This window comes from Coregonus lavaretus (genome assembly GCF_964263955.1).
Source record: "Coregonus lavaretus genome assembly, chromosome: 4".
NCBI classification, from domain to species: Eukaryota; Metazoa; Chordata; class Actinopteri; order Salmoniformes; family Salmonidae; genus Coregonus; species Coregonus lavaretus.
The window spans coordinates 36,730,217-36,802,305 of record NC_139991.1 but is presented as its reverse complement, the minus strand read 5'-3'; the positions used below and the strand labels follow the sequence as shown (position 1 = coordinate 36,802,305).

Here is a 72,089-nt window from a genome sequence, read left to right as displayed (position 1 = left end):
TGGCTACCACAGCATTATGCAGCGATACGCCATCGCATCTGGTTTGGGCTTAGTGGGACTATCATTTGTTTTTCAACAGGACAATGAACCAACACACCTCCAGCCTGTGTAAGGGCTATTTGACCAAGAAGGAGAGTGATGGAGTGTTGCATCAGATGACCTGGCATCCACAATCCCCCTACCTCAACCAAATTGAGATGGTTTGGGATGAATCGGACAGCAGAGTGAAGGAAAAGCAGCCAACAAGTGCTCAGCATATGTGGGAACGCCTTCAAGACTGTTGGAAAAGCATTCCAGGTGAAGCTGGTTGAGAGAATGCCAAGAGTGTGCAAAGCTGTCATCAAGGCAAAGGGTGGCTATTTGAAGAATCTCAAATATAAAATATATTTTGATTTGTTTAACACTTTTTTGGTTACTACATGATTCCATATGTGTTATTTCATAGATTTGATGTCTTCACTATTATTCTACAATGTAGAAAATAGTAAAAATGAAGAAAAACCCTTGAATGAGTAGGTTTTCTAAAACTTTTGACAGGTAGTGTGTGTATACGTGTATATATATATATATATATATATATATATATATATATATATATATATATATATATATATATATATATATATATATATAGTTTGGGTGTAATGTGTATCTATATGTTGTATATACAGGATTCATTTTTAAAAGAGACCTACAGTTGCTTGCGAAAGTATTCACCCCCCTTGGCATTTTTCCTATTTTGTTGCCTTACAACCTGGAATTAAAAAGGATTTTTGGGGGGTTTGTATAATTTGATTTACATAACATGCCTACACCTTTGAAAATGCAAAATATTTTTTATTGTGAAACAAACAAGAAATAAGACAAAAAAGAAACAGAAAACTTGAGCGTGCATAACTATTCACCCCCCCCCCCCCCAAAATGCAATACTTTGTAGAGCCACCTTTTGCAGCAATTACAGCTGCAAGTCTCTTGTGGTATGTCTCTATAAGCTTGGCATATCTAGCCACTGGGATTTTTGCCCATTCTTCTAGGCAAAACTGCTCCAGCTCCTTCAAGTTCGATGGGTTCCGCTGGTGTACAGCAATCTTTAAGTCATACCACAGATTCTCAATTGGATTGAGGTCTGGGCTTTAACTAGGCCATTCCAAGACATTTAAATGTTTCCCCTTAAATAATAATAATAATATGCCATTTAGCAGACGCTTTTATCCAAAGCGACTTACAGTCGTGCGTGCATACATTTTTTGTGTATGGGTGGTCCCGGGGATCGAACCCACTACCTTGGCGTTACAAGCGCCGTGCTCTACCAGCTGAGCTACAGAGGACCACGGGAGTGTTGGTTTAGCAGTATGCTTAGGGTCATTGTCCTGCTGGAAGGTGAACCTCCGTCCCAGTCTCAAATCTCTGGAAGACTGAAACAGGTTTCTCTCAAGAATTTCCCTGTATTTAGCGCCATCCATCATTCCTTCAATTCTGACCAGTTTCCCAGTCCCTGCCGATGAAAAACATCCCCACAGCATGATGCTGCCACCACCATGCTTCACTGTAGGGATGGTGTTCTCGGGGTGATGAGAGGTGTTGGGTTTGCACCAGACATAGCGTTGTCCATGATGGCCAAAAGCTCAATTTTAGTCTCATCTTACCAGAGTACCTACTTCCAAATGTTTGGGGAGTCTCCCACATGCCTTTTGGCGAACACCAAACGTGTTTGCTTATTTTTTTCTTAAAGCAATGGCTTTTTTTCTGGCCACTCTTCCGTAAAGCCCAGCTCTGTGGAGTGTACGGCTTAAAGTGGTCCTATGGACAGATACTCAAATCTCCGATGTGGAGCTTTGCAGCTCCTTCAGGGTTATCTTTGGTCTCTTTGTTGCCTCTCTGATTAATGCCCTCCTTGCCTGGTCCATGAGTTTTGGAGGGCGGCCCTCTCTTGGCACGTTTGTTGTGGTGCCATATTCTTTCCATTTTTTAATAATGGATTTAATGGTGCTCTGTGGGATGTTCAAAGTTTCAGATATTTTTTTATAACCCAACCCTGATCTGTACTTCTCCACAACTTTGTCCCTGTGTCACGCCCTGACTCAGGGGACGGTTATCTGTTGAGTCAGGGTGTGTATATTTCGTGTTGTGTTTATTTCTATGTTTAGTTTCTAGATCGTTTAGATCTATGTTGGCCAGGGTGGTTCCCAATCAGAGGCAGCTGTAGCTCGTTGTCTCTGATTGGGGACCATACTTAGGCAGCCGTTTGGCACCAGTCTGTGTGGGATCTTGTTCCGTGTAAGGTATGTTGTTTGTGTGCTACCTTGGACTTCACATTTCGTTTGTTGTTTTGTCGTGTGTTCAGTACGTGAATAAATATGAATACATATCACGCTGCGCCTTGGTCCTTCTCGTTAATGAACGATCGTGACAGAAGATCCCACCAATCCTGGATCAAGCAGCATGATGAGGAGAGAGGATGGACTTGGGAGGAGATGAGCGAGTGTCTGGCAAGAGGGATGGAGGCCATGAGCACGGGGGAGAGACAAGCCCAAAAAAAATGTTGGTGGGGGCTCACGCCGTCGAAGACGAGGCAGCAGGAGGCCGCCAGATTAAGGGGGTCATTGGTGCAGAGGGAGCAGAAGGAGGAGCTGGTTAGGCAGCAGAAGGAGCGGGGGTTAATGAAGGAACCCAGTCCCGCTCCTCGCACCAATCGAGTGGTGCGTGTCGCCAGTCCGGTCCGGCCCGTTCCTGATTCCCGCACTAAGCCAGTGGTGGGTGTTCCCAGTATGGATCGGCCCGTTCCTGCTCCTCGCATCAAGCCAGTGGTGCGCATCGCCAGCCCGGTCCGGCCTGTTCCTGTCCCTCGCACCAAGCCAGTGGTGCGCGTCACCAGCCCGGTCCGACCTGTTCCTGTCCCTCGCACCAAGCCAGTGGTGCGCGTCGTCAGCCCAGTCCGGCCCGTTCCTGCTCCCCGCACCAGGCCAGTGGTGCGCGTCGCCAGTCCGGTACGGCCCGTTCCTGCTCCCCGCACCAAGCCAGTGGTGCGCGTCGTCAGCCCAGTACGGCCCGTTCCTGCTCCCCGCACCAAGCCAGGGGTGCGCGTCGTCAGCCCAGTCCGGCCCGTTCCTGCTCCCCGCACCAAGCCAGTGGTGCGTGTGTCCAGTCCGGCACGGCCCGTGCCTGTTCCACCGGTGCCTGGTCCAGCTCCGGTCAGCGGCTCCACTCCGTGGTGGTTACACCCGGAGCCGGATCCGCCTCCGAGGCGGAATGCCCACCCGGCCCCTACCCTATTAGGTTTATGTGGCGCAGTCGGAGTCCGCACCTTTGGGGGGGGTACTGTCACGCCCTGACTCAGGGGAAGGTTATTTGTTGAGTCAGGGTGTGTATATTTCGTGTTGTGTTTATTTCTATGTTTAGTTTCTAGATTGTTTAGATCTATGTTGGCCAGAGAGGCCAGAGAGGCAGCTGTAGCTCGTTGTCTCTGATTGGGGACCATACTTAGGCAGCCGTTTGGCACCAGTCTGTGTGGGATCTTGTTCCGTGTAAGGTATGTTGTTTGTGTGCTACCTTGGACTTCACGTTTCGTTTGTTGTTTTGTCGTGTGTTCAGTACGTGAATATGAATACATATCACGCTGCGCCTTGGTCCTTCTCGTTAATGAACGATCGTGACACCCTGACCTGTTTGGAGAGCTCCTTGGTCTTCATGGTGCCGCTTGCTTGGTGGTGCTCCTTGCTTAGTGGTGTTGCAGACCCTGGGGCCTTTCAGAACAGGTGTATATATATTGAGATCATGTGACAGATCATGTGACACTTAGATTGCACACAATTTGACTTTATTTAACTAATTATGTGACTTCTGAAGGTAATTGGTTGCACCAGATCTTATTTAGGTGCTTCATAGCAAAGGGGGTGAATACATATGCAAGCACCACTTTTCCGTTATTTATGTTTTAGAATTTCATGAAACAAGTTATTTTTTTCATTTCACTTCACCAATTTGGGCTATTTTGTGTATGTCCATTACATGAAATCCAAATAGAAATCCATTTAAATTACAGGTTGTAATGCAACAAAACTATCAAACCTAGAATATAAATAGTTCAGACTCTCTGCAAATACAATGCAATTGTAGTGGGTGATTTGGACGGAGTCAGGCGCAGGAGGGTAAATCACAGAATAAATGGTTTATTCGGTAGTACACTGGAGAAAACAAGGCACACGGGTGAATATCCCGGCGATACAAAATACAATATACTGTAGCTACACCGAGCTACAGTGGGGAAAAAAAGTATTTAGTCAGCCACCAATTGTGCAAGTTCTCCCACTTAAAAAGATGAGAGAGGCCTGTACTTTTCATCATAGGTACACGTCAACTATGACAGACAAATTAAGAAAAGAAAATCCAGAAAATCACATTGTAGGATCTTTAATGAATTTATTTGCAAATTATGGTGGAAAATAAGTATTTGGTCACCTACAAACAAGCAAGATTTCTGGCTCTCACAGACCAGAAACTTATTTAAGAGGCTCCTCTGTCCTCCACTCGTTACCTGTATTAATGGCACCTGTTTGAACTTGTTATCAGTATAAAAGACACCTGTCCACAACCTCAAACAGTCACACTCCAAACTCCACTATGGCCAAGACCAAAGAGCTGTCAAAGGACACCAGAAACAAAATTGTAGACCTGCACCAGGCTGGGAAGACTGAATCTGCAATAGGTAAGCAGCTTGGTTTGAAGAAATCAACTGTGGGAGCAATTATTAGGAAATGGAAGACATACAAGACCACTGATAATCTCCCTCGATCTGGGGCTCCACGCAAGATCTTACCCCGTGGGGTCAAAATGATCACAAGAACTGTGAGCAAAAATCCCAGAACCACACGGGGGGACCTAGTGAATGACCTGTAGAGAGCTGGGACCAAAGTAACAAAGCCTACCATCAATAACACACTACGCCGCCAGGGACTCAAATCCTGCAGTGCCAGACGTGTCCCCCTGCTTAAGCCAGTACATGTCCAGGCCCGTCTGAAGTTTGCTAGAGTGCATTTGGATGATCCATAAGAGGATTGGGAGAATGTCATATGGTCAGATGAAACCAAAATAGAACTTTTTGGTAAAAACTCAACTCGTCGTGTTTGGAGGACAAATAATGCTGAGTTGCATCCAAAGAACACAATACCTACTGTGAAGCATGGGGGTGGGAACATCATGCTTTGGGGCTGTTTTTCTGCAAAGGGACCAGGACGACTGATCCGTGTAAAGGAAAGAATGAATGGGGCCATGTATCGTGAGATTTTGAGTGAAAACCTCCTTCCATCAGCAAGGGCATTGAAGATGAAACGTGGCTGGGTCTTTCAGCATGACAATGATCCCAAACACACCGCCCGGGCAACGAAGGAGTGGCTTCGTAAGAAGCATTTCAAGGTCCTGGAGTGGCCTAGCCAGTCTCCAGATCTCAACCCCATAGAAAATCTTTGGAGGGAGTTGAAAGTCCGTGTTGCCCAGCGACAGCCCCAAAACATCACTGCTCTAGAGGAGATCTGCATGGAGGAATGGGCCAAAATACCAGCAACTGTCACGCTCGTCGGGAACAGAGGAGGACCAAGGTGCAGCGTGGAATGCGAACATATTTATTTAATTTGAATGATCACACGAACAAAACAACAAAACAAAAACGTGACGTCCCTGGTTAATACACAACCAACACGGAACAAGAAACCACCCCAAATGAATGCCTAACGGATACTTAAGTATGGCTCCCAATCAGAGACAACGAGCTACAGCCGTCTCTGATTGGGAGCCACCCTGGCCAACATAGAAATACAACAACTAGAACAAACACAAATGAAAACTCACACCCTGGCTCAACATACTAGAGTCCCCAGAGCCAGGGCGTGACAGTACCCCCCCCCTAAAGGCGCGGACTCCGACCGCGCCAACCAAATACCACAGGGGAGGGACCGGGTGGGCACTCCGCCTTGGCGGCGGATCCGGCTCCGGGCATGATCCCCACTCCCTCTCTAACCCCCCAAAGTACCCCTGGTCCGGTCTGGCCCTGCTTACCGGAGCTGGACTGCACACTGGTGGAGCGGATTGCTCTAGCTCCGGCGTGAAGCAGCTGACCCGTGCTGAACCAGGCACCGGTGGAACAGGCACGGGCTGTGCCGGACTGACGACGCACACCACTGGCTTGGTGTGGGGAGCAGGAACGGGCCGAGCCGGGCTGACGAAACGCACCCCTGACTTGGTGCGGGGAGCAGGAGCGGGCCGGACCGGGCTGATGAAGCGCACCACTGACTTGGTGCGGGGAGCAGGAACGGGCCGAGCCGGGCTGACGAAACGCACCCCTGACTTGGTGCGGGGAGCAGGAGCGGGCCGGACCGGGCTGACGAAGCGCACCACTGACTTGGTGCGGGGAGCAGGAACGGGCCGAGCCGGGCTGACGAAGCGCACCATTGGCTTGGTGCGGGGAGCAGGAACAGGCCGGGCCGGGCTGGCGACGCGCACCATTGGCTTGGTGCGGGGAGCAGGAACAGGCCGGGCCGGGCTGGCGACGCGCACCATTGGCTTGGTGCGGGGAGCAGGAACAGGCCGGACCGTACTGGGGACACACACCACTGGCCCTATGCGGGGATCAGGAACGGGCCGTACCGGACTGGTAACACACCCCAGTACATCTCGCCGTGCCTCTACACTTTCCTCCCCTTTTGTGACCAGTGGCCCCCGTAACCTGGCGGCCTCCTCTACTAACCGCTCCATCGCGGCCCCCTGCTGCCCCGTCGTCCACGGCGTGAGCCCCCCCCTAAACATTTTCTGGCCGTCTCTCCTACCCGTGGACCAGGTCTCCATGTCCCTCGCCAGACTTTCGCCCTTCTGCTTCCAAGTCCGGCCCTTCTCTTCCTCACCCGGCTTGACCCAGTCGAGGAGGCGAAGGAGATCTGCTAGAGATCTCCCTGGCGATGGCTCCTGGACACGCTGCTTGGTCCAGTCTTGGTGGTTTCTTCTGTCACGCTCGTCGGGAACAGAGGAGGACCAAGGCGCAGCGTGGAATGCGAACATATTTATTTAATTTGAATGATCACACAAACAAAACAACAAAACGAAAACGTGACGTCCCTGGTTAATACACAACCAACACGGAACAAGAAACCACCCCAAATGAATGCCTAACGGCTACTTAAGTATGGCTCCCAATCAGAGACAGCGAGCTACAGCCGTCTCTGATTGGGAGCCACCCTGGCCAACATAGAAATACAACAACTAGAACAAACACAAATGAAAACTCACACCCTGGCTCAACATACTAGAGTCCCCAGAGCCAGGGCGTGACAGCAACAGTGTGTGAAAACCTTGTGAAAACTTACAGAAAACGTTTGACCTGTGTCATTGCCAACAAAGGGTATATAACAAAGTATTGAGAAACTTTTGTTATTGACCAAATACTTATTTTCCACCATAATTTGCAAATCAATTCATTAAAAATCCTACAATGTGATTTTCTGGATTTTTTTCCCTCAATTTGTCTGTCATAGTTGACGTGTACCTATGATGAAAATTACAGGCCTCTCTCATATTTTTAAGTGGGAGAACTTGCACAATTGGTGGCTGACTAAATACTTTTTTCCCCCACTGTATAGTGACCTCTACAATAAACAATCACACACAAAGACATGGGGGCCAGAGGGAATACTTATACAAGTATTGATGAGGGGATATGAACCAGGTGTGTGTAATAAACAAGATAAAACAATTGGAATGATGAGATGAGGAGCGGCAGTGGCTAGAAGGCCGGTGACGACAAACGCCGAAGCCTGCCCGAACAAGGAGAGGAGGCAGCTTCGGAGGAAGTCGTGACAGTACAATATAGCTCCACCGAGCTATAGTGACCTCCACAATAAACAATCACACACAAAGACATGGGGGGCAGAGGGAATACTTATACAGGTATTGATGAGGGGATATGAACCAGGTGTGTGTAATAAACAAGACAAAACAAATGGAATGATGAGATGAGGAGCGGCAGTGGCTAGAAGGCTGGTGACGACGAACGCCGAAGCCTGCCCGAACAAGGAAAGGAGGCAGCTTCGGAGGAAGTCGTGACAGTACCCCCCCCCCCCCCCTCTCTCTCTCTCTCGCTGTCTCTCTGTCTCGCTCTCGCTCTCACTCTCCCCCCCCCCCCCCATTGACGAGCAGCTCCAGCAGCGCGCCGACACCAGCCTCGGGGACGGCCAGGAGGACGCGGAGCAGGGCGATCGGATGACGACAGTGGAAATCCCGCAGCAGGGAGGGATCGAGGACATCCCTCACCGGGACCCAGCACCGCTCCTCCGGACCGTACCCCTCCCACTCCACGAGGTACTGAAGGCCATCCACCCAATGCCTCGAATCCAGGATGGAATGGACGGAGTACGCCGGTGCCCCCTCGATGTCCAAATGGGGCAGAGGGACCTCCCGCACCTCAGACTCCTGGAGCGGGCCAGCCACCACCGGCCTGAGGAGAGACACGTGAAACAAGGTGTTAATACGGTAATCAGGAGGGAGTGGTAACCTATACGTAACCTTGTTTACTCTCCTCAGGACTTTGAACGGCCGCACAAAACCGCAGGCTCAGCTTCCGTTAGGGCAGGCGGAGGGGCAGATTCCAGGTCGAGAGCCCGGTACAAAGACCGGGGCCTCACTGCGGTGGCGGTCAGCGTGGGCCTTCTGGCGACGCACGGCGCGATGGAGGTGGCCGTGGGCAGCGTTCCACCGCAGGAGCTTCGGTCTGGCTCTGATGCCACGGTGCGAGGACCGGCTGATAACCTAAAACACATTGAAATGGAGATAGGTTAGTGGAGCAGTGGCGAAGAGAGATCTGGGCATATTCTGCCCATGGCAAGAACACCGACCACTCCCCTGGCCGGTCCTGGCAGTAGGACCGCATGAACCTACCCACATCCTGATTCACCCGTTCCACCTGCCCATTAGACTCGGGGTGAAACCCAGAGGTCAGGCTGACCGAGACCCCCAGATGTTCAATGAACGCCTTCCAGAGCCTGGATGTAAACTGGAGACCCCAGTCAGACACTATGTCCTCTGGCCCCCCTTAGTGCCGGAAGACGTGAGTAAACAGGGCCTCCGCAGTTTGCAGGGCCGTGGGGAGACCGGGCAGAGGAAGAAGGCGGCAGGCTTTAGAAAAGCGGTCCACAACGACCAGGATGGTGGTGTTATCCTGAGAGAGGGGAAGATCAGTGAGAAAGTCAATTGACAAGTGGGACCATGGCCGTTGTGGAACTGGTAAGGGATGTAACTTACCCGCTGGAAGGTGTCTAGGTGCCTTACTCTGGGCGCACACCGAGCAGGAGGAGACATACACCCTCACGTCCTTAGCCAAGGCAGGCCACCAGTACTTCCCGGTCAGGCAGCGCACTGTACGACCAATACCTGGGTGACCAGAGGAGGGGGACGTGTGTGCCCAATAGATCAGACGATCACGGACAAGAGACGGCACGTGCCGCAGCCCAGCTGGGCACTGAGGTGAAGATGGCTCTGTGCATAATGCCCGCTCTATATCCGCGTCCACCGCCCACACTACTGGCGCCACAATGCAGGAGGCCGGGAGTATGGGGGTGTTGTCATACAGCAGTGATAGTGCGTCTGCCTTCACGTACTTGGTATGTATGACAATGTGAAATCAAACCAGGTGAAGAACCTGGCCTAGCGAGGGTTCAGCCTCCTTGCTGCCCGGATGTATTCCAGGTTACGGTGGTCAGTCCAGATGAGGAAAGGGTGTTTCGCCCCCTCGAGCCAGTGCCTCAATGCGATCAGGGCTCTGACAACAACCAACAGCTCCCGATCACCAACGTCGTAGTTCTGCTCCGCCTGGCTGAGCTTCTTAGAGAAGAAGGCACAGGGGCGGAGCTTGGGTGGCGTGCCCGAGCGTTGGGATAGGACAGCGCCTATCCCTACCTCGGACGCATCCTCCTCCACTACGAATGGTAATGATGGATCGGGATGGGCCAGTACCGGGGCTGAGGTGAACAGAGCCCTCAGGTTACTGAAAGCCCTGTCAGCCTCAGCAAACCAGCAGAGCCGGGATGGCCCACCCTTCAACAGATGGCAAATAAAGCGCTGCACCTCCTTTACCGTGGTTGGAGTCGGCCAATTACGCACAGGTGAAATGCGATCTCCCTCCATCTCCACACCCGAGGTGGTGATGTGGTATCCGAGGAAGGAGATGGACTGATGGAAGAACAGACACTTTTCTTCCTTGGCATACAGGTCATGCTCCAACAGTCGGCCCAGCACTCTGCGAACCAGGGACACATGCTCGGCGCACGAAGCGGAATACACCAGAATGTCATTGATGTAGACCACCACACCGCGACCAAGCATGTCCCGAAACACCTCGTTCACAAAGGACTGGAAGACTGATGGAGCATTCATCAACCCGTATGGCATCACCAGGTATTCGTAATGCCCCATGGTTGTGCTAAATGCGTTCTTCCACTCGTCCCCTTCCCGGACACGCACCAGGTTGTACGCACTCTGGAGCTCTAATTTCGTGAAGAAGCGTGCCCCATGCATTGATTCGATAACAGAGGAGATGAGTGGTAGAGGGTAACTACATCGAATGGTGGTTTGATTAAGTGCCCGGTAATCAATGCAAGGGCGCAGACCTCTGTCTTTCTTCTTCACGAAAAAGAAACTTGAGGAGGCGGGCGAAGTGGAGGGACATATGAACCCCTGGTGCAGGGACTCGGAGACGTATGTCTCCATAGCCTCCGTTTCAGCCTGCGACAGGGGATAGACATGACTCCTGGGAGGCACAGCGTCTAACCGGATGTTTATCATGCAATCCCCCGCCCGATAAGGTGGTAATTTGGTCGCCTGCGTTTTGGAAAATGCGTACGCCAAGTCGAGGTATTCGGGGGGAATGCGCATGGTGGAGGTAGTGTCTGGTTGCACCAGCGGAAACAGCTAGACACCTACCCTGACACTCTTGCGACCACCCCGTGATAACCCTCTGCGGCCATGAAAAGGTGGGGTCATGTAGTGCAAGTCAGGGAGGACCCAACACAACAGGGAAATCAGGGGACTCAATAATAAAAAAGGTGATTTGCTCCCTATGGGTTTCCTGCATAATCATCGTGACTGTTGCTGTAACCTCCCTAACATAACCTGACCCTAATGGTCGACTGTCAAGTGCTTTGATGGGCAGTAGAATGAGTAGGGGAACCAATGTGATACATAGACTATTAGCTAAAGACCTGTCCATTAAGTTCCCAGCTGCGCCTGAATCGACCAGCGCCTTACACTGGGGAACTACCGTGTAATCAGGGAAGGTGACGTGTATGGTGAAGTGCGCAGCAGAGGGCTCTGATGATTGTGGGTTTGTGCTACCTGGGGTGATGCGAGAGTACCCTGCCTGCCGCCTCCAGACCCAGAATAACTCTGACGACAGCGTGCAGCAGAGTGTCCTCTCTTGCCACAAGAGTGACACTGGATCTGTCGTCCTCCATTCTCCCGGATCGCTGCACCACCCAGCTCCATCGGAACGCAATCCGGGTTGAAGTGGGGTGAAACGAGCAGGCCCCTTCCAGGACGTCCTCTTGATGCCAGCAGGTTGTCCAACCGGATGGCCATGTCCACCAGCTGGTTGAAAGTCAACGTGGTATCCCAGCAGGCTAGCTCCCTTCGTACGTCCTCTCGTAGGCTGCACCGGAAACGGTCGATGAGATGAGGAGCGGCAGTGGCTAGGAGGCTGGTGACGACGAACACCGAAGCCTGCCTGAACAAGGAGAGGAGGCAGCTTGGAGGAAGTCGTGACAGCAATGCTCTTTTCACTGAACATTGGACACAATGTTGTTGGTTGGTAGTCCAGAGAGGGCTTTTTTTTGTTAGGATCCTCTTCATTCCCACTTTGGCCACTTTGGGTCCACTATTTTACAGTTATGATAAGTTCTGACACTCACCCTACACATTAGTCACTATATTTTCCACTACTTTATCATTCATTTACCCCTCATGTGCCTCTGTGTTCCTGTTTTATCTGTGTACTAAATATCCAATACTGGAACCCTTTCCTTTTGACTTCATTGCATTCTCACCAATGCGCCATGGTGGCAGTACTACCCTGAACCAATTAAATCAAATGAACTGTACTGAAGTCGTTGTTATACTGCTAAAACTGTTCAGTCAAAATTACCAGTGCTACCTTATTTGCAGCCACTAGTCATAGGTGAATAATCTATTCTGTAAAAATAATTATAATACAGTAATGCACTTGCTCTTCAGTAAAGTTCTGGCAATCTTATGTTGGAAACCATATTCAAGGAAACCTAGTTGCACATTACTTTTGTAAATTATAACCTGTTTCTTTTTAAGGACAACATTGACTGTATAACTTTTAGACAATGTCTCTATCACAGGTCCCCAGATTACAATATCACTTTATACCTCACACAACCTTCTCCTGCTGATGGTGGCAAGGAAAAACTCAATACACATTGAATGTAGGATTTTCACCCTTGTGACGTAAGGTGTATCTTTAAAAGTATTGAGTCAAGCAAATATGGTGTACACAGTGTAACAGTACTGGAGGGACAGAGCAAGCAGGTAGGCTTCATCCATCTGTGGAGATCACTGGGTGGAGATACTCTGATTGGTGCGAATTGTGTGGAAGAGATGATGACCAGTTGTAAGCAAGCAGCAGACTTTAGTCGACTAGCTATATACTCCACTCCTCTTAAAATTTGACACATCACTGTTGATCAAGCTAAATTGTACAGTAAAATTGGTTGCTAGCCAGTTAGCAGAACACACTGTTGCCTCTCACCATAGCCAACCATCTAAGATAGCTAGTTAGCTAGCTACATATTAGCCATCATATTGCTAGCTTTCGTTCCAGCACCTTGCTTGCCCAATCTGTCTCCCCTTTTCCAGGAAACCAGTGTTGCCAGGTCAAGCTAAAATTTCTAGCCCAATGACCACTCAAAAACTGCCCACAACGCCTGAAAACTAGTCCCAATTATTTTTCAGCAGCAAGAGAGGAGTTTGCACATTTATCCAATAGGTGTCTCCATAATGACAATCTAAATACTTATGGTCAAATTGCTTCTCTGCATTTCTCCCTTTGTTATTGGTTCATCACACCAAATGATTTAATTTGAACTATAGAAGTGATTGATAGTGAATGGTTAAGAGGTATGTTTTTTTCAGAAAACATTCTTGTGAAATGGTGTTAACACAATCTTAATCATTGGGAAATAGTGTTAATACAAGTCACATTGCTCTAAAATAATCGTATTCCTTTAAACTGGAGTATAAAAATCTAAAAGCCCCAACAGTTTGCTTTTTGGCTTCTTTTATTTCATAATAAATGTAAATTAATGTGTAGAGATAAGTACTCACCAAAACAGTAGTGCTGGTTTGGTTGTAGCCCTCCATCTAGATGATGAGGTGATCCCCACACAAGTTGGTGCTGCTGATGCCATTCCCCATATGTTGCTCTACAGAGAGTAGAGGAACAGACAGAGATATAATGAGGGATGAGTTAGATAAACAGGGGAATTGAGACTTTACAGACAGATTACTGAAGGAAGTGTGTGTGTGTGTGTATATATTTTCTGTTGTATTTTTTACTTTATGTTTTGTTTACCCCATATGTAACTCTGTGTTGTTGTTTTTATCGCGCTGCTTTGCTTTATCTTGGCCAGGTCGCAGTTGTAAATGAGAACTTGTTCTCAACTGGCTTACCTGGTTAAATAAAGGTGAAATAAATAAATAAAAAGTGTGTGAGTGTATGTGTTCTGCTCACCCCCAAAGTGCTGGGTTAGGCCAACCAGGAGCCCCACTACAAGGTTGAAGCCATTTCTTGGACTTTAGGGGACACTCAGCAACAGGGTTCCAGCCAGTGAGGGGCCAAAGGAGGTACAGTGAGGGAAAAAAGTATTTGATCCCCTGCTGATTTTATACGTTTGCCCACTGACAAAGAAATGATCAGTCTATAATTTTAATGGTAGGTTTATTTGAACAGTGAGAGACAGAATAACAACAAAAAAATCCAGAAAAACGCATGTCAAAAATGTTTGATGTTTTTAATGAGGGAAATAAGTATTTGACCCCCTCTCAATCAGAATGATTTCTGGCTCCCAGGTGTCTTTTATACAGGTAATGAGCTGAGATTAGGAGCACACTCTTAAAGGGAGTGCTCCTAATCTCAGCTTGTTACCTGTATAAAAGATACCTGTCCACAGAAGCAATCAATCAATCAGATTCCAAACTCTCCACCATGACCAAGACCAAAGAGCTCTCCAAGGATGTCAGGGACACGATTGTAGACCTACACAAGGCTGGAATGGGCTACAAGACCATCGCCAAGCAGCTTGGTGAGAAGGTGACAACAGTTGGTGCGATTATTCGCAAATGGAAAAAACACAAAAGAACTGTCAATCTCCCTCGGCCTGGGGCTCCATGCAAGATCTCACCTCGTGGAGTTGCAATGATCATGAGAACTGTGAGGAATCAGCCCAGAACTACACGGGAGGATCTTGTCAATGATCTCAAGGCAGCTGGGACCATAGTCACCAATAATTGGTAACACACTACGCCGTGAAGGACTGAAATCCTGCAGCGCCCGCAAGGTCCCCTGCTCAAAAGCACATATACATGCCCGTCTGAAGTTTGCCAATGAACATCTGAATGATTCAGAGGAGACCTGGGTGAAAGTGTTGTGGTCAGATGAGACCAAAATGGAGCTCTTTGGCATCAACTCAACTCGCCGTGTTTGGAGGAGGAGGAATGCTGCCTATGACCCCAAGAACACCATCCCCACCGTCAAACATGGAGGTGGAAACATTATGCTTTGGGGGTGTTTTTCTGCTAAGGGGACAGGACAACTTCACCGCATCAAGGGGACGATGGACGGGGCCATGTACCGTCAAATCTTGGGTGAGAACCTCCTTCCCTCAGCCAGGGCATTGAAAATGGGTCGTGGATGGGTATTCCAGCATGACAATGACCCAAAACACACGGCCAAGGCAACAAAGGAGTGGCTCAAGAAGAAGCACATTAAGGTCCTGGAGTGGCCTAGCCAGTCTCCAGACCTTAATCCCATACAAAATCTGTGGAGGGAGCTGAAGGTTTGAGTTGCCAAACGTCAGCCTCGAAACCTTAATGACTTGGAGAAGATCTGCAAAGAGGAGTGGGACAAAATCCCTCCTGAGATGTGTGCAAACCTGGTGGCCAACTACAAGAAACGTCTGACCTCTGTGATTGCAACAAGGGTTTTGCCACCAAGTACTAAGTCATGTTTTGCAGAGGGGTCAAATATGTATTTCCCTCATTAAAATGCAAATCAATTTATAACATTTTTGACATGCGTTTTTCTGGATTTTATTGTTGTTATTCTGTCTCTCACTGTTCAAATAAACCTACCATTAAAATGATAGACTGATCATTTCTTTGTCAGTGGGCAAACGTACAAAATCAGCAGGGGATCAAATACTTTTTTCCCTCACTGTACATGCTGGTGATCCCCATACAAGTTGGTGCTGCTGCCATTCCCCATCACCACATAACAGATACAGAGAGTAGAGGAACAGACCGAGATATAATGAGGGATGAGTTAGAGAAACAGGGGGAATGAGACATTACAGACAGATGACTAAAGGAAGTGTCTGTGTGTGTGTAGACAAAAAAAAAAACATTTGTATAAGTTACTCACCCAGCTTTTTTCTTGTTTTTCGTGTGATTTGAGAGTTTCTTGCTGTGGTATCTTATCAGCACACACAGTTACTTCTTGGTTGTGACATCAGTACTTTCATCAATAATGAGTAAGACTTATTCCCAATGTCCTTTATTAGTTCCTCATGCACTGCAGGCCCTATAACTGCATTTATGAGCGCTGTGCATTTTGTTCTCTGGATATTGATTCCTTTCTTTGCAATGTCTTCAACACATCCCAGGTGATCTACAGTTGCAATGCTGGAGAGGCATGCAATATGTGCAGTCATTGTTACGGAGTCTAGTTGATAGGTAATCGACTAGTTGGACTGTTCCCCAGACTCCACGCGTAGGGATTTGTACAAGGCTGAACAAGGCTATTGAACTGAACATTGGTGTCTGTCTTTATTCCTTAATCCAACATACCATACAGAAACATGGTATCAGAAGTGGCTCGGAAAACACACGTTTGTTATTTTTGTAGCTAAGTACAGTATAGGCGCAGTTACGTTCCATATGCGAACACAAGCCGTTTCCTACTCACAACACTGATCAACTCGTGTTAGCTGGCTAGCTAGCATCACTACCTACCTCCATGACTGAAGACAAAGAAATCTCCTATTCCATTGCTATGGCAGCGAACATTCCGCCACCAAATCACATGGTTCTCACAGGGGACTGGAATACTAATTGGGACAACTTCAGGGATGAATTCGAGGACTATGCGCTGGCGACCGGTCTACGTGAGAAACCCAACGAGGTACAAGCGGCAACTCTGAGGAGTTTAATGGGCAGCGAATGCAGGCATATCTACCGGCACAATCTCACCCTCACGGCACGACAACAGTGTGATGCAAAGGCTATATTGGATGCATTGGAGAATTACTTCAAACCCGCCAGAAACGTAATTTACGAGCGGTTCGTTTTCGGAAGCTGCAAACAGGAAGAGGGTGAGTCAGTACACAACTTTGTAACCCGTTTGAGAGAGAAATCCGCCACTTGTGAATACGGGGGATTGAAAGATGAACTGATTCGTGACAAAATAGTACTGGGAATTGCAAATGAGAATACGCGCCGGCGTCTACTGAGAGAGAGAGGCTTAACATTAGTAACTGCCATCGAAATGTGCCGCACTGCTGAAGTCACTGACATGAGAATGAGAGCAATGGAAACGGAAACCCCACGCTCCGACGTTGATACTGTTCACGCTGTTGCTAGGCAGACATTCAGACAAAACCAATCGAGGCAGAGTAATTCACCACGAACGGTGAACACAGAGAGCCCCGTAGCATGTAAATACTGTGGGAATACACACACACGTGGCAAAGAGCACTGCCCGGCCTATGGAAAACCATGCAGAGCTTGTGGAACTAATAATCACTTTGCAAAAGTGTGTCTCAAAAGCAAAAGAAGGGTGAGTGAGGGCAAGATTCACTGTGTTGATGATGTTACTCAATGTTCAGAGCTGAACAGTGAAAGTGACATTTACATGCATGAATCCATTGGGGCTGTACACTCAAGAGGGAAGAAATGGTTTGTGACACTACGATTACACAACAAGCAACAACAATGTCAACTGGATTCGGGTGCTACATGCAACGTAATGAGCTACAAAGACAAAATCAATCTGGCACCTGACACACATCTATTTCCCAGCGATACTAGACTAAAGCTGTACTCAGGAGAACTAATGAGCTCTATGGGCACCTTTGAGACCGAATGTGTTATTCGGGGACGCAAACACAAGCTGGAGTTCGAGATTGTGAAAACCAGTCAAAATCCTCTCCTCTCAGGCTCTACATGCGAACGCCTGGGACTGATGCAGTTCACTGTACCAAATGACCTGCACATTGTGGATCATGTCCAGCATGGACCCCTGTCCAAAGAACAACTACTCAGCAGATATGACGATGTATTCAACATGCCCGTTGAATCAGTGCCTGGGGAGGTACACTTTGAAGTGGATGAGAGCATTACTCCAGTCCAGTGTGCTCCTCGCAATGTGCCCATTGCAATGAAAGTGGCTGTGAAGGCCCAGCTGGACAAGTATGAGGCCGATGGCCACATGACATCTGTGACTGAACCAACTGACTGGATCAGCAATATGGTCATAGTAAAAAAACCAGAGAAGCTGAGGGTCTGCATCGACCCAAAGCATCTGAACCAAGCACTGAAACGATCCCACTACATCATGCCGACACTAGAGGATGTCCTCTATAAGCTTCCCAAGGCCAGGATTTTCACCTTGGTGGATGCCCGAGATGCATTCCTTCAATGCAAGCTGGACGAAGAAAGCAGCTTCATGACTACCTTCTGGACCCCCTGGGGTCGGAAACGCTGGCTCAAGCTCCCGTTTGGTGTCTCAGTGGCGCCTGAGGTATACCAACGCAAGCAGCACGAGTTACTGGCTGGGCTCAAGGGCATTGAACCCATCGCCGATGATATCCTGATCGTAGGCTGTGGTGAAACAGACGAAGAAGCAGAACGCGACCACGATGTGAAGCTCCTGGCACTGATGGAGCGCTGCCGATCAGTTAAGCTTCGTCTTGGCCTGAAGAAGCTGCAGTTCAAGGTGAAAGACGTCCACTTCCATGGCCACATTCTCTCGGCAAAAGGCCTGAAGCCGGACCCAGACAAGGTCCAAGCGATCCTCGACATGCCAAACCCGTCTGATGCAAAAGGAGTACAGCGTCTCATCGGCTTTGCAAACTATCTTGCAAAGTTCATGCCACACCTATCAGCAGTCTGTGAGCCTCTGCGCCGATTGCTGGACAAAGACACACCATGGCACTGGCTACCCAAGCACGAGGCCGCAGTGCAGGAGATGAAATCTCTGGCTTCATCCATGCCAGTGTTGCGCTACTACGACGTCACGAAGCCTGTCACAATCCAGAGCGACTCTAGCCAAAGGGGACTTGGATGCTGCCTTATGCAGGAAGGCCAGCCTGTTGCGTTTGCCTCGAGAGCGCTCACCCCCACCGAACAAAACTATGCACAAATTGAGAAAGAGTGCCTCAGCATCGTCTTCGCCTGCCAGCGATTCCATCACTACTTATATGGTCGAGAGCTGGTCACCGCTGAAACTGACCACAAACCACTCATTGCCATATTCAGTAAACATCTCCTCAACGCGCCCAAGAGGCTTCAAAGTATGCTCCTGACTCTGCAAAACTACAGCCTGAAGGTCATTTACAAGCCAGGACCTGAGATGTACATCAGCGACACACTGAGCAGGGCAACAGCACAATGTACAGGTAGAGGCACTGTCTATCAGCGGCAGGCCATCTGTTCGCTACAGCAGGAACAACAAGATGTTCAACAGATCAATCAGGCAGACTACTTAAACGTGACAGATCACCGCCTAGCCCAGATCAGGCAACATACTGACAAGGACGAACACCTACAGTCACTGAAGTCCATGGCTCTAGCAGGTTGGCCATATCTGAAAGAGGAGACACCTTTCACAGTGAGAGAATACTGGACCTTTCGAGATGAGATCAGTGTGCAAAATGGCGTCTTGTTCAGAGGTCAGAAGGTCATTATTCCCAAATCACTACGTCCAGAGATGCTTACCCGCATACACTCCAGTCACGTCGGAGGTGACGCATGCTACCGTCAGGCTCGTGAAACATTATACTGGCCAAACATGCAAGCAGAAATTAAAGACTTTGTCAGCAACTGTACCACATGCAACGAGTACGCTCATGAACAGCAAAAGGAAACCATGATGTCACACGAACTGCCCACAAGGGCCTGGCAAATCATCAGCATGGACTTATTCAGCCACAGACAAAAGGACTATCTTCTCCTCGTTGATCATTACTCTGACTTTTGGGAAATTGAACTGCTCCCTGACTTGTCCGCAGAGACGGTCATAAAGCGCTGCAAGGCGCAGTTTGCAAGGCAAGGTCAGCCTGACAAGGTAATCACGGACAATGGCCCAGAATTCACTGCACAGTTCAAGCGTTTCGCCTCAGAATGGGAGTTTGACCACGTGACCTCCTCTCCAAGACACCCAAAAGCAAATGGCAAGGCAGAATCAGCTGTCAAGATTGCAAAAAACCTGTTAAGCAGGGCCTTGCGCGACAGCAACGACCCATGGAAAGCGATCTTACAGTGGAGGAACACACCCACCGAAAACATGGACAGCAGCCCAGCACAACGCCTTCTGTCCAGACGTCTGAAGACTACTATCCCCGTAGCTAACAAGCTACTTGAGCCCTGCGTCATGGTTGGCGTCACGGACAAACTGCGTCACAGAAAGCAGCTCGCTAAGTGCTTCTACGACCGGACTGCTCGAGACCTACCAGAGCTGGAGGTGGGTGAAACTATAAGGATGAAACCGCTGCCGGGAGACCACACAGGACTTTGGAGGCTGGGCACATGCCTACAGAGAGTTGCACCACGTTCTTACCTGGTGGATGTTGGTGGCTCCCTCTATCGTCGCAATCGGGTGGATCTGCGCGTAGCAGAGCAGACAAACCAGAACATGCCATACACTCACTTAGATGAGCTGGATCACAGTCCAGGCCTAAGGGTAAGGGGTGCAGAATTGAGACATGAGCCAACTGAAGGTGAAGCTTCTACCCCACCAAACTCTCCAGCTCGTGGCCCTAATCCTACCCCTGTCAGAGCCAATACTTACTCACGGGTGGGTCGGCTGTGCAAGCCACCGGACAGGCTTACTCTGTAAGCAAGAGACTTAACTGGTTGTCTGTTAATTTAAAAAAAAAAAAAAAAAAAAAAAAAAAAAAGGAAGATGACAGCTGAAGTAAAAAGAAAATGTCATGCTTTTCAATTGTTATGACTTGACTGTTAAGAACGCAATGTTATGTTTGCACTTTCAATTGTTATGACTTGACTGTTAAGAACTCAATGTTATGTTTGCACTTTCTATTGAAAAGGATGATGTTACGGAGTCTAGTTGATAGGTAATCGACTAGTTGGACTGTTCCCCAGACTCCACGCGTAGGGATTTGTACAAGGCTGAACAAGGCTATTGAACTGAACATTGGTGTCTGTCTTTATTCCTTAATCCAACATACCATACAGAAACAGTCATCTTTAACTGATCGTTTAACTGTGTTATTCTCTCTTACAAATGTAGTTCCTGTGTCAAACAATGTTCTTGCATTAGAAAATGGAGCAGCATTTCTCTTGTTTCTCCGTTTGTGCATGAGAAATAAGATCGGCATGGTGGGCTCGCATTTCTGATTTGAGAAGGTCCAGTGACACACATTTCCTAGGTGGCAAAGGTCTGGATGGTTATCGTCCTTTATCGGCGCTGTGGTACAGCGTAGTAACAAACATATTCGTCTACAACTTAGGAAACATGTTATATAAAATGTACGTTAAATGAGACAAATTAGACTTCTTTCGAATGTAAACATGTGCAACATTGCATCAACATTGCTGAAGAACAAAAGTGGTTGCATAATTGTCTATGCAAAAAGTGCACTGTAAACCATTGTACATGGGCCTTGAATTATTATTATTTTTTTTTAAATAAAATAAAGTGCATGTTTTCTGGAGAACAAAGGAGAGTTGAACAAAAATAATCATCTGAATGCACAGAACATCACTGTGTGCCATGCAATATTCACGTATAAGTCACTCTGGGCCTTGCCCTGCATTAATGAGAGAAATTACACTTTCTGTCTCCTGCCAATATTTTGAACTTTGGCACAAATGGTGTGAGAGCAACTCTGAGAAACTGGTGCAGGTGTCAGTGGCGGCTCCTGAAAAAATTCTCAGGGGGGGCAATTTTTCTGATGATTTAGGTGACCTACACACATTTTCAAAAAGATATGTCCAGCAACAACATGAAGACAGGGGCAGCATATAAGTCAATGCCAGAAGCATTTATTGACTGATCTCAAAAGTGTTGGCTTACAAAAGCAAAATAAGTTATCACAGTAAAAATAATCAAGGGTGTTCTTTCACATTCCTCAACACTGCATAAACAATATGCATTTCCATAAACAAATGAAATATCAGCTGAAAATACAGCATCTTGGTATTTGTTCAGATTGCAGGATCAACAAGAGCTTTTACCACATTTTTTGCCTCATGGTTGAATTGGAAATATGTGCACCTGAGCATAATTCACAACAAGCAAGCAGGAGCTTTTGATAGAGGCTACTGAAAACATTGATGCAAGTTATTGGTAATAAGAAATTTTTATAGACTTCCATATTCTGCCCTCTTGTATATATTTGTGAAAATTAACAGTGATAGACATTTTGCCTGAAAACAGAATTTGAAAATAATTTATAGAAAAGGTAAACACAGCTATCTGTATGGCTTTGTAAAAATGAACAACCATATTCTGGCCAATTGTATAGATTTGTAAATATGAACAACCATATTCTGGCCAATTGTATAGATTTGTAAAAATGAACATGAACAGATTATTTTATTTTTTTTACTTTTTTTTAAATGAAAAATAACTATTTTAAACAACATCAACTGTGAACTGATTTGGGCGTGTGTGTGTTAAAGAGACAGACAGGGAGGGACAAAGAGAGAGAGAGGCTACATTACTTGTACTGAAACTGTTCTCTTCTCTCTTTCAATGCAGCAAAGCGGTCAATGACTTTCTCATTGAAATCAGGCATGCTGAGGACTAGTTCCCTCTCCATGGAAAGCATGGCCAGTGCATTCAGACGTTCCTGGCCCATTGAATTTCGCAGGAATGTCTTAACTCGTGTCAAAGTTGAGAAACATCTCTCAGCTTCAGCTGTTGTCATTGGAGTAGTTATGAGGATGTTCAACAGAGTCACAGTCTCCGAGAACGTCTCCTGGAGGTTGTAGCTCATGAGAACCTGGTACAGTGCCAGTGCACCACAGTTTGACTTTCTCGTCGTCGGCAAAAATACCGTTCAGTCTCTCCAAAAGCACACTGGCGATTGAGACTGAGGTTGATTCCGAGATGGGAAGGAACTCAAAAAAGCGCTCCTGCACTTTGTGGTTGCTATCTATGTACCTCAGCACAAGCACCAGCTGTGTCTGTGTAGAAACGTCCGTGGTCTCGTCAGCTTGGATAGCTACGAAGTTCGCCGACTTCACCTCCTCCACAATATGTTCCCTCATGACCGCTAGCATACACTCCAGTAGCTCGTTTTGAATGGTCTTTGATGTGAACTTCTTTCAAAGAGACAATCGAGTTGCACTGAACGTTAGCCATCTTGATAGTAGTACGTGAATTGATTGACGCTGCTACCCGCTCTTTTCTTAGTTACGTTCATGGTTATGTTACGTATGACGAAAGCGCGTAAGTGCAAGCCCTCAGAAACCCATAGAGATTGTATTGAAAGCTCTGATATTTGAAAAAAAAATGTTTTACATGAGAGTCTATGAGAGACTTCTGGGGTGATTTTCAACCTGACTGAAATCGCCTCCAAAAGGGGGGGGGGGGGGCATTTGAAGCACAACTTTAGACTGATTGGACATTTAGTGGCAGATCAGACGTCTAGATTAGAACACTGATAACTACTGTTGCCGTGATATAATTGATTAGAAAAAAATCCCTTCCTTTTCCCGTTTGGCAGTGCGTCGCCCATATTGCCCTAATGAACACACCGCCCCTGGCAGGTGTTCATTTCTGAGCCTGGTTCGGTATTTGTTTTTAATGAAGTTAATTGTGGAGAAGGCTGATTCACAGCTGTATGAGGAGCCAAACATGGTCAGGATGTATAGTGCCAGTTTCTTGAGAACAGGGACATCAGCTGCAGGCACCATCTTTCCCCAGAAAGTGACAGGGTCACTATCACCAGCCTGCTCCTTCAAAGCCACCTTTTCTTGCAGCTCAATCAACTCCATTTGCAGTGATGCAACATCTACCCATCTGAAGATCTGTTTTGTTATTCTGACAACTTTGTCACATTTGAAACCAAGAAGGGGTTCTGGATGAGCAGCAGCAGTTCTCTTCCAACAGTGAAGTCATCAAAGCGAGCCTTGAAGTTATCCATCAGCTTCTGGATGAAATCAACATGGTTGGGAACATCTTTGTCTCCCTGCATTTGCACCAGAAGATTGGGGAAGTGGACAAGTTCTCCCTGGAGATCATTCTTGAAAAGCTCAAATTTCTTCTGGAAAGCACGGACTGCTGTTATCATATCACACACTGTGTTGTCCTGTCCCTGCAGCTTAACATTCAGTTGATTAAGGTGTGATGTAATGTCTGTCAAAAATGCAACTGTTTCCATCTTCTCCTCATCTTCCAAAGACTGAGTTGCCTTGTCACTCTTTTGCTCTGATAAGAAAGCTTTGTTTTCCTCCTGAATGGCCCAAAAGCATTCCAAAACCCTGCCTTTGCTGAGCCATCTGACATTGTCGTGCAGTAGTAAGTCATCAAAACTGGCATTGGCCTCTGTCAGAATGCCTCGTAGCAGGCGGTGTTGTAGGGATGATGTTGCTCTCAAAAAGTTGATCAGTTTCATCATCGTTGTCATGACCTCAGAATACTCTTTTCCTAGACTGGCACACAGGACAGATTGATGGATGATGCAGTGATATGATGTCAGGTCAGGGTGGTCCTCTTTCAAACTTGCAACCAGTCCCCTCCCTCTTCCTATCATGGCTGGAGCTCCATCTGTGGTGATGGAGACCACTAACTTCAGATCTATCCCCCTTTTTGTCAGCATCCCTTTGATGGCCTCGGATATCCTCTCCCTGTGTGTGTGCTTCTAGATTTGTTAAGCCCAACAGCTCCTCACAGAATTCTTTCTTTACTTCGTTATAAAATCTGACAAACACAAGAAGCTGGGCCTTATCAGTGTTATCTGTTGATTCATCCACAGCTAATGAAATGCATGGTGCATTCTGAATGGCCTTATCAAGTTGTGAAGTTAACTCTTCAGTTAATATTTCAGTTCTCCTCATTGCTGTGGAATCTGATAGTGGGATCTGTTTGATCTTTTCCCTGAGCTCATCTTTTTGTTTACCTTCAAGCAAGGTGTCAGCAACTTCACACATGCATCCTTTTACAATCTCAGCATCTGAAAATGGTTTTTGGGGTTTTCCCAAAACCCAAGCTATCCTCAGTGAACACTCCATTGCACGTTGTTGGGCTGGAAATTGACAAGGACTTTGGTGGACCTCTCATATTGGGATTTGAGTTGGTTAATCTTGTTTGTTCTCACCTCCGTGTTCAGGGGATACGTCTGATCGAATTTACTATGCCTGGTCTTATAATGGCGCTTAACATTGGCACTTATCACGAGAGCTACGGACTCACTGCATATCAGGCACATTGGTTTTGTGCTAGTTGCGGGGAGAATGAATGAATACTGTTCCGTCCACTGGTCTTTGAATATGCGGTTTTCAGAGTCAACTTTTCTTTTTTTTGAACCGGTAAAGCCATATTAACAAAAATACTGGTAACTAAGCTCCTTCTATCTGTGATATTTACAGTTGAACCGCGGTCAAATCTTTCTGTTTCTTTCTTCCTGCTTGTGGAGGTTCCGTGGAGGATATTTGGATGAATGTGATTGGGTATATTTGATTGGGTATATTTGCATATAACCACGCGATAGGATTAGACGGGGCACTAGTAGAGGTGGGCGTTGCTTTGAGAGCGAGAAAGAGAGGTTGCTGAGTTAAAGAGGACGCTGCACCCGGTAGATTTGATAAAGCTGTTTAAAAATAAACAAATAATGTATTAACTTTTATATAACAAAATGCGATGTTGTCCGGTCCGAATTGACCCTTCTCTGGGTCCGGACCCAGACCATGGTCCGCCAGTTGAGTTTGGCTGACCTACAGTAAGCTTTTCTGTCATCTCCTGGGATGCACTTAATCCATTCCATTATACCCTGTTCTCTTTCCCAGTCTTTGCAATATTTTTTCCCATATATTGCCCATTTACCTACCATTCTGACAGTAGAATTGCGTCTAGCCAGTAAACTAGCGTGTCAAATCGGTTCGTTCCTGTCCTCATCTCTGCACGTTGCTCACTCACTACTCTGACTTCAACTTTCTGGCCAATGTTAGCTAGCTAGCTAGCTACATACCCAGAGAGAAAGCACATTGTTCAATCCTCTTTCCCTTTCTCTGAAACTGATGGATTAATATTTCTCAGTTTCTCTCCCTTGATGTGTTGGCTGTAATGATTGGTAGGACTGGGGGCGGTCAGGATACAAACAACATTTGGCCAACATAGAAATACAACGAACTAGACCATGAACATAGAACATAAACATAGAAACTAACACCCTGGCTCAACATATAAGAGTCCCCAGAGCCAGGACGTGACAGACACGTGACGTGCCAGTGCCACGTTATGCGACGTGAACACTACGTCGCACTCTCTGTCTCAACAGTACTACACACACACCCCTCCTATGGGGGGTGATTCAGGCCAGAATTAAGCCTAGTGAAGCTACTGATACCTCTCACCAAGTCACCTAACATCTTCCTAGCGCCATAAAATACTGCCATGGATTAACATGGAGTGTCAATAGAGACAGGTTTTTTTGTAAGGTGTCAAACTGCCGACACGTTCACGTCACGTGACACGTACACATGATGTAGACGTAGTGTTCATGTCGCATAACGTGGCACTGGCACGTCACGTGTCTGTCACGCCCTGGCTCTGGGGACTCTTATATGTTGAGCCAGGGTGTTAGTTTCTATGTTTATGTTCTATGTTCATGGTCTAGTTCGTTGTATTTCTATGTTGGCCAGGGTGGTTCCCAATCAGAGGCAGCTGATTCTCGTTGTCTCTGATTGGGAACCATACTTAGGCAGCCTGTTTGGCACTTGTCTTTTGTGGGATCTTGTTCCGGAGAGGTTTGTGTTTTGTTACCTTAGGACTTCACGTATCGTTTTGTTGTTTTGTTGTATTGTAATAGTACTCATTAAAAGATGTACGCATATCACGCTGCGCCTTGGTCCGTTGCTTACGACGATCGTGACAGAAGATCCCACCATAACAGGACCAAGCAGTGTGTCCAGGAGCAGACAGCCTGGACTTGGGAGGAGATCCTGGACGGGAAGGGATCCTGGACTTGGGAGGAAATCCAGGCCGGAACGGATCGCCGTCTGTGGGAGGAGACTGTGGAGGCGCGCCATAGAGAGGAGCAGCGGCGCCAACCGTGCCGACGTCGGACACGCAAGAGGCAACCCCAAGACATTTTTTGGGGGGGGGCACACGGCTTGGACGACGGGGCAGCAGGAGGCAGCTACAGGGCGAATCTGCAGAATAGGAGAGGAGGCCACCAGGTTACGGGGGCTATTGGTCATGAGGGAGCAGTTAGTTGGTCAGAGGGAGGAAGAGTTAGTTGGTCAGAGGGAGGAACTACTGGAGGCCATAAGGGAGAAGGAGAGTGTAGAGGCACGGCGAGAGGAACTGGTTAGGCAGCAGAGGGAGCGGAGGTTTATGAGGAAACCCAGTCCCACTCCTCGCACCAAGCAAGTGGTGTGTGTCACCAGTCCGGTCCGGCCCGTTCCTGATCCCCGCACTAAGTTAGTGGTGCGTGTTCCCAGTACGGCCCGACCCGTTCCTGCTTCCCGCACAAGGCCAGTGGTGTGTGTTCCCAGTACGGTCCGGCCCGTTCCTGCTCCCCGCACTAAGTTAGTGGTGCGTGTTCCCAGTACGGCCCAACCCGTTCCTGCTCCCCGCACTAAGTTAGTGGTGCGTGTTCCCAGTACGGCCCAACCCGTTCCTGCTTCCCGCACTAAGTTAGTGGTGTGTGTTCCCAGTCCGGCCCGACCCGTTCCTGCCCCTCGCACCAAGCCAGTGGTGCGCGTCGCCAGCCCGGCCCGGCCTGTTCCTGCCCCTCGCACCAAGCCTGTGGTGCGCGTCGCCAGCCCGGCCCGGCCTGTTCCTGCCCCTCGCACCAAGCCAGTGGTGCGCGTCGCCAGCCCGGTCCGGCCTGTTCCTGCCCCTCGCACCAAGCCTGTCGTGCGCGTCGCCAGCCCGGCCCGGCCTGTTCCTGCCCCTCGCACCAAGTCTGTGGTGCGCGTCGCCAGCCCGGTCCGACCTGTTCCTGCTCCCCGCACCAAGCCAGTGGTGCGCGTCGCCAGCCCGGTCCGGCCTGTTCCTGCTCCCCGCACCAAGCCTGTGGTGCGCGTCGTCAGCCCGGTCCGGCCTGTTGCTGCTCCCCGCACCAAGCCAGTGGTGCGCGTCGTCAGCCTGGTCCGGCCCGTTCCTGCCCCTCGCACCAAGCCAGTGGTGCGCGTCGCCAGCCCAGCCCGGCCCGTTCCTGCCCCTCGCACCAAGCCTGTGGTGCGCATCGCCAGCCCGGCACGGCCTATTCCAGCCCCTCGCACCAAGTCTGTGGTGCGCGTCGCCAGCCCGGTCCAGCCTGTTCCTGCTCCCCGCACCAAGCCAGTGGTGCGCTTCGCCAGCCCGGTCCGGCCTGTTCCTGCTCCCCGCACCAAGCCTGTGGTGCGCGTCGTCAGCCCGGTCCGGCCTGTTCCTGCTCCTCGCACCAAGTCAGTGGTGCGCGTCGTCAGCCCGGTCCGGCCCGTTCCTGCTCCCCGCACCAAGCCAGTGGTGCGCGTCGTCAGCCCGGTCCGGCCCGTCCCTGCTCCCCGCACCAAGCCAGTGGTGCGCGTCGCCAGCCCGGTCCGGCCGGTTCCTGCTCCCCGCACCAAGTCAGTGGTGCGCGTCGTCAGTCCGGCACAGCCCGTGCCTGTTCCACCGGTGCCTGGTCAGGTACCCGTCAGCTGCTCCACACCGGAGCCTAAGCAATCCGCTCCACCGATGTCCAGTCCAGCTCCAGCCAGCGGGGCCAGACCAGACCAGGGGCGCTACGGGGGGGTAGCTAGAGAGTGGTGGTCACGCCCAAATCTGCCTCCGAGGCGGAATGCCCACCCGGCCCCTCCCCTGTTGGGTTTAGTTGGCGCGGTCGCAGTCCGCGCCTTTGGGGGGGGGGGGGGTACTGTCACGCCCTGGCTCTGGGGACTCTTATATGTTGAGCCAGGGTGTTAGTTTCTATGTTTATGTTCTATGTTCATGGTCTAGTTCGTTGTATTTCTATGTTGGCCAGAGGCAGCTGATTCTCGTTGTCTCTGATTGGGAACCATACTTAGGCAGCCTGTTTGGCACTTGTCTTTTGTGGGATCTTGTTCCGGAGAGGTTTGTGTTTTGTTACCTTAGGACTTCACGTATCGTTTTGTTGTTTTGTTGTATTGTAATAGTACTCATTAAAAGATGTACGCATATCACGCTGCGCCTTGGTCCGTTGCTTACGACGATCGTGACAGTGTCAGTTTGCTTGTAAGTTTATTATGAAAGATCTCACCATGAACGCCTTAAAAACGTCTACATGACATCTACGTGTACATCATGCTTTCACATTGTGTACACGTGACACTTACGCATCATGTGTTAGTTTGTGCCTGTTTAGTTTATTATTAAAGATCTCACCATGAACGCCTTACAAACGTCTACATGATGTCTACATGTACATGATTTTGTAAAAAATATTTTTAATTGCCAGAGTAATCTAATCAATTTCGTTTGTCGATTTAGCTCAAATAAGCATATCACCTCGATACAAAAAATATTAGGCTAGTTGATTTGCAGCCAGCCACCATTACTGTGTAGATATGTCTATTTCTCAAATCAATACGGACACAAGGGCTTCTTTGTTGGAGGTAGCCCTATTCAGAAATAAGAGGTAGCCTAGGTCTCTAGTGGCGCGTTCAAAACAACACGGAACTCGGCAATCTCTGACTTCCGACTTCAGTGCGTTCAAGACAAAAAACGAGCTCAGACTGGGAAAAATAGTTTTGAATGGTCATCCAACTTGGAATTACAATTCAGAAACTCTGGCATCTTTCTCTGACCTGAAAATCACGATGTCATGATTTGACCTCGTTTTTTCCCCAGAGTTCCCAGTTTACCACAAGTTTACCGGTTTAACAGACACAATCACTGTCACCATGCAATCCTTAGGCTATACATTTCTGTAGAGATGTCTTATGGTTAAAAGCAGGGCTTGAATTGAGGGGGTATGTGAGGATATAGGCCTAACCCTTGTTATAGAGACAGGCAAAAAGCATATGCTACTGCTTGTTTGCTTAGCCTTAGAAAAAACAACGGTCCAGATTATACAAAGCGGTCTAGGCTATAACAATGATTAACTCCACAATTATTTCAGCATAGTCTACTTGCCTATCGAAGGTCTTGCTCAGCCTCAACATGGTTTCTTGGTAGACCTATAGGCTTATGAAAACATTAACTTCTTAAATGAAAAGCAAGTGTCACTATCACAGGAATATATGGTTGTTTAGAATATTAGTGGTAGGCTATGCCTACAGCAAAATGCCAAAAAGATTGAATCGTTATGGGTCAATCCATAGACCAAACAGCTTAACAGATAAACACATTTTTATTCAGGAGAATATCATTGAATCTGGCTGTTCATTTCAGTGCAGTTGCGTTCTTACGCATAACCTTAGCCTAAATGGAACCGAAAACATCCCAGCCTGTTTTGATCACAGTTCGTGATGAAGCCTGAACATTTCATATTTGTCATTGATTTAGCCCACAATCGCCAACAGATTTGATACACATGAAGACCTATATTTAATCTGGATTTGACAAACAATTGCCTGACTAGGATCCTTTGACTTTTCCCCACGTTAGATTTGTTCCCAATTAGGCTAAATGTAGTCCTATTCATTTAACATAGGCTAACCATTGTGATTCATGATATTTACTATCTTCTGCTTTTTATGAAAAATAGGCATCAGGGTAAAACAAAAACAAAATTGTTTCGATTTTTTTGGTACGTGTGTCAATTTACTTGGCAATCATAGACTGAAATACTGAATTCTGGTGTGTGGAATAGAGAGGAGGTGGGTGCTGTGTGGGTGGGAGGTTCTGCCTGTCACTTGTTCTCAACAGGCAGTCAGTCTCGGAAGGGGCACTTGAAGAGAGAGACTGCAAAGTCCAGGCATTGCTGCTCTCTTTGTTCTTAGTGTTTGCAACGCTAGTGTTTTTAGCTAATCTGTGTATCTCACATTATGTGCCCAGTATGATAGAGCAAAAAAACCTTCTTAGCAGATAATGACAACATGACAATAACAGTGGCTGTAGATTATGTAATGAAAAGTTGGAGGGTGGTTGGTAATGGAGGACATCAGATGGATCCATGTCTGGGTGTTAGGCAGAACCCCTAGGTCCTAGACAACAGGAGCAGAGTAAAGGGAACAGGGTAGGAGACAGAGACGTAAACAAGCAAACACACAGGTTAAAGGTTGATCAGGTATGTAAAAATAAAGTTCTTGAATGATTTAATTTAAATGTTTGATTAGACATGGAATAATGTTATTGGCAGACAGAAGATAAAGGATACCTGTCTATGATTTTTGTTATGTCAGTGGGGTTGATGAGGGACGTAAGGGTCCCTGGAAAAGATAAGAGATAGGTGAGTTGTGAGAGAAACTCAAGGGTGGTGTCATGACCATTGGAGTCATACACCTTAACAGTACCTACCTGGAAGCGGAGGTTACTTAACGTGACCCAGTGGTTAGCCTTGAGATGTACTATTTGGAGAAACCCCTGGGCCAGTGTTGACAGCATGGCGATGCCGCCCACCACGACGAGGCAAATGCAAATAGTTATCATCTGAGATTTTTATATTCACCTTAACGGATGGTGACCCCAGCTAGGAGCGAAAGAGCAGCAAGGTTTCCCAGGTCTCGCCTTCTCTTCGTCCTTCTTCCAAGCCAAGTCATTCGCCTGGATATCGTAGCACTTGGTCCCCTTCTTGATTCTGCTCCGGTAGCTCTCCTTCTGTTTCTCCTGTGCCTTGTCCATGTTCAGTCTCACCTTGATTGATAATAGAAATAAATGCAATTATATTTCATATTATTACAAATACATCTCTTACATATCTCTTGGAGGGCCAGAAAATAAATTAACAGTGGACAAAAAAATGTACCTGGTCAAAAACCTCCACATCCTTCTCAGCCCATGCCTGAAGGTGGTCCTCGAAGGCGTTCTGATCTGGTTCGACAACTTCCACCACATCAGGTGGAGTTTCAGTGATCTCAAAGTACGTTATACAAAAATAGACAAACACTAAGTCAATTAGAAATGTTTAATACTACAGTATATGCAATAATTGTATATACAATTGCATTGTTTACCTCAGGCGATAGGGTGAGTACTCTGGAGGCCTGGACGCTGCTGTTGTGTGCAAAGATAATTACCTTCAGGTTGTTTTCCCACCATTCCTGGTACCCATAAAGGGACTTGCCCATGGTAGTCTTGAGGGTCTGGTTGGTCCGTTCATCCAAATCTGGAGTCACCATACCATCTACACATTCACATTTTCTATAACTCACTGTACTATCAGTGTCAATTTCGAAAAAGTTCTAAATTACTGGAGGCCTATGAGAAACAATGCTACAACCATTACATTATTAACCACTAACATGTAAGCTGTAACATTGACTGAAACCAACTAGCCTAGAGCTAGCTAGCGCTTAGCCAAGCTACATTTGGTTAGCATCAAGCTAGCGAACTGTAAAACGCTATTCCTTTTACAAATATTAACACTTTAACACATTTTATAGTGACATCACATATTTACATAAACAGTGCCTTCGGAAAGTATTCAGACCCCTATACTTTTTCCACATTTTGTTACGTTATAGCCTTATTCTAAAATGGATTAAATAAATAAAAATCCTAAGCAATCTACACACAATACCCCATAATTACAAAGTGAAAACAGGTCTTTAGAAATTTTAGCAAATTTATAAAATAAAACATACAGAAATACATGTTTTAAACTGGTATTCAGACCCTTTGCTATGAGACTCGAAATTGAGCTCAGGTCCATCCTGTTTGCATTGATCATCCTTGAGGTGTTTCTACAACTTGATTGGAGTCCACCTGTGGTAAATTCAATTGATTAGACATGATTTGGAAAGGCACACACCTGTCTATATAAGGTCCCACAGTTGAGAGTGCATGTCAGAGCAAAAACCAAGCATGAGGCCGAAGGAATTGTCCGTAGAGCTCTGAGACAGGATTGTGTCGAGGCACAGATCTGGGGAAGGGATAAAACATTTCTGTAGCATTGAAGGTCCCCAAGAACACAGTGGCCTCCATTATTCTTAAATGGAAGAAGTTTGGAACCACCAAGACTCTTCCTAGAGCTGGCCGCCTGGCCAAACTGAGCAATCGGGGGAGAAGGGCCTTGGTCAGGGAGGTGACCAAGAACCCGATTGTCACTCTGACAGAGCTCTAGAGTTCCTCTGTGGAGATGGGAGAACCTTCCAGAAGGACAAACATCTCTGCAGCACCCCACCAATCAGGCCTTTATGGTAGAGTGGACGAAAGCCACTCCTCAGTAAAAGGCACATGACAGCCCGCTTGGAGTTTGCAAAAAGGAACCTAAAGACTCTCAGACCATGAGAAACAAGATTCTGTGGTCTGATGAAACCAAGATTGAACTCTTTGGCCTGAATGCCAAGTGTCACATTTGGAGGAAACCTGGCACCATCCCTACGGTGAAGCATGGTGGTGGCAGCATCATGCTGTGGGGGTGTTTTTCAGTGGCAGGGACTGGGAGACTAGTCAGGATCGAGGCAAAGATGAACAGAGCAAAGTACAGAGAGATCCTTGATGAAAACCTGCTCCAGAGCGCTCAGGACCTCAGACTGGCGCTCAGGTTCACCTTCCAACAGGACAATGACCCTAAGCATACAGCCAAGACAACGCAGGAGTGGCTTCGGGACAAGTCTCTGAATGTCCTTGAGTGGCCCAGCCAGAGCCCGGACTTGAACCCGATCGAACATCTCTGGAGAGACCTGAAAATAGCTGTGTAGCAACGCTCCCCATCCAACCTGACAGAGCTTGAGAGGATCTGCAGAGAAGAATGGGAGAAACTCCCCAAATACAGGTGTGCCAAGCTTGTAGCGTCATACCCAAGAAGACTCGAGGGTGTAATTGCTGCCAAAGGTGAATCAACAAAGTACTGAGTAAAGGGTCTGATTACTTATGTAAATGTGATATTTCTGTTTTTAATTTTTAATGTTTTTGCTTTGTCATTATGGGGTATTGTGTGTAGATTGATGAGGGGGAAAAAACAATGTAATCAATTTTAGAATAAGGCTGTAACGTAACAAAATGTGGAAAAAGTCAAGGGGTCTGAATACTTTCCGAAGGCACTGTATTACCTGAACTAAACTGAGCCTTTATTTATAGAAAATAAATCAAATAGGATCTAAAACGTTGTTGAAAAAAAGTACATAAAGTTCGGACGCCATCTTAATCCCTTTGCTTACATTATTAACATTACATTACATTAACTATTAGCAACCTCCATTACTTACAATGGGGAAAGTAACAACCAGTTTTTCACTCGGTTAAAACTCCCTTCAATTGCCTTCAAACATCACCTAACTCATTGACTATGTAGTTAACCATGTTACCTCAATATTTTGAGAGTCATATTGCACTTTTGCACATACCTGAATTAACAGGGTAAAATTATAAGACTGGGAAACATTAGTAGTTTTCAGTAGTAGGCATTCTCCAAGATTGAAGAAGAAACCGCCAAGACCTCACGATCTCACTAACGCTCTCCATTGACGTCACAGCTCCCCCTAGCGGCAGTAATCATATACATTACTTTAAATGCAAATACCTGGGAGGCCTAGAAAATGATACAAGGGATGGCTCCATAAAATAACAAATGAAACAAAACATCAAAAATGTGACCATATATATTTGTGTGTGTCACAGATACACATGGCATATGGTTGGGTACCACCCTGACATCTTTGCTCTGCTTGCCTCAATAAATGAATGCAAGAACAATAAACATTGGTAGCCAGGATTAGCTATTTGTATCTAGTCTCTTAATCAGAAATACTATGAAACATCCCCACTTTTAGCACACATTTGCAAGCAGACCTTCTATGCGTGCTGAGGCATGTGTGATCACTCAACATTGACAGAACCGACAAAAACAGACATGCTCACATGCAAACAAAAGGTAACATGTGTCTAACTTGCACTGTTATGCAATTATTATCTTAACTCCCCACCACCAACATTTTTTTGTTTTACAGAAACCACCTGCAACCAAAAAGGTTTCTCCTTTGGTGACAGCCAAAGAACCCTGCTGGAACACCTTTTTCGAAGAGTGTACTCAACAAGTTCAACCTGTTAAGTTTACACCACTTCATTCTGTACTCAAACATCTGCCTGGTTTTGAAGATAACATGCAACATAGCACCACCACCTTTGAAGGTTTTCGTCAACCTCTGCTCAGACTTAAATAGCAGTGTTCCAAGAACCTCCACCAGCGGGGAGTGTAGCATCCTCAAATGGACAAAAAGGAGACAGGAGGGCACCCCACACTAATTTTAGATCCCAAGGGTCTTTCTTTTCATACTGTATGCTCTCACTCTCATCACTATCTCCTTTGCCATCTTCCATTTATGGCATTTCAACATTGACACAGAGGGGCACATCACACTCATGTCTGTTCTTGGAACTCCATCCATACACACACACACTACTGTAGTGTTTAACAAGGCAAATTATGAATATATCCTATAGCACCACATGTGTATATTTTCATTTACAATTTAATGAATCCATTAAATAAATAATAATAGCACATCACGTTACGTTATTATTGTACACTAGCCTACTCCCCTCTCGACACAGTAAATAATATTGCCTACGTGCTTTCGACAATACGTTATCAACAAAAAGTAATTATTTTCAAATAAACCAAATTTTCCTTATCATCACAGTAGGCCTAAATATTTCCTAACGATATCGCAACTTAAATATAGCCAACTTACTCCTCAATCAGATCAAGGACATCTTGGTAATTATTTTCATAGTCTCTAAGGAAACTATCTGGGGCAGACACTCTCGAAAATCGCATACCGTGCCTGTCTCTCACTCTATGAATGGTCACTGCAATCCGGATTCCTTGGGACGTCCCTACCCTGAACCCTAAACTACCCTGAACCCTAAATTGACATGTAACGTCAGCTAATGCATTACATGTTTCATCCCCTCTCGACTGAAGTTCTGTCTGAAGTGAATGAACTAGCTAGCTAGTTGCTACCACAGTCAGTTCAGCTCTGGCTATCTGTCAGGTAGCAGTATCTAACAGCTGTTGTGTGTATGGAAATGTTTTGTAGCCGTTTTTTGTCCCGTTTCAACAGAAGTAAATTATCATGGCTAGTTTTCGCCAGTTGAAGTACCATTAGAGCTAGCTAAAAGTTGGCTAATGTTAGCTAGCTCACTGACTTTAGCTATTATTTTTGCCTCAATCACACTAGACCTGATCAAACGATGAAACCATCGGCCAAACAATTGAAGACCGATATTCTGACGTTTTTTGACAGCGCAATGTGAGTTTTTATTAGAGTCAGTATAGCAATGTAACATTTTACATTTTACATTTTAGTCATTTAGCAGACGCTCTTATGCAGAGTGACTTACAGTTAGTGAGTGCATACATTTTTCATTCGTAACGTTATTGATCTGTCAGTTTCCCTAGCAAATTCCCTACTTTTTTCAGACAGTATAAACAGCTCTACAGGCTTCACTGTTATGGTGCACCGCCTATGTTCATTATGTCTTACCAAGATCAGAGGGTGACAGGTGTCCCAGCAGGGTCAGACAGCCAGGGAAGACCAGTCTACGGAGCTCAGGTGAATTTTGCAGTACAGTGTATTATTACAACCAGTGAATGGATACAAAGTTCAATCTTGAGTTGATGGTCATTTAAATGATTGAACCATTGATATTCTTGGATAATATAATGTATAAATGTACACCAATGTAATTCTTTGTCATACCCCATATGAGCAGGATCAGATGGTGACAGGGGTCTCAGCAGGGTCAGGCAACCAGGGAAGACCAGTCTGTGATGGCGCTGAGGTGAACTTTTGCAGATGCAACGCTTTATTCTCTCTGTTCAACAAACACAGGACAAGCCAGACACTTCAAAGATTGAAACTATTTTAAGGCAGTCTGACAAACCTCTAAAGTTAATTTCCAAACTGTATCAAGGGTTGATAGAGGGTTTCCCTGATGACACAAAACATGTAAAACAAAAATGTGAGGAAGACCTGGGAGACACTATTGAATGATGAATGGATACAGATATGTTTGAATGCCTAGTCATGTTCATATAATCTCAGACATAAAGTACTGCAGTGAAGACTATCTATAGAACATAATATATGCCAGTGAAACTGAATATCTCAGAAATGTAATTCCTCTGCTAGAGGTGTAAAACACAAAAGGGGACATATTTGCATATGTTATGCTCTTGTGAAGGCTGGCTGAATTCTGGCAAAGAGTATGTTCTTTTATCTCAGCATGTCTACAGATTCTCCCTTCTCCCTGGTTTTGCTTGCTTGGAAGTGTTGATACTGGAGACTGATATAAGAAGAAACTGTGTAACCTAGCATTTATAGCGGCTAAGAAATGCACTGCCATTAATTGGAAGGTTAGTTATCCTCCCACAATGTCACAACGGATGGCTGAAATGTCAAGTTATGTATCACTAGATTTTATTTATTATAAGATTAAAGGTATACTGTGCAATTTTCACAAGGTCCAGATGCCTTGCATGGAATGCTGTACGACAAAAGGAGTCTGTATTGAAAACATGCCCACATCAGGGGAGATACCTATTTAGGAAATCCCTAGCTGCTGGGCTGCTCAGTCCTAGCCCTGGGGGTCTGCCGTACTGTTGGTTGTCACTCTGGCTTTGGCCTAACATATCTGAAACCAATAATAAAAGTACTACAGTACTATTAGGCCTATGATATGAATTACAGTGCCCTCCGTAATTATTGGGACAGTGAATCATATTTTCCTCTTTTGGCTCTATACTCCAAAAGTTTGGATTTTAAATCAAACAATGACTATGAAGCAAAAGTGCAGACTGTCAGCTTTAATTTGAGGGTATTTTCATCCATATCATCCATATCGGGTGAACTATTTAGAAATTACAACACTTCTTGTACATAGTCCCCCTATTTTAGGGGAGCAAAAGTATTGGGATAAATTCATTTGTATGTGTATAAAAGTAGTAAAAAGTTAAGTATTTGGGCCCACATTCATAGCACGCAATGACTACATCAAGCTTGTGACTACAAATTTATTGGATGCATTTGATGTTTGTTTTGGTTTTGTTTCAGATTATTTTGTGCCCAATAGAAATTAATGGTAAATGATTTATTGTGTCACTTTTATTGTAAATAAAAATAGAATATGTTTCTAAACACTTCTACATTAATGTGGACACTACCATGATAATGGATAATCCTGAATGAATCGTGAATAATATGAGTGACAAAGTTACAGACGCACAAATATCATACCCCCAAGATACATTACAATAACAGGAGAGGTTAGCATGTTTTTTGTTTTTTTTGGGGGGGGGTATGATATTTGTGCATCTATAACGTTCTCACTCATCATTATTCACGATTCATTCAGGATTATCATGGTAGCATCCACGTTCATGTAGAAGTGTTTAGAAACATATTCTATTCTTATTTACAATTAAAGTAACCCAAAATGACCCCAAAAGGGTCATATTAAATTGTGTAGAAATGCAGGAAATTAGTTTTAGATGCCCAAAAAAATAATGAGGGAGGACCCCCAGACCCCCCACCAGGTTATTACTCCTGAGTGGCGCAGTGGTCTAAGGCACTGCATCGCAGTGCTAACTGTGCCACTAGAGATCCTGGTTCGAATCCAGGCTCTGTCGCAGCCGGCCGCGACCGGGAGACTCATGGGCGGCGCACAATTGGCCCAGCGTCGTCCAGGGTAGGGGAGGGAATGGCTGGCAGGGATGTAGCTCAGTTGATAGAGCATGGTGTTTGCAACGCCAGGGTTGTGGGTTCGATTCCCACGGGGGGCCAGTATAAAAAATAATAATATATGTATTCACTAACTGTAAGTCGCTCTGGATAAGAGCGTCTGCTAAATGACTTAAATGTTATTGTCTTGTTTTGTATGCTTTGTACAAAATAATAAAATGCAGGACGACAGGATCTTTATAAACGTAGCTCTTTATTAACTAGCTATAACAGGCATGTTCATGTGTCTCCGGCCATGATCATCTTTAGAATGACCTCACCACCTGGGTGGTCTTAACCAATCATAGCGCAGTATGATATGATGGTAGAATGCATCCAATTACAATTCAGTATGCTGAAACATATGAATATTACAGTTATGTCCCCCACACTTTTAAAACCAAAGTTGCGCCCCTGGTTATTTATAAAGCCCTTTTTACATCAGGAGTTGTCATTAAGTGCTTATACAGATACATGGCCTAAACCCCCCAAGAGCAAGCAAAGCATAGTGGCTAGGAAAAACTGCATAGAAAGGCAGGAGCCTAGGCCCTAGGGGAAACCCTAGAGAGGTGTGGCCATTCCTCTTCTGGCTGTGCCTGGTTACGATTTAAGAATTAAGGCCATATTTTTGTTCAAGATGTTTAAACTCTCAGAGATGACAGAATTTGATTTTGAGCATGTTAACACTTCACAGTTTCGGTAAAACTTTATGTAGAAGTCATTTGGTTAATTTGACAATCTTTTCATCATAACAGTGGATTTCTGGTAGGAGTCATATTATATATTGATGGATTTTATTGTTGACCTTGTCATTGAATAGAATTACAATACAATACAGAGCCCAGCAGTTCCCATTCTAAAATGGTTTGCTGCCAGATTCTATAAGAGCAGATTATTGAGCCAAAAACGATTTTATTGTCATCCTATGATTATAATAAGGAAATATAGATTTACTGGTAAATGAAAAAGACGTCGTCCAGGGTAGGGGAGGGAATGGCCGGCACGGATGTAGCTCAGTTGGCTGCGCATGGCATTTGCAACGCCAGGGTTGTGGGTTCGATTCCCACAGGGGGCCAGTATAAAAAAATACAATGTATGCACTCACTAACTGTAAATCGAGCGTCTGCTAAATGACGTAAATGTAAAAACCTGTATAGTCTGTTTGGTGTCTAATAATAAGCCTACAAAAGTAATTATAATAAGCCATATTAACAAAACACCATTTTATTGTCATCATATGATTGCCAAACAGACGTCATAATGAGTTAAAAGTGACATGAAAAGAACTTTTATTTCAATTTAGTTTATAAGATAGGTGTTTGTTATTTGTGTTTCGTTAATATTCAACTGACACAGTATGATTCTATCAATATTAGATCGCGCCTTTTTAGCTCTCCCAGTCTTGTTTCACACGATAACTTCGTCCCCAGTCGCTCGTACCCAGTCTGGCCGGTAGTGACACACGGTCGGTAACACCGCTCAATCAAAACCGTAACCAATCACAGAGAAATCATCCAGCGCCTGATTCTCCCATGATTCTCCCATCAGTGCTCCCTATCATCCCATTTCTCTCGACACGCCCATTAAAAGAGTCAGTCCAGCGATGCAGCTACATACACTTGGTTGAGGCTGGCGGTGAATGCAGCATAACGGCAGATTTTTCCACCTTGCGCATGACTTTAATAAGTCCAAGGTTAATATTGGACAGTTAGAAAAGAGTACACAACAATTTGGCAGTGAAGGTCTTCAGAAATTTACATATATATACAGTGTATATGCTATTGTTGCATATAGCCTACAGTCATGGCTTCTGCTATAATGACAATACCTTCCATTTCTAAACACTGTATGCGTTTTCAATGTTTTTGGGCTACAAATTAACTTAATTGTTCTACTAGGCTTGAGTAAATTCTACTTCTTCCTGTAGGCCTATAAGCTATTTGCACAACGTGTTATTTAAATTTTCCCTTGACCTATTTTACTGCCGAAGTAGCGCTGTTTCTCCCTTCTTTCAGCAGATGGCGGTCGCGTTTTTTTCCAAGCACCTTGACTGACGGGGAGAACCAACATGTCAGCCTCCATGTCCAGATTATGTTCAGAATTGTAATGAAAAGAATTCAAGACAAATGGAAGTCTTACAGACACCGATTCGTTCCGTGGATTGCATTGAATCTTCGAAAAAATGAGAGGTAATTCTGCGGTCTCTGAATTACGTGTACAATGTCAATGGTGTTAGGTCTGAAGAAATTGATTGAGAAAGGTGCACAATTCAGTGCAATTGTGTAGGCCTATGCCAATATATAATGGTAACAATTTAGTTAACTACAGTAATTTAGTTCATGTAATTAATGTACTTGCTAAAGGCAAGACCACTCTAGATTTCTTACATATTCTGCTATATGCAGAAATCACTCCGCCATTTCCTGGTTGCTAAAATTCGAATAGTTTGCCTAATTTTAGTTTGTGACAAAACAAGCAAGTACAGTGTAGAGAATCATTATACCATCTAAACCGCTGTGAAATATATTTTCAATAACCAAAAATATTATATTTTCAGCTGTTTGAAGCTGGTATACAAAAACAAAAACAAAACTGAAGAACGGGAAGCATAGAAATAGCGCACATAGAACAGATCTACCGCTTCTTAGACTTGCATTCAACGAGAAAGACAGATCTATAACTCACATTTCTATGTGAATTTGGTCAGGTCGCCCAAAAAGTTACATATTGTATTTTTAAGCTATAAGACCATATAGATATAATAGAGGACTTTTCTGTGTATCTTGCCCATTATGGCATCTGTGACCTCATGGGCAACGCCATTGAGGCCATCTCCATTTTGAAGTAGACAATTTTCTTCTCTACTACTTAAATGAGTTGGTATACAAACTGAAGGTGTGCATACTGCCACCTGGAGTGTGTTGTTTCAACAGGTATAAAGCCAAGGTTGGCGAATTAGTGCCACCTCCAGTTATGGAATGTTTGTTCAAGAGTATAAGTCATTGGCTGATCCCTCCTGATGACATGGATGGAATCATGTGATCCTTCCTTAATCCATAGGAAGTCCCACCCAGTTGACTACTTCAAAATGTCCCTGCAAAAACAGGTTTTATCCATCTACAGTCCTCTATCATTCTCTATGTATAATACCAATTTTTAAATGTTCAAGCTAGCCTAACTGTCTGTTCTTTTAAAACCTTTATAAATTATAACTATTAAATTAGCATAAATGTGCATAAAATAACCCACCAACAATAACTCTTGACGGTTCAAGCTAGACACCAAACCAAGATGTTCAGGCTATCCTATCCAATCAATCAATCTTTCCATCTTCCTACTTTTTCCAACTATAATCAGTCACTACCACTACTACTGCATTCACTACCACTACTATTACTTATTTCACAACCATTAATACTTTAAGACAAGCTAGCAAGCACATATTTTCTTTAGGATATGTACTTTTCTAGTTTCATTATAAAGTTTACTTTGCATAATCTGCTGCTTTATGTTGGCTATCCCCTTGATTATTAGGGCTTGCATTTTTGTCCTCTAGCAGGCAAGCACCTCTGCTGCATCCAGCCAGTTAGTGCATGCATATTTATTTTTGCCTCAAAGTACATGAACAGCTGATTTGCAATGGCCTATGCTGTCCTTTTTTCCACAGAACTATTCGCCAGGTCACAGAGCGCTCAAAAGACAGGCTGGTCTCGGATGAGGTGGTGTCGGAAACACTACTACACCTTTTTAGGGCACTGCTCAGAAATGACGTTGCACAGCAGGGAGAGGTGTTGCGTCTGCTTCCCGCCTCGACTCAAACCCGCTACCTCAGCCCAGAGACCACTGAGGGACCAGACATAGGTTGTGTTTTGTTTCTGCCTTTTGTTGGGGAATGGAATCATGGGTGGGAAAGACATGGAAGCACAGCATTCGTTAAACCGGCTCCTAGGCACAGGGTGTGCAGGCTTTTGTTTCAGCCCAGCACTAACGCAGCTAATTTAATGACTTAGGGGCTTGATGAGTAGTCGATGAATTGAATTAAGCGTGTTGGTGTTCTATCTACCAGAGATAAGAATCAGAGATAAGAATCAGACCTAGGTCAAATGCATACAGTATCATATACTTTTAAATACTTACTTACATCTGCTTGATCGAGACTATTCCATTGGTTCCATTATACAGAGGAAACTAAATCAAACACAGCTCAACTATTTGGAGTGATTCCTCACGAAACCCAGACAAAAGATGACCATGATTTGGGGGATTTTCATGAAATTTAATCTATAGAATGGTCCATTGGAGGAAGAATTGTTGACATACAGTGCATTCGGAAAGTATTCAGACTCCTTGACTTTTTCCACATTTTGTTACGTTACAGCCTTATTCTAAAATTGATTAAATCGTTTTTTCCCCCTCATCAACCTACACACAATACCCCATAATGACAAAGCAAAAAATATGTTTTTGCAAAAGTATTCAGACCCTTTACTCAGTACTTTGTTGAAGCACATTTTGGCAGTGATTACAGCCTTGAGTCTTCTTGGGTATGATGCTACAAGCTTGGCACACCTGTATTTGGGGAGTTTCTCCCATTCTTCTCTGCAGATCCTCTCAAGCTCTGTCAGATTGGAAGGGGAGCATCGCTGCACAGCTATCTATTTTCAGGTCTCTCCAGAGATGTTAGATCGGGTTCAAGTCCAGGCTCTGGTTGGGCCACTTAAGGACATTCAGAGACTTGTCCCGAAGCCACTCCTACGTTGTCTCGGCTGTGGCTGTTGTCCTGTTGGAAGGTGAACCTTCACCCCAGTCTGAGGTCCTGAGCGCTTTGGAGCAGGTTTTCATCAAGGATCTCTTTTACTTTGCTCCGTTCATTTTTCCGTAGATCCTGACTAGTCTCCCAATCCCTGCCGCGGAAAGACAACCCCACAGCATGATGCTGCCACCACCTTGCTTCACCGTAGAGATGGTGCCAGGTTTCCTCCAGACGTGACACTTGAAATTCAGGCCAAAGAGTTCAATCTTGGTTTCATCAGACCAGAGAATCTTGTATTTGTATTTATTATCAAATCAAATCAAATGTATTGGTCACATACACATGGTTAGCAGATGTTATTGCGAGTGTAGCGAAATGCTTGTGCTTCAAGTTCTGACAGTGCAGCAATATCTAGCAAGTAATATCGAACAGTTCCACAACAAAAACCTAATACACACAAATCTAAGTAAAGGAATGGAATAATAATATATAAATATATGGATGAGCAATGTCATTATCAGAGTGGCATAGGCTAAGATGCAATAGATAGTATATAATACAGTAAATACACATGAGATGGGTAATGCAAGATATGTAAACATGATTAAAGTGGCATTATTAAAGTGGCCAGTGATGCACCTGTACTGACCTCGCCTTCTGGATGATAGCGGGGTGAACAAGCAGTGGCTCAGGTGGTAATTGTCCTTGTTTATCTTTTTGGCCTTCCTTTGACATCGGGTGCTGTAGGTGTCCTGGAGGGCAGGTAGTTTGCCCCCGGTGATGCGTTGTGCAGACCGCACCACCCTCTCATAAGTTTTTTTTTTTTTTTTAAGCAGCAGACTATGATCGATAATGTCAAAAGCCACACTGAAGTCTTAAGAGAACAGCTCCCACAATCTTTTTATCATCAATTTCTCTCAGCCAATCATCAGTCATTTGTGTAAGTGCTGTGCTTGTTGAATGTCCTTCCCTATAAGCGTGCTGAAAGTCTGTTGTCAATTTGTTTACTGTAAAGTAGCATTGTCTCTGGTCAAACACCATTTTTTCCAAACCTTTACTAATGGTTAGTAACAGGCTGATTGGTCGGCTATTTGAGCCAGTAAAGGGGGCTTTACTATTCTTTGGTAGCGGAATGACTTTTGCTTCCCTCCAGGCCTGAGGGCACACACTTTCTAGTAGGCTTAAATTTAAGATATGGCAAATAGAAGTGGCAATATCATCCGCTATTATCCTCAGTAGTTTTCCATCCAAGTTGTCAGACCCCGGTGGCTTGTCATTGTTGATAGACAACAATAATTTTTTCACCTCTTCCACACTCACTTTACGGAATTCAAATGTACAATTCTTGTCTTTCATAATTTGGTCAGACATGCTTGTTTCTCATGGTCTGAGAGTCCATTAGGTGCCTTTTGGCAACCTCTAAGCGGGCTGTCGTGCTTTTTACTGAGGAGTGGCTTCTATCTGGCCACTCTACCATAAAGTCCTGATTGGTGGAGTGCTGCAGAGATGGTTGTCCTTCTGTAAAGGTTCTCCCATCTCCACAGAGCAACTCTGGAGCTCTGTCAGAGTGACCATTGGGTTCTTGGTCACCTCCCTGACCAAGGCCCTTCTCCCCCGATTACTCAGTTTGGCCGGGAGGCCAGCTCTAGGAAGAGTCTTGGTGGTTTCAAACTTCTTCCATTTAAGAATGACGGAGGCCACTGTGTTCTTGGGGACCTTCAATGCTGCAGAATTATTTTGGTACCCTTCCCCAGATCTGTGCCTCGACACAAGTCTCGGACAATTCCTTCGACCTCATGGCTTGGTTTTTGCTCTTACATGCACTGTCAACTGTGGGAGCTTATATAGACAGGTGTGTGGCTTTCCAAATCATGTCCAATCAATTTAATTTACCACAGGTGGACTCCAATCAAGTTGTAGAAACATCTCAAGGATGATCAATGGAAACAGGATGAACCTGAGCTCAATTTCGAGTCTCATAGCAAAGGGTCTGAATACTTATGTAAATAAGGTATTTCTGTTTTTTATTTTTAATACATTTCTAAACATTTCTAAAAACCTGTTTTCGCTTTGTCATTATGGGGTATTGTTTGTAGATTGATGGGGGGGAAAAGTATTTAATACATTTTAGAATAAGGCTGTTATGTAACAAAATGTGGAAAAAGTAATACATACAGTTCCAGTCAAAAGTTTAGACACACCTACTCATTCAAGGGTTTTTCTTTATTTTTACTATTTTCTACATTGTAGAATAATAGTGAAGACATCAAAACTTTGAAATAACATATATGGAATTATGTAGTAACCAAAGAAGTGTTAAACAAATCAAAATATATTTTAGATTCTTCAAAGTAGCCACCTTTTGCCTTGATGACAGCTTTGTACACTCTTGGCATTCTCACAACACAGCTTCATGAGGAATGCTTTTCCAACAGTCCTGAAGGTGTTCCCACATATGCTGAGCACTTTTTGGCTGCTTTTCTTTCACTCTGCAGTCCAACTCATCCCAAACCATCTCAATTGGTTTGAGGTCTGGTGATTGTGGAGGTCAGGTCATCTGATGCAGCACTTCATCACTCTCCTTCTTGGTCAAATAACCCTTACACAGCCTAGAAGTGTGTTGGGTCATTGTCCTGTTGAAAAACAAATGATAGTCATACTAAGCTGCTAATGACTGGAACGAACTGCAAAAATCTCTGAAGCTGGAGACTCTTATCTCCCTCACTAACTTTAAGCATCAGTTGTCAGAGCAGCTTACCGATCACTGCACCTGTACACAGCCCATCTGTAATTAGCCCACGCAACTACCTCATCCCCATATTGTTATTTATTTTGCTCATTTGCACCCCAGTATCTCTATTTGCACATCATATTCTGCACATCTATCATTCCAGTGTTAATACTAAATTGTAATTATTGTGCACTATGGCCTATTTATTGCCTTACCTCCATAACTTACTACATTTGCACACACTGTATATAGATTTTCTATTGTATTATTGACTGTATGTTTTGTTTATCCCATGTGTAACTCTGTGTTGTTGTTTTTATCGCACTGCTTTGCTTTATCTTGGCCAGGTCGCAGTTGTAAATGAGAACTTGTTCTCAACTGGCCTACCTGGTTAAATAAAGGTGAGAAAAAAAACGCAAACCAGATGGGATGGCGTATCGCTGCAGAATGCTGTGGTAGCCATGCTGGTTAAGAGTGCCTTGAATTCTAAATAAATCACAGACAGTGTCACCAGCAAAGCACCCCCACACCATCGGTGGGAACCACACATGCAGAGATCATCCGTTCACCTACTCTGCGTCTCACAAAGACACGGCGGTTGGAACCAAAAGACAGATTTCCACCGGTCTAATGTCCATTGCTTGTGTTTCTTGGCCCAAGCAAGTCTCGTCTTCTTATTGGTGTCCTTTAGTAATTTATTTGCAGCAGTTCGACCATGAAGGCTTGATTCACACAGTCTCCTCTGAAGAGTTGATGTTGAGATGTTTCTGTTACTTGAACTCTGAAGCATTTATTTGGGCTGCAATTTCTGAGGCTGATAACGCTAATGAACTTATCCTCTGCAGCAGAGAGCCAGTTTCATCATAGTGCTTGATGGTTTTTGCGACTGCACTTGAAGAAACCTTAAAAGTTATTGTAATTTTCCGGATTGACTGACCTTCATGTCTTAAAGTAAAGATGGACTGTCGTTTCTCTTTGCTTATTTGAGCTGTTCTTGCCATAATATGGACTTGGTATTTTACCAAATAAGGCTATGTTCTGTATACCACCCCTACCATGTCACAACAAAAATGATTGGCTCAAACGCATTAAGAAGGAAAGAAATTCCACAAATTAACTTTTAAGAAGGCACACCTGTTAATTGAAATCAATTCCAGGTGACTATCTCATGAAGCTGGTTGAGAGAATGCCAAGAGTGTGCAAAGCTGTCATCAAGGCAAAGGGTGGCTACTTTGAAGAATCTCAAATATAAAATATATTTTGATTTGTTTAACACTTTCTTTGGTTACTACATGATTCCATATGTGTTATTTCATAGTTTTTATGTCTTCACTAGTATTCTACAATGTAGAAAATAGTAATAAAAATAAAGAAAGACCCTTGAATGAGTAGGTGTGTCCAAACTTTTGACTGGTACTGGAAGTATTCAGACCCTTTGCTATGAGACTGGAAATTGAGCTCAGGTGCATCCTGTTTCCATTGATTATCCCTGAGATGTTTCTACAACTTGATTGGAGTCCACCTGTGGTAAATTCAGTGCATTGGACATCATTTGGAAAGGCACACAACTGTCTATATAAGGTCCCACAGTTGACAGTGCATGTCAGACCAAAAACCAAGCCATGAGGTTGAAGGAATTGTCCGTAGAGCTCTGAGACAGGATTGTGTCAAGGCACAGATCTGGGGAAGGGTACCAAAACATTTCTGCAGCATTGAAGGTCCCCAAGAACACAGTGGCCTCCATAATTCTTAAATGGAAGATGTTTGAAACCACCAAGTCTCTTTCTAGAGCTGGCCGCCCGGCCAAACTGAGCTATCGGGGAGAAGGGCCTTGGTCAGGGAGGTGACCAAGAACCTGATGGTCAATCTGAAAGAGCTCCAGTGTTCCCCTGTGGAGACGGGAGATCCTTCCAGAAGGACAACCATCTCTGCAGCACTCCACCAATCAGGCTTTCATGTCTCCTGAGTGGCGCAGTGGTCTAAGGCACTGCATCGCAGTGCTAACTGTGCCACTAGAGATCCTGGTTCGAATCCAGGCTCTGTCGCAGCCGGCCGCGACCGGGAGACTCATGGGCGGCGCACAATTGGCCCAGCGTCGTCCAGGGTAGGGGAGGGAATGGCCGGCAGGGATGTAGCTCAGTTGATAGAGCATGGTGTTTGCAATGGCAGGGTTGTGGGTTCGATTCGCACGGGGGGCCAGTATAAAAAAATATGTATTCACTAACTGTAAGTCGCTCTGGATAAGAGCGTCTGCTAAATGACTAAAATGTAAAATGTAAATGTAAATGTAAAGTGGCCAGACGGAAGCCACTTCTCAGTAAAAGGCACATGACAGCCCGCTTGGAGTTTGCCAAAAGGCACCTAAAGGACTCTCAGACCATGAGAAACAAGATTCTCTGGTCTGATGAAACCAAGATTGAACTCTTTGGCCTGAATGCCAAGCGTCACGTCTGGAGGAAACCTGCCACCATCCCTACGGTGAAGCATGGTGGTGGCAGCATCATGCTGTGGGGATGTTTTTCAGGGACTGGGAGAAACTCCCCAAATACAGGTGTGCCAAGCTTGTAGTGTCATACCCAAGAAGACTTGAGGCTGTAATCACTGCCAAAGGTGCTTGAACAAAGTGCTGAGTAAAGGGTCTGAATACTTATGTAAATGTGATATTTCCGATTTTTTATTTTTAATAAATTAGCAAAAATGTCAAAATAAAACTGTTTTTGCTTTGTCATTATGGGGTATTGTATGTAAATTGATGATGGAGAAAAAAAACAATTTAATCCATTTTAGAATAAGACTAACATAACAAAATGTGGAAAAAGTCAAGGGGTCTGAATACTTTCCGAATGCACTGTATGTAAAAGGATAATTGAGAAACAATTACTCAAATTTGGCATATTTATGAAATGTTGCCTTACCCAGGCTTCCTTTAAGACTACATAATGTTTTGTCAGCAGGTGTTACAAAGCAAACATTGGTGTCATATGAAGCTTTACCGCTTGCTCTGTTATATGAGTAGTATTTTGATTTCCCTCACCCCAAAAAAAAAAAAATCTGAATATTGAAAATATACACATTTTGATCTGGCAATTTTTGTCATTTAAAATAAATAAATTATATATACAGTGAGGGAAAAAAGTATTTGATCCCCTGCTGATTTTGTACGTTTGCCCACTAACAAAGAAATTATCAGTCTATAATTTTAATGGTAGGTTTATTTGAACAGTGAGAGACAGAATAACAACAAAAAAATCCAGAAAAAACGCATGTCAAAAATGTTATAAATTGATTTGCATTTTAATGAGGGAAATAAGTATTTGACCCCCTCTCAATCATAAAGATTTCTGGCTCCCAGGTGTCTTTTATACAGGTAACGAGCTGAGATTAGGAGCACACTCTTAAAGGGAGTGCTCCTAATCTCAGCTTGTTACCTGTATAAAAGACACCTGTCCACAGAAGCAATCAATCAATCAGATTCCAAGCTCTCCACCATGGCCAAGACCAAAGAGCTCTCCAAGGATGTTAGGGACAAGATTGTAGACCTACACAAGGCTGGAATGGGCTACAAGACCATCGCCAAGCAGCTTGGTGAGAAGGTGACAACAGTTGGTGCGATTATTAGCAAATGGAAGAAACACAAAAGAACTGTCAATCTCCCTCGGCCTGGGGCTCCATGCAAGATCTCACCTCGTGGAGTTGCAATGATCATGAGAACGGTGAGGAATCAGCCCTGAACTACACAGGAGGATCTTGTCAATGATCTCAAGGCAGCTGGGACCATAGTCTCCAAGAAAACAATTGGTAACACACTACGCCGTGAAGGACTGAAATCCTGCAGCGCCCGCAAGGTCCCCCTGCTCAAGAAAGCACATATACAGGCCCGTCTGAAGTTTGCCAATGAACATCTGAATGATTCAGAGGAGAACTGGGTGAAAGTGTTGTGGTCAGATGAGACCAAAATCGAGCTCTTTGGCATCAACTCAATTCGCCGTGTTTGGAGGAGGAGGAATGCTGCCTATGACCCCAAGAACACCATCCCCACCATCAAACATGGAGGTGGAAACATTATGCTTTGGGGGTGTTTTTCTGCTAAGGGGACAGGACAACTTCACCGCATCAAAGGGACGATGGACGGGGCCATGCATCGTCAAATCTTGGGTGAGAACCTCCTTCTCTCAGCCAGGGCATTGAAAATGGGTTGTGGATGAGTATTCCAGCATGACAATGACCCAAAACACACGGCCAAGGCAACAAAGGAGTGGCTCAAGAAGAAGCACATTAAGGTCCTGGAATGGCCTAGCCAGTCTCCAGACCTTAATCCCATAGAAAATCTGTGGAGGGAGCTGAAGGTTCGAGTTCCCAAATGTCAGCCTTGAAACCTTAATGACTTGGAGAATATCTGCAAAGAGGAGTGGGACAAAATCCCTCCTGAGATGTGTGCAAACCTGGTGGCCAACTACAAGAAACGTCTGACCTCTGTGATTGCCAACAAGAGTTTTGCCACCAAGTACTTAGTCATGTTTTGCAGAGGGGTCAAATACTTACAGTGGGGAAAAAAAGTATTTAGTCAGCCACCAATTGTGCAAGTTCTCCCACTTAAAAAGATGAGAGAGGCCTGTAATTTTCATCATAGGTACACGTCAACTATGACAGACAAAATGAGGAAAAAGAATCCAGAAAATCACATTGTAGGATTTTTTATGAATTTATTTGCAAATTATGGTGGAAAATAAGTATTTGGTCAATAACAAAAGTTTCTCAATACTTTGTTATATACCCTTTGTTGGCAATGACACAGGTCAAACGTTTTCTGTAAGTCTTCACAAGGTTTTCACACACTGTTGCTGGTATTTTTGCCCATTCCTCCATGCAGATCTCCTCTAGAGCAGTGATGTTTTGGGGCTGTCGCTGGGCAACACAGACTTTCAACTCCCTCCAAAGATTTTCTATGGGGTTGAGATCTGGGGACTGGCTAGGCCACTCCAGGACCTTGAAATGCTTCTTACGAAGCCACTCCTTCATTGCCCGGGCGGTGTGTTTGGGATCATTGTCATGCTGAAAGACCCAGCCACGTTTCATCTTCAATGCCCTTGCTGATGGAAGGAGGTTTTCACTCAAAATCTCACGATACATGGCCCCATTCATTCTTTCCTTTACACGGATCAGTCGTCCTGGTCCCTTTGCAGAAAAACAGCCCCAAAGCATGATGTTTCCACCCCCATGCTTCACAGTAGGTATGGTGTTCTTTGGATGCAACTCAGCATTCTTTGTCCTCCAAACACGACGAGTTGAGTTTTTACCAAAAAGTTATATTTTGGTTTCATCTGACCATATGACATTCTCCCAATCCTCTTCTGGATCATCCAAATGCACTCTAGCAAACTTCAGACGGGCCTGGACATGTACTGGCTTAAGCAGGGGGACACGTCTTGCACTGCAGGATTTGAGTCCCTGGCGGCGTAGTGTGTTACTGATGGTAGGCTTTGTTACTTTGGTCCCAGCTCTCTGCAGGTCATTCACTAGGTCCCCCTGTGTGGTTCTGGGATTTTTGCTCACCGTTCTTGTGATCATTTTGACCCCACGGGGTGAGATCTTGCGTGGAGCCCCAGATCGAGGGAGATTATCAGTGGTCTTGTATGTCTTCCATTTCCTAATAATTGCTCCCACAGTTGATTTATTCAAACCAAGCTGCTTACCTATTGCAGATTCAGTCTTCCCAGCCTGGTGCAGGTCTACAATTTTGTTTCTTGTGTCCTTTGACAGCTCTTTGGTCTTGGCCATAGTGGAGTTTGGAGTGTGACTGTTTGAGGTTGTGGACAGGTGTCTTTTATACTGATAACAAGTTCAAACAGGTGCCATTAATACAGGTAACGAGTGGAGGACAGAGGAGCCTCTTAAAGAAGAAGTTACAGGTCTGTGAGAGCCAGAAATCTTGCTTGTTTGTACGTGACCAAATACTTATTTTCCACCATAATTTGCAAATAAATTCGTAAAAAATCCTACAATGTGATTTTCTGGATTTTTTTTCCTCAATTTGTCTGTCATAGTTGACGTGTACCTATGATGAAAATTACAGGCCTCTCTCATCTTTTTAAGTGGGTGAACTTGCACAATTGGTGGCTGACTAAATACTTTTTTTCCCCACTGTATTTCCCTCATTAAAATGCAAATCAATTTATAACATTTTTGACATGCGTTTTTCTGGATTTTTGTTGTTGTTATTCTGTCTCTCACTGTTCAAATAAACCTACCATTAAAATGATAGACTGATCATGTCTTTGTCAGTGGGCAAACGTATAAAATCGGCAGGGGATCAAATAATTTTTTCCCTCACTGTACACAATCCATGTCTCAAGACTTAAAAATCTCCTCCTCTTCATTTACACTGATTTGAAGTGGATTTAATAAGGGACATCAATAAGGGATCATAGCTTTCACCTGGATTCACCTGGTCAGTCTATGTCATGGAAAGAGCATGTGTTCCTAATGTTTTGTACACTCCGTGTATATTAATGTTATATGTGTAACTCTATACTCTATACCATGTTCAAATTTTTTTAACTATTTGTTATTCAAGAACAGTCAAGATAATGATGATGAGCCAACTCAAGAGCACACATCCTATACATACAAAAATAACAATCTGTACCATTCCCTTCTCAGCACTATTAATTGTGCATGTCTTCCTTTTTATACCTGTCTTTCAAATATCCCGCTGGGGCTGACCATATGGAACATGATTTCCTGAAATGCATGACTAATTATTATAATATGAAACAGGAGAACCAGAAGGAGTGCATAGGCCCATCGAGACGATGTTAAACACGGTTGGGTTCTGTATTGAGCGGAAGCCGAGTTCCTTGCCGTTCGCTGGAACCGGAGTCTTTGTTACCAGGGGCTTTGTGCCTAAAGGAACTACAGTGGCCATGTACCCAGGTAATTCTCACCAATGATGATGACTAAGGCCGGGATTCAGTCTGATCGCGCCTGTCCACAATGCACCATTTAAAGGCAATTTCCAATTGAGCCCACATATGCTATGTGTTTTTCTCATATTTCCCCCCCTTTCAGGGGTATAACATTACATTGTTACTATTATTGAGAGGGGTTTCAAATACATGATCCAAATATGTGTGAGTGTGAACTTAGAAGCATTCTCACTCAGTCTGTCAGTCTTATACTGTATGAGCAACATAGTGGCTAATTGTAGGGGAGAGTGGGGTAAGTTGAGCTGTTTTTTACATTCAGCATCACTCTGTCAAGGGAAATACAGCATTCTTTCTAACAAAGATATCTACATATAGTTCAAGATGTTGTGTATCCCTGGAAATAATCAGAATTCATGTAAACATTACAGTTTTGAAAACATAGATTGTCAGAAAAAAAGTGGTCTCTTGGCACAACTTACCCCAGATATGGGGTAAGTTGAGCCACCGGACAGGCCTACAAATTTCTGTACTGAATGAAATATTACCGCAACCTTTTTAAAACGCAATCACAATCGCTTTTTTGTCTTTTATTCATTTTAAGCATCTTTTAACACAGACTTAACGCCTAACAAACACTTTGTACTTTTATCGCTGGGATATGAACTTGATTACCACTTTTTCCATGTGGTTTCTTCTTTCACAGACTCCATGAAATGATGACCTCTTTCTTAATATTTGATCAAATTATAAATTTTGTGAATGGTTTCCTAGAAACAAGGGTGGGTCAACTTACCCCACTCTCCCCTATAGCTAGCAGGTTATGTGTTGGTAGATCGACTGAGGTGAATGAAGCTACAGAAGCCAAGGTGATAATGGTTGGCGTCATTTTTGCTTGATTTAGCTGTTCTCCAAATAGCAGTTTTTCAATTGCATAGAAATTCAGTAAATGAGCTTCAACTTTCAAAAATGTATTGGAATACGTGGTCCTCTGTAGCTCAATTGGTAGAGCATGGCGCTTGTAATGCCAGGGTAGTGGGTTCGATCCCCGGGACCACCCATACGTAAAAATGGATGCACACATGACTGTAAGTCGCTTTGGATAAAAGCGTCTGCTAAATGGCATATTATTAATACCATTTTGAAGTTCAGCTTTCCCCAGCTTAGGTCCCGCCCTGTTCATGCTCCCTCACCCATGCTTGCCTCGCCTAACGGTCCCCCACCACCTCGCTTGTCTTCCATTGAAAATGCATGGCTTCCGTTGTTTCATCATCTCCAGTGGAAATCCACTGTTACCATGAATGTGATCTCTGTGAACACGGGAATATTGCCTTTAAAAGCTGCATTGTCGACAGCCCGCGATCGTATTGAATTCCGGTGTGGTGATACTGATGGTTTGTAAGGACTGATGGTTTGTTGACAATTGTAGCATTTTAGCTAAGCCAAACCAGCTACGGACAGAAGTGACATTACGTAGCAGGTTATGAGAATTAACGCAACAGGTTAGGAAAATAAGGTTAGGAAAAGGGTTATGGCGCATGCACGTACCGATAGGACGCATGGAGAGATAGTAGCGCCGTTTTGTACCGTCAAAACTGTGATTATATGTAGAAGCCAGACAACATAGTTTAAATTAAGCCTTAAAAATCGATAGATCAATATATCCCCAAGCAACCAGGAGTGAGCGGTCAGTTATACACAACAGCGAACCAATCTATGAGTAAAGCGACTCTGAGACTCGAACCCAACAAGCCATGGCTTCCCTTAGAGGAGAAGACAAAGAACGACTTGGAGATGCAAATGAGAGCAACGAACAGCTGAAGGATATCCAGGAAAACATAGCTAAAATGCTCTGAAAGCTCACCAAAACAAACAAACGTACAATCTGTTGTTAAAAAAGTTGATTTGCTCGAAAGGAAAGTAGTCTTGTGTCAGATATGCATATACAGGGCGGGCCTGTGGACGAACAAGACAACAAAATTGGCCTTCTGGAAACAAAGGTGCAAACTTTAAAAGATTAACTGAATCAGCTAGAAAACAGATTGAGACAAAATAATATGAGAATATTGTCCCTACTGGAAGATGAGAAAAAAGGGGACCGATCAAGCTGATATCGGAGGAGCTTGGCGTGGATGTATCACCGGAGCATCTAGAGCGATGCCATCGGATCAGAATGAAGCAAAATAACCCTAAATACCCTTGCATGGAAATCTGTAAGCTGTGGAACTATCAGACCAAAGTCAACATTCTGAGGGCACAGGAGGGAAAGGAGATCAAGGTCCAGCGCCAGTCCATTCGATTTGTCCAGAACCTGTCTGCTAGGCTGAGGAATAAACGCAAGCAATTAATTCCGATCAGACAGTCACTGGAGGAAAAAAGGAATCAAGTCTCAACTCCGATTCCCAGCAGTACTGTGGGTATGGAAGGGAACACAGAGAATGGAGTTCACATGCACCGATGAAGCCCTGAGCAGGCTGCATGAAACCTTTCCAGTTGAAAGAGAGCCCAGTGTCCTGAGGAGAGGCAGAAGCGGAAAAAACGTAAGCACAGTAGGCTACATACAGTGATGCTCAAGAACAGCTTATCGTAAATTTAGACAATATTCCTTCCTCCTCCCCCCAATACAATCTAGTCTCTATTGTCTAACTGTTGGAGAGGCCTATGCTGCAACTTACTGTAGTAACAGCAGAAGTGTAGGCATCCTTATAAATAAGAATACACCATTCTTCCTTATATCCCAGCACATGGACCAAGAAGGCAGTTTTCTAATGTTGAATTGTACCTTACATGGTGAAAAATACACATTGATTTTATTGTATATCTCACAAGGGGCAAATCTGGTGTTTTTAGAATTCAAGCTATATTAGATCAAATCCAGACAGGAACTATTATTTTAGCAGGTGACCTAAATTATACATTCAATAAGATTGATAGATGTAGTAATGAAAAAGGCACATTTAGGGAGCCTCCAAAGAGGCTGAAAATGTTCATCTCTACAAATGATTTACAGGACACCTGGAGATTATTGTTTCCAATTACAAAATACTAATAATTTCTTTCTCAAAGTAAGAAAAGCTATTCAAGAATTGACTACATTTTTATTTGTTTTACTACATTGGATTCAAAAATGTATGATATAGTAATATCGGATCATTCTCTGGTATCATGTTTAATTACACCAATAGAAAATATACTTTGCAACAGTTAGGAGAATGAACAGAGCGCATCTTCTGGACCCAAAATGTATTAAATACGTAAACGAAAAAATGTAAACCTTTTACCATTACAAATGAGGACAGAGGACAGAGAAAAACCAACCCCTGATATAATTTGGGATGCCTTTAAGGTGTACATTAGGGGTATGATGATCTCAAGGCTTTTACTTGTGACATATAGTTAAATGCAATAAAGAGGAACAATGGTTACATATTTAAGATGTGCATGCTCATCCCCAGAATCTTTTTACGTGTCTATTTTCAAAGGATAAAGCTACAATGTGTAGGAAAATGAAACGTATTCTACAAGAATATCAATATCACTCCCTAAAAACACAACCTTATGCAACAATCCTTGGATAGCTTTTCAGAATTCACTGATAAATTGGTCCACATGGAAAACTAAATGCATAGAAACCGTAAATGACTTGGTAACAGGAAATACATTGATTTCCATTACAGAATAAAAAAAGTAATTTTGGGCTGACCAAAATAATATTAACTATTGGAACCAAGACTTAAAAATAACTGGTGTTGGCACAAGATGGAGGGAAAGTTGGAGCATAAATAACGAAATTACAGTTAACTAAAATGTACACTTAATCCAGTATAAATGTATTATACAAGACTCAGAATTCACAAATTCTACAGCCCAACGGCAGAGTCATGTCTTAAGTGTAAAACTAATAATGACTCAATAAACCATGCTTTCTGTGAATGCTATAAAGTCCAGAAGATGTGGACGGAGCTAGAAAGTTGGCTGTCTGAAGTATTACAATGTAAACTGCATATTTCAAGACATGGCATATGTCCCAATGGGCTGGACAATTCTCTTATCACTCATTCTGAAAAAACGTATACTAAAAACGTGGAAATCACAATGGAACACAATGGAAAAATCAAATGATTTATTCTTGAAATAGCATGGGCGACCGAGAAGAACAAATTGGCACAATTTAAGGCCAAGTGGCAAACAATAATGCAGGCACTAGGGATGGGGGTGTGAGCATGTGGGTCTGGGCAGATGAGATGTAGTCATTGTTTGTGTGTCTGTAAGTTGTTCGTATGTATACGTTTTGTATCTGGAGTTAATTATTTATATTTTTTTATATATATAAAAATACATATAAGGACAAGGGTTAGGCTTAGCTAAAATGATGCAGTTGTCAACAACTGTTATCCCCAACACGACGACTAGATGGAGCTGTACTGATGGCCACAACCGTACAAACCATCAGTCCCGACAAACCATCATTTATCATAACACCGACCTAAGAAGAGGGATACGTATTTATACTCATGTACTCAAAAAAATAAAGGGAACACTAAAATAACACATCCTAGATCTGAATGAATGAAATAATCTTATTAAATACTTTTTTCTTTACATAGTTGAATGTGCTGACAACAAAATCACACAAAAATTATCAATGGAAATCAAATTTATCAACCCATGGAGGTCTGGATTTGGAGTCACCCTCAAAATTAAAGTGGAAAACCACACTACAGGCTAATCCAACTTTGATGTAATGTCCTTAAAACAAGTCAAAATGAGGCTCAGTAGTGTGTGTGGCCTCCACGTGCCTGTATGACCTCCCTACAACACCTGGGCATGCTCCTGATGAGGTGGCGGATGGTCTCCTGAGGGATCTCCTCCCAGACCTGGACTAAAGCATCTGCCAACTCCTGGACAGTCTGTGGTGCAACGTGGCGTTGGTGGATGGAGCGAGACATGATGTCCCAGATGTGCTCAATTGGTTTCAGGTCTGGGGAACGGGCGGGCCAGTCCATAGCATCAATGCCTTCCTCTTGCAGGAACTGCTGACACACTCCAGCCACATGAGGTCTAGCATTGTCTTGCATTAGGAGGAACCCAGGGCCAACCGCACCAGCATATGGTTTCACAAGGGGTCTGAGGATCTCATCTCGGTACCTAATGGCAGTCAGGCTTGGTGTTCTCTGGCAAATGCCAAACGTCCTGCACGGTGTTGGGCTGTAAGCACAACCCCCACCTGTGGACGTCGGGCCCTCATACCACCCTCATGGAGTCTGTTTCTGACCATTTGAGCAGACACATGCACATTTGTGGCCTGCTGGAGGTCATTTTGCAGGGCTCTGGCAGTGCTCCTCCTGCTCCTCCTTGCAAAAAGGCGGAGGTAGCAGTCCTGCTGCTGGGTTGTTGCCCTCCTACGGCCTCCTCCACGTCTCCTGATGTACTGGCCTGTCTCCTGGTAGCGCCTCCATGCTCTGGACACTACGCTGACAGACACAGCAAACCTTCTTGCCACAGCTCGCATTGATGTGCCATCCTGGATGAGCTGCACTACCTGAGCCACTTGTGTGGGTTGTAGACTCCGTCTCATGCTACCACTAGAGTGAAAGCACCGCCAGCACTCAAAAGTGACCAAAACATCAGCCAGGAAGCATAGGAACTGAGAAGTGGTCTGTGGTCACCACCTGCAAAGCCAGTCCTTTATTGGGGTTGTCTTGCTAATTGCCTATAATTTCCACCTGTTGTCTATTCCATTTGCACAACAGCATGTGAAATGTATTGTCAATCAGTGTTGCTTCCTAAGTGGACAGTTTGATTTCACAGAAGTGTGATTGACTTGGAGTTACATTGTGTTGTTTAAGTGTTCCCTTTATTTTTTTGAGCAGTGTATAAGCAAGACCATAGATTAAAAAGTACCCCTTTTAAGACATAGCATACAGTGCCTTAGGAAAGTATTCAGACCCCTTTACTTTTTCCACATTTTGTTACGTTACAGCTTTATTCCAAAATTGATTCAATTGTTTTTTCCCCTCATCAATGTACACACAGTACTCCATAATGACAAAGCAAAAACTGTTTTTTAGAAATGTTTGCTAATTTATTTTAAAAAACGGAAAAATGACATTTACATAAGTATTCAGACCCTTTACTTAGTACTTTGTTGAAGCACCTTTGGCAGCGAGTACAGCATCGAGTCTTCTTGGGTATGACGCTACAAACTTGGCACACCTGTATTAGTGGAGTTTCTCCCATTATTGTCTGCAGATCCTCTCAAGCTCTGTCAGGTTGGATGGGGAGTGTTGCTGCACAGCTATCAATTTTCAGGTCTCTCCAGAGATGTTAGATCGTGTTCAAGTCCGGGCTCTGGCTGGGCCACTCAAGGACTTTCAGAGACTTGTCCCGAAGCCACTCCTGCGTTGTCTTGGCTGTGCTTAGGGTCGTTGTCCTGTTGGAAGGTGAACCGTCGCCCAAGTTTGATGTCCTGAGCGCTCTGGAGCAGGTTTTCATCAAGTATCTCTCTATACTTTGCTCCGTTCATCTTTCCCTCGATCCTGACTAGTCTCCCAGTCCCTGCCGCTGAAAAACATCCCCGCATGATGCTGCCACCACCATGCTTTACCATAGGGATGGTGCCAGATTTCCTCCAGACGTGACGCTTGGCATTCAGCCCAAAGAGTTGAATATTGGTTTCATCAGACCAGAGAATCTTGTTTCTCATGGTCTGAGAGTCTTTAGATGCCTTTTGGCAAACTCCAAGCGGGCTGTCATGTGTATTTTAATGAGGAGTGGCTTCCGTCTGGCCACTCTACCATAAAGGCCTGATTGGTGGAGTGCTGCAGAGATATGTGTCCTTCTGGAAGTTTCTCCCATCTCCACAGAGGAACTCTAGAGCTCTGTCAGAGTGACCGCTGGGTTCTTGGTCACCTCCCTGACCAAGGCCCTTCTACCCCGATTGCTCAGTTTGGCACAGCGGCCAGCTCTAGAAAGAGACTTGGTGGTTCCAAACTTCTTCCATTTAAGAATAATGGAGGCCACCGTGTTCTTGGGGACTTTCAATGCTGCAGAATTTTTTTGGTACCCTTCCCTAGATCTGTGCCTCGACACAATCCTGTCTCGGAACTCTACGGACAATTCCTTCGACCTCATGGCTTGGTTTTTGCACTGTCAACTGTGGGACCTTATATAGACAGGTGTGTGGCTTTCCAAATCATGTCCAATCAATTGAATTTACCACAGGTGGACTCCAATCAAGTTGTAGAAACATCTCAAGGATGATCAATGGAAATAGGATGCACCAGAGCTCAATTCCGAGTCTCATAGCAAAGGTTCTGAATACTTATGTAAATAAGGTATGTTTTTTATTTGTAATAAATTTGCACACAAAAAACTGTTTTCGCTTTGTCATTATGGGGTATTGTGTGAGTTAAATTTTTTATTTAATCCATTTTAGAAAAAGGCTGTAACGTAACAAAATGTGGAAAAAGTCAAGGGGTCTGAATACTTTCCGAAGGCACTGTAGTTATTTTGAAAGTTATGTTTTTTTAAAGTAATTAAGTAAATGCATATCACTCGGACAAGTGTTGTGATTTACCTTGTGTGAATGAATGACTCATTTCTGTGTTATCCACGCAGGTACCATCTATCAGGCATATGAGCCCATTCTCTTCCAGTCCATTGGAAACCCTTTTGTATTCAGATGCATAGATCATGTTTTGATTGACGGAAATGACAAAGGCATCTCTAAAATAGTGTACAGGTGAGAATGTGGCATAGAAAAATGGGTAACACTTTACTTGAAACCCAGTGTCATAACACGTTTTGACACGGTCATAACCATTGCATAATGTCATAACAGGTGACATAACTTGTCATAACCTGTCATAAAATGATCAGAACACTGTCATGAACATATATTGCATTATTTTATGGCTGGTTATGACACCTACATAGGTGTCAAAACCCACATTTATTCAAATGAGTTTTTTCCCTGCCAAGAATTTTCCTTTCGTTTTCAAGTTTGTTTCTTAAATCCTTAATTTAATTATTTACAGTCATGTTTTTTTTCTCCATCATATTTACCATTTTTATTTTAAATTGTAGAAAATACACTTTGACACTGTCAATAAGCATTATGACCATTATAATCATATAAGCCAGATAGGCCTATCACATACATGCCCTTATATCAGTCATCAGTCAAAAAGAGGGTGTCTTGTCCTGCTCCTGAAATCTGCTTCTGCATTCATCCCAGTCATCAGCAACAGAGCATTGCAATGTGTGCGCGATTACAATTATCATTTCATATGGTCAATAAAAATAGAAAAATCTATAACAAACATACTGTTGACATGTAGGATATGGTGTAATGGAATGTTTTGCTTTGTGTGGTAGGTTTTGTGGGTTTTTAAGTACCAGCAATAAAATAACGCAATATGTCACAACAGGCCTAAATATGTCATGAAAGTGTTTGTATTTGTATTGATTATGGATCCCCATTAGCTGCTGCCAAGGCAGCAGCTACTCTTCCTGGGGTACAGCAAAATTAAGGCAGTTCATACAATGTTATGACCATATTATAACAGGCTATGTCAACTATTATGACATATCAAAAAATATATATATATATATATATATTTAACCTTTATTTAACTAAGCAAGTCAACAAATTCTTATTTACAATGGCGGCCTACCAAAAGGCAAAAGGCCTCCTGCGGGGACGGGGGCTGGGATTAAAAATATAGGACAAAACACATCACAAGAGGGACACCACAACACAACATAAAGAGAGACCTAAGATAACAACATAGCATGGCAGCAACACATGACAACACAGCATGGTAGCAATACCACATGACAACAACATGGTAGCAACACAACATGGTATAAATATTATTGGGAAAAGACAACAGCACAAAGGCAAGAAGGTAGAGACAACAATACATAACGCAAAGCAGCCACAACTGTCAGTAAGCGTGGCCATGAATGACTCTTTGAATGAAGAGATGGAGATAAAACTGTCCAGTTTGAGTGTTTTTTGCAGCTCGTTCCAGTCGCTAGCTGCAGTGAACTGAAAAGAGGAGCGACCCAGGGATGTGTGTGCTTTGGGGACCTTTAACAGAATGTGACTGGCATAACGGGTGTTGTATGTGGAGGATGAGGGCTGCAGTAGGTATCTCAGATAGGGGGAGAGTGAGGCCTAAGAGGGTTTTTATAAATAAGCATCAACCAGTGAGTCTTGCAACGGGTATACAGAGATAACCAGTTTACAGAGGAGTATAGAGTGCAGTGATGTGTCCTATAAGGAGCATTGGTGGCAAATCTGATGGCCGAATGGTAAAGAACATCTAGTCACTCGAAAGCACCCTTACCTGTTGATCTATAAATTGCGTCTCCGTAATCTAGCATGGGTAGGATGGTCAGTTTGGCAGCTTGGGTGAAAGAGGAGCGATTACGGTAGAGGAAACCAAGTCTATATTTAACCTTAGCCTGCAGCTTTGATATGTGCTGAGAGAAGGACAGTGTACCGTCTAGCCATACTCCCAAGTACTTGTATGAGGTGACTACCTCAAGCTCTAAACCCTCAGAGGTAGTAATCACACCAGTGGGGAGAGGGGAATTCTTCTTACCAAACCACATTACCTTTGTTTTGGAGGTGTTCAGAAGAAGGTTAAGGGCAGAGAAAGCTTATTGGATACTAAGAAAGCTTTGTTGTAGAGTGTTTAACACAAAATCTGGGGGACATAACATTTGACATGGTTATGACAGTGTCATAACGTGTTATGATGCTGGGTGTCAATTAAAGTGTTACTGAAAAATGTCCTAGGGCTTGATGACTGTCCTATGACAATTTCTTTTCACATGTTGATGGACAGCATTCATATTTAAAAGTATTGATGTTTTCCAGGTCGTGCAGTGGAAGAGACAGGATTGGTCCTTTCAGGTTGAGTGACATCACTTGGTTGACAGCCAATACAGAAAACCCGCTAGCAGTGGGGCAATATGTGAACAACTGCTCAAACGGTACCGTCACATCTCTGCTCACCCAATTAGATTAAATATTTCTCTACAAATATGCGTTTATATTCTATATCATGAAGACGGTTTTACATAATTATTGTCTGTCTGTAGTGTTGCGAAATCTGTGACCACTGACTATCTAAATATTCATTTTCTTGTGTGGAATTATACTCGTCTTTCAGAGAGGGCTGCAAATGTGTGCTATCAGGAGTATGATGTGCCTGAAGCATTTCCTCTAGAACTTCGCCAGTACCTTCCCAATGTGAACTACAGACATGACACACAAAGGCAAGAATTTAAAGGATGCTTGAAATAATGTTGGTCCCTACTTCCTACAGTATTTGTGTTACTGTTGACTGCACCCATTGCAATCTCAAAAGTTAATTCATGAATTCAGCAGCTGTGTGGATTGATTCACTCATAAGTAATTTAGAGCAATTAACAGTAAGTCTAGGCCAGAGCTATTAACATGGATAAGGCTCTGGTCTAGGCTAGTAGGGTGTTTCTCAACCTGTTTTATACCAGGGATACCAAACCTAGTGTTTCTGTTTGTTTTCATAGCTATAAATGTATTAATACAAATGTTAATTACTTTCTGTTTTGGCTCCATTTCCAAACAGCAGCTTTTACTGTTGACTAGTGAGTAGTCTTCTGAGCCAGACTGTCACGTTCGTTAGACGGAGTAGACCAATGCGCAGCGTTAGTTGCAAACATACTTGAACTTTATTATCTTTAGTGATAATATAAACAACAAAGCAACAAACGAAACGTGCAGTCCTACGGTTTACACAACCAACACGGAAACAAACCAAACGGAAACAAGATCCCACAAACACTAAGGGAAAAACAGACTGTTTAAATATGGTTCCCAATCAGAGACAACCAGCAACAGCTGACACTCGTTGCCTCTGATTGGGAACCAATCTGGCCAACATAGAAATATAACACATAGAACTACAACACAGAACTAGAACACATAGAATCTACACACCCTGGCTCAACATATAGAGTCCCCAGAGCCAGGGTGTGACACAGACTCAGTCTTGCACTGGCTTAGTCTCGATGTGGCATGTGGTGACGCTTTCCATTGCCTGTCCAGCATAGCCACGCATTATTACATAGAAAACCTAAACATCCCTTGTCTGTCAAGAATGTTGAATCAAATTATATATGAACTTACTCTGCCAATTGTCTGTGGGGTTGCTTCTTATTCGGGTCGAAATTTGAGACAAAATATCCACAGGAAAGTATTATTAAACCAACTTCAAAACGCAGGTCTCTGTGTGGCAATCAATATTTTTTTGCTCATCCCCTAAGGCATGTGCACAAGACTGAAGTACATGCACGGAATGCATACTAACCAAAGTCTTGCACGCGTTTACATGGTTGTGCTTACAGTTGAAGTCGGAAGTTTACATACACCTTGGCCAAATATTTAAACTCAGTTTTTCACAATTCCTGACATTTAATCTGAGTAAAAATTCCCTGTCTTAGGTCAGTTAGGATCACCACTTTATTTTAAGAATGTGAAATGTCAGAATAATAGTAGAGAGAATGATTTATTTCAGCTTTTATTTCTTTCATCACATTCCCAGTGGGTCAGACGTTTACATACACTCAATTAGTATTTGGTAGCTTGCCTTTAAATTGTTTAACTTGGGTCAAACGTTTCGGGTAGCCTTCCACAAGCTTCCCACAATAAGTTGGGTGAATTTTGGCCCATTCCTCCTGACAGAGCTGGTGTAACTGAGTCAGGCACACGCTTTTTCAGTTCTGCACACAAATGTTCTATAGGATTGAGGTCAGGGCTTTGTGATGGCCACTCCAATACCTTGACTTTGTTGTCCTTAAGCCATTTTGCCACAACTTTGGAAGTATGCTTGGGGTCATTGTCCATTTGGAAGACCCATTTGCGACCAAGCTTTAACTTCCTGACTGATGTCTTGAGATGTTGCTTCAATATATCCACATAATTTTCCTTCCTCATGATGCCATCTATTTTGTGAAGTGCACCAGTTCCTCCTGCAGCAAAGCACCTCCACAGCATTATGCTGCCACCACCGTGCTTCACGGTTGGGATGGTGTTCTTCGGCTTGCAAGCATCCCCCCTTTTTCCTCCAAACATAACGATGGTCATTATGTCCAAACAGTTCTATTTTTGTTTCATCAGACCAGAGGACATTTCTCCAAAAAGTAGGATCTTTGTCCCCATGTGCGGTTGCAAACCGTAGTCTGGCTTTTTTATGGTGGTTTTGGAGCAGTGGCTTCTTCCTTGCTGAGCGGCCTTTCAGGTTATGTCGATATAGGACTCGTTTTACTGTGGATATAGATGCTTTTGTACCTGTTTCCTCCAGCATCTTCACAAGGTCCTTTGCTGTTGTTCTGGGATTGATTTGCACTTTTCGCACCAAAGTACGTTCATCTCTACGAGACAGAACGCGTCTCCTTCCTGAGAGGTATGACGGCTGCGTGGTCCCATGGTATTTATACTTGCGTACTATTGTTTGTACAGATGAACGTGGTACCTTCAGGCGTTTGGAAATTGCTCCCAAGCATGAACTAGACTTGTGGAGGTCTACAATTATTTTTCTTAGGTCTTGGCTGATTTCTTTTGATTTTCCCATGATGTCAAGCAAAGAGGCACTGAGTTTGAAGGTAGGCCTTGAAATACATCCACAGGTACACCTCCAATTGACTCAAATTATGTCAATTAGCCTATCAGAAGCTTCTAAAGCCATGACATCATTTTCTGGAATTGTCCAAGCTGTTTAAAGGCACAGTCAACATAGTGTATGTGAACTTCTGACCCACTGGAATTGTAATACAGTGAATTATAAGTGAAATAATCTGTCTAAACAATTGTTGGAAAAATTACTTGTGTCATGCACAAAGTAGATGCCCTAACCGACTTGCCAAAACTATAGTTTGTTAACAAGAAATTTGTGGAGTGGTTGAAAACGAGTTTTAATGACTCCAGCCTAAGTGTATGGAAACTTCCGACTTCAACTGTATGTGCCAGGTGATAGAAATCTCAAAGGTGTGGCCTGTGTGTTCCAGCCGCTGACCCTAACCCACAGCCAGAGTCAGCATGGGTTTGAATCCGACCCACTGCTGTTTGACCCCCGTCTTTCCAACACTTTACTATATCTTTAATGAATCAAAACAATTATGTAAGGAGTGGGACCGCAAAGACACCATTCAAATGTCTGCAGTGATTTCGTCCCTCATTGACCAAGAGAAAATGGTTGTGTTTCAATTCTACAAAATTATTTAGTATTCTTTCATGTTGAGCTCTAAATCTGGTTGAGAATATCACAGCGAGATGAAACTACGATTGCTGAAATCGCTAGACTGTCCCCTTTAATATGCCATCTCCCAGGCTGGCCTCCGTCACTCAGAGGGAGGGGAAAGCTGACAGATGGGGCTTTCTAGCATTATAAGGCACTGAACCCTGCGACGTTCACAGAGCGCGTTGTACACAAATGTCAGTTGGAACCTGTCCAGAACCGCTTCAAGTCCCTTAAAGAGAGGACTTAACATCTAAGTGGTTAAAAACTAATAATAATCTCAACGGCAGATCTCAAAGTCAGATAAATAATACTTTGATATTTTCTCTCAAATTTCAAACCAATAAGAATCAACCCCATGGACAATCGGTAGAGTAAGTTCAAATGTGATTTGGGACGTTTTAGGTTTTCTTCTATGTAATAATGCGTAGCTATGCTGGACAGGCAATGGAAAGCATCGCTATGGAGTCAAATCCGATTCAAAAGTTGAACGGCGCGAGATGAAACCTCATTGCGTGCGCAAACACTGAGTCAAGAGAGAAGAAATGTGGTCGAGTGAGCAGAGGATGGGTCCCGCGAGTCCACAGCCCAGTCGAGAGCACAAATTAAACTTGAGGTCCCATGATCAGCGTGGCAGATCTGTTGTTACCTACCCTTACCACGTGGGGGTGGCCCGTCAGGAAGTCCAGGATCCAGTTGCAGAGGGAGCTGTTTAGTCCCAGGGTCCTTAGCTTAGTGATGAGCTTTGAGGGCACTATGGTGTTGAACGCTGAGCTGTAGTCAATGAGTGCAGTGTGGAGTGCAATAGAGATTGCATCATCTGTGGATCTGTTGGGGCGGTATGCAAATTGGAGTGGGTCTAGGGTTTCTGGGATAATGGTGTTGATGTGAGCCATGACCAGCCTTTCAAAGCACTTCATGGCTACAGACGTAAGTGCTACAGGTCGGTAGTCATTTAGGCAGGTTATCTTAGTGTTCTTGGGCACAGGGACTATGGTGGTCTGCTTGAAACATGTTGGTATTACAGACTCAGACAGGGACATGTTGAAAATGTCAGTGAAGACACTTGCCAGTTGGTCAGCACATGCTCGTAGTACACGTCCTGGTAATCCGTCTGAATATTGACCTGCTTAAAAGTCTTACTCACATTGGCTACGGAGAGCGTGATCACATATTCATCGGGAACAGCTGATGCTCTCATGCATGCTTCAGTGTTGCTTGCCTCGAAGCGAGCATAGAAGTGATTTAGCTCGTCTCGTAGGCTTGTGTCACTGGGCAGCTTGCGGCTGTACTTCCCTTTGTAGTCTAATAGTTTGCAAGCCCTGAAACATGCGACGAGCGTCAGAGCCGGTGTAGTATGATTCAATCTTAGTCCTGTATTGACTCTTTGCCTGTTTGATGGTTCGTCGGAGGGCATAGCAGGATTTCTTATAAGCCTCAGGGTTAGAGTCCCGCTCGTTGAAAGCGGCAGCTCTACCCTTTAGCTCAGTGCGGATATTGCCTATAATCCATGGCTTCTGGTTGTCACTGTGGGGACGACGTCATCGATGCACTTATTGATGAAGCCAGTGACTGATGTGGTGTACTCCTCAATGCTATCGGAGGAATCCCAGAACATATTCCAGTCTGTGCTAGAAAAACTGTCCTGTAGCTTAGCATCTGCGTCATCTGACCACTTCCTTATTTACCGAGTCACTGGTGCTTCCTGCTTTAGTTTTTGCTTATATGCAGGAATCAGGAGGATAGAGTTATGGTCAGATTTGCCAAATGGAGGGCGAGGGAGAGCTTTGTACACGTCTCTGTGTGTGGAGTAACGGTGGTCTAGAGTTTATTTCCCTCTGGTTGCACATTTAACATGCTGGTAGAAATTTGGTAGAAGGGATTTAAGTTTCTCTGCATTAAAGTCCCCGGCCACTAGGAGCGCTTCATCTGGATGAGCGTTTTCCTGTTTGCTTATGGCCTTATACAGCTCACTGAGTGCAATCTTAGTGCCAGCATTGGTTTGTGGTGGTAAATAGACAGCTACGAAAAATATAGTTGAAAACTCTCTTAGTAAATAGTGTGGTCTACAGCTTATCATGAGATCCTCTACCTCAGGCGAGCAAAACCTTGAGACTTCCTTAGTATTAGATTTTATGCACCAGCTGTTGTTTACAAATATACACAGACCGCCACCCCTTGTCTTAATGGAGTCAGCTGTTCTATCCTGCCGATGTAGCGTATATCCCGCCAGCTATATGTTATCCATGTCGTTGTTCAGCCACGACTCAGTGAAACATAAGATATTACAGTTTTTAATGTCCCGTTGGTAGGATAACCTTGATCTTAGATCGTCCAATTTATTTTCAAATGAATTAACATTGGCTAATAGGATTGATGGAAGAGGCAGTTTACTCACTTGCCGTCGGATCCTTACAAGGCACCCAGACCTACGTCCACGATATCTCTGTCTCTTTCTCATGCGAATGACGGGGATTTGCTGTGACAATAAACAGACAAAATATATAGATGCAAGTTTCCACCCTGCATGCTTCCTTGTCCTGGAGTCGTGCAGGACCTTGAAGGGCAGGTGGTAGTCCCCTGTAGCTCAGTTGGTAGAGCATGGCGCTTGCAACACCAGGGTTGTGGGTTCGTTTCCCACGTGGGGCCAGTTTAAAAAATGTATGCACTAACTGTAAGTCGCTCTGGATAAGAGCGTCTGCTAAATGACTAAAATGTAAATGTAGCCAATGACCCTCTCAGCAGACCTTACAATCCATTGCAGACTCTGATGGTCGTTTAGAACTGAATCAGTACACACAGCAATTCAGTTCTGCTCACTCAGTCACACTCGCAAGCGCTCAAGTTTAATTTGCGTTCACCACGCTGGCCTGCGGGACCCATCCTCTTCTCGCTCGACCACGTTTCTTCTTTCTCGACTCGTATTTGCTTACGCAATGTTGTTTCATCTTGGTCGCACGCTCCATCATGCGCCCGTTCAACGTTTGAATCAGCTTTGACTCTATACATCGCCACATCTGAACTAGCACTGGCCAAAGCAAGTCTTAACTAGTGAGTGATAACAGCTTCTCTCTTCTTTTCCAGGCCTTTACGATGTGTGGTCCTTGTAGCGTTAAGAGACATCTGTCCAGGAGAGGAACTATTTTCTAACTACTTCACCATCGTGCATTAGGTCACATTATAAAACAGGTACTACCCGAACTTGTTCAAGAAGAAACGCTCGGCTACGGTGTGCCTTAGCGCACACAACCCAGGTCTAAGATTTTTGTACACATAAGATTATTATAAAAAGTACTTACTCAACTAGTCAAGTGAAAGCCCCTCTGAAGAACTGTGGCCAGATGATTCTGTGTAGCCTACGAGGGAAGGACAATGAAATAAATAATGGAAAACATGAAATCGAGAAGGCCATATTCATAATAACCTTTTCATTTATTTCTGCATCTGTACACACGATTTGTCTGGAACAAATGACAAAATATTCAACAACAACAAAAAAAGAGTGTACAGTTTTATGAACAATAAACTTTACTTTTGAATAATGAGATTAAATCCTATCTTGATTGTCTACTTTACACTATACAGTCTTAACCCCAAATGAACGGTCAACCTTCACAACTTGACTGTGGTAAAAAGTCAAATACACTATATTTCCGAAGGTATGTGGACACCCCTTCAAATTAGTGGATTCAGCTATTTCAGCCACACCCGTTGCTGAAAGGTGTATAAAATCGAGCACACAGTCATGCAATCTCCATAGACAAACATTGGCAGTAGAATGGCCTTACTGATGAGCTCAGTGACTTTCAAAGTGGCACCGTCATAGGATGCCACCTTTCCAACAAGTCAGTTCGTCAAATTTCTGCCCTGCTAGAGCTGCCCCGGTCAACTGTAAGTGTTGTTATTGTGAAGTGGAAACGTCTAGGAGCAACAACGGCTCAGCCGTTGAATATTAGGAAGGTATTACTAATGTTTGGTATACTCAGTGTATACATCTTTCAAGTAAGTACATCAGGGAAAAACAATCCATTACAAATGAATGGAAAGATGACTCCATGGGGAGGTAAAAAAACTCATACTCAAAAGTTACTTTCCTGCAAAGTCCACCCTCATCCTCTCTCAATCATTAACATGCCTGTATTCACACAACTGGATGTCAACCAACACAGCAACAAGTCGTAATCCTAGACAGGCCAAACATTCAGCTCGAACAAACCGTTTTCCTGCAGGTTGTGACACCAAGAACTGATTACAATGACATTCGCTTCCCTCAACAAGTTAAATAGACAAGCAAAGACTAAAGGCTGTCTAGTACATTTTAATACTGCATACACCACTACGCCATAGTTCCATAGCAAGCTCCCTAAGGACTTATCGCATACACTGCTAGTTGTATTTATGATGGACACTGTACAGCGCAGGTCTATCAGATGCTCTTCAATGAATAAATAAATATTTATCCATGAAATGTCATACTTCAATAGTAAAATAAAAAATGAACAAATTAGTGGGGGTAGAGGGTATTTCTATTGAGGGTTACAATTCCACGGAGAGGAAGGTTTACTGATATCTTAACACATTTAGAAATTATTGCCTTGTAAGAGGGAAGCATCACAGTACATTTGACTTCCAATAGAGTACCACAGTATGATCATAATACCCATAAAACCTAGAGGTCAAACAGGAAAATGGTTCCATTCATTTTTCCCGTAGGGGATTTAAGAAACACTTAAAATAAGGGCTGTGTTTCATGTAGGCTTACCCTGACGTGACATTTTGATAACAGTGTAAATCTCTAGGACAAGGTGACTTATCAATACCCCCCAAAACTGAAATGCTAATTAGCTATCATAAATAACTACAAATGCCATGATCTTGACGAGACTGCAGAATCGAGGCAAAGGTAAGAATCTCTGGATTAACTAATGTTGGCTAAATGTAGTAATGAATAAATTGACAACATTTCTTTAAAATTGACAAATATTTGAACTGTCTTGTGCAAGTTTTAAATTGACACAATACCGGTTAGCAAAGGTGTCAGCTAGAGATTATGTGCAGGAGCTTGCAGGGAATTGTAGTTTTGCATGTCTACTTTGATGCATTTTCAAATCTGAGTAAATAGAGACTAATATTTTGATAAAAGTCACCTTGTCCGAGAGATTTACATGGTTATCAAAACGTCACCCAGGGTAAGCCTACACGAAACACAGCCCTTATTTTAAAGTGTTTCTAAAATAAAATAAATTAATAAAAATTAATGGTGGGAAAAAGATTGGAACAATTTCAGTTTGACCGCTAGGTTTTATGGGTACTATGACACCTCCACTGTGGGGCTCTATAGGGTTCAAGGGTGAGCGCAGACAAAGACCATAGTGATTAAGTCAAAGCAAAAGTGGACCAAACTAAATCTGGTTTAACACATGGGCTGGTTAATAAATTGTGTGTGGTAAATCAGGGAACTTTGGAAGAGATGTTTGCACTTCAGCCAACCAGAACTTCACAACCAGCATCTAAATTTCAATTGAAAACAAGTCAAACCTTAGCTAATAACCTCCATAACACACTTAAACTCTGAACTTGCTCATCATTTTCAGATACCCTCAATGCACTTCAAGTACTCAAAAGCACCCAGACATTCTATCACGTCCATTCCGACAGTGAGTTCAAATGATGCATAGATAAATGAAGTTGGATTGAACACTGGCCAACAGCACATCTTGACATGCAGGTACAGATGGGGCAGAGGAGTAATAGTGACATTCACAGCAGCAATGTAAACCCCCAGGATTTGCATAATTGATGTTTAAGAGTGGGGGGATTCAACTCCGAAACAAAGTCTTTTCACTACTTATGAAAAGTATAGCTTGCTACATGCACAT

At 44.2% G+C, this 72,089-nt stretch overlaps 2 protein-coding genes across 2 annotated transcripts; one reads left to right on the top strand and one right to left on the bottom strand.

Moving 5' to 3' along the window:
- Positions 1–30,069: 30,069 nt before the first annotated feature.
- Positions 30,070–36,325, bottom strand: LOC311127890 (uncharacterized protein). Its single transcript, XM_084159788.1, has 5 exons — positions 36,277–36,325; positions 31,864–31,970; positions 31,593–31,700; positions 31,296–31,480; positions 30,070–30,831 (listed from the first exon to the last, which is right to left on the bottom strand). The coding sequence occupies exons 2-5, from the start codon at positions 31,963–31,965 to the stop codon at positions 30,825–30,827; spliced, it is 402 nt and encodes a 133-aa protein (XP_084015914.1). The 5' UTR covers positions 31,966–31,970; positions 36,277–36,325; the 3' UTR covers positions 30,070–30,824.
- A 4,222-nt stretch (positions 36,326–40,547) lies between these two features.
- setd9 (SET domain containing 9) lies at positions 40,548–69,759 on the top strand. Its single transcript, XM_084160141.1, has 7 exons — positions 40,548–40,700; positions 42,179–42,372; positions 52,773–52,928; positions 60,539–60,662; positions 62,811–62,926; positions 63,106–63,211; positions 69,295–69,759. The coding sequence occupies exons 1-7, from the start codon at positions 40,603–40,605 to the stop codon at positions 69,380–69,382; spliced, it is 882 nt and encodes a 293-aa protein (XP_084016267.1). The 5' UTR covers positions 40,548–40,602; the 3' UTR covers positions 69,383–69,759.
- Positions 69,760–72,089: the final 2,330 nt, after the last annotated feature.

What these genes read in the sequence shown, in the direction of transcription:
- LOC311127890 (XM_084159788.1), bottom strand. Translation starts at nt 31,965, where the DNA reads ATGGTGACTCCAGATTTGGATGAACGGACCAACCAGACCCTCAAGACT. An exon ending in GGTGGGAAAACAACCTGAAG is followed by an intron (nt 31,701 to 31,863) that starts GTAATTATCTTT and finishes ACGTACTTTGAG; the next exon opens with ATCACTGAAACTCCACCTGA. An exon ending in ATGTGGAGGTTTTTGACCAG is followed by an intron (nt 31,481 to 31,592) that starts GTACATTTTTTT and finishes TTATCAATCAAG; the next exon opens with GTGAGACTGAACATGGACAA.
- setd9 (XM_084160141.1), top strand. Translation starts at nt 40,603, where the DNA reads ATGTTCAGAATTGTAATGAAAAGAATTCAAGACAAATGGAAGTCTTAC. An exon ending in TACAGTGGCCATGTACCCAG is followed by an intron (nt 52,929 to 60,538) that starts GTAATTCTCACC and finishes TTATCCACGCAG; the next exon opens with GTACCATCTATCAGGCATAT. An exon ending in TGTGAACAACTGCTCAAACG is followed by an intron (nt 62,927 to 63,105) that starts GTACCGTCACAT and finishes CTCGTCTTTCAG; the next exon opens with AGAGGGCTGCAAATGTGTGC.